Here is a 72,089-nt window from a genome sequence, read left to right as displayed (position 1 = left end):
GAACAACAAGCAGCTGGGCTGGAACAAAGCCAGGGAAGGAATGCAATCTCTTTGGGGAAAAAAAAAAAAATCACAGCACATCTTCCTATTTTGACAGCCCAGGGAAAACAGGCAGCTATACAGAATAAAGCAGCAAGTGCGCTTTGAGATCTTGGGATGAAAAGCATTGGAGAAGCACACCCTATTATTGTACAAAACCCCTACTTACATGTACACCCAGAGCTTTGGCCCTCACCCGAATTGTGCTGTAAAAAGAAGAAGATTTTGACTGTTTTTCTCTGATAGGGCACATAAAACTCTTCCTTTCTTCCTAGATTTGGCTGGTGCTGCCACAGCTGTTACAGAAGAAGTCCCCTGAATAAGAATTTCCCCATTGTAACCTGAATACGTTCACCCTTCTAAGAATGCTGGGTCTGAATCATTTTTAGATTCCTGAAATTTTTATCAACCACAAAGGTAGCAAAATAAAATGTATTCTCTCATTAGTTATTATAACCAAATTATACATAGGGGTTAGAGGTAGAAACCAAGAAAAAAGAGAAAGAAAGGAAAAGAGAGGCCATTGACAGAAAAAGAGAGAGAAGAATACAGAGAACAAGGAAGGAGCATACACCTGCTGGAAATAATAAGAGAAATGTGAGCTAATATCTATGCAGGGGTTCACTTTCTCCCTTCAGACGATAGAAGGTTTATTTAATGAGTCTCTCTCTATCAGCTTGTCAAGAAAAACAGCTGCACTTCTGGGCCTCTGGCTCAGGGAAAGGAACTAAATTGTCAAGTCCCCACAAAGCTTCCTAAGCTAGGTGTCTCAAGTATATTACACAGGGAAGGGAAAAATCCCAAATAACTAGCATCCCCTCCATCCCAGGAGTTGTCACTACCATCTAGTGGCAGCATGTAATATAACCTCCAAGAAGTTATCACGGGAAATCACTAGTGATTCTGACTTTATTTTCCATAGAATTAGAAAGACCTAAATTATCCACGCAGTCACCAGATGTCAATGCTGGGAGGGACATTAGCAAGACCAATGGTCTAGACTGTGGCTGCACAAAAGAATCATACGGAGAGCTTTTTCTTTTTTTTTTTTTTTTTTTTTGCCATACGTGGGCCTCTCACTGTTGTGGCCTCTCCCATTGCGGAGCACAGGCTCTGGACGTGCAGGCTCAGAGGCCATGGCTCACAGGCCCAGCCGCTCCGCGGCATGTGGGATCTTCCCAGACCGGGGCACGAACCCGTGTCCCCTGCATCGGCAGGTGGACTCTCAACCACTGCACCACCAGGGAAGCCCTAGAGAGCTTTTTAAAAGTATATATTAGTGTTTGGCTGATGAAAGAAATTAAAGATGATACAAATAGATGGAGAGATATACTACGTTCTTGGATTGGAAGAATCAACATTGTGAAAATGACTATACTACCCAAAGCAATCTACAGATTCAATGCAATCCCTATCAAATTATCAATGGCATTTTTCACAGAATTAGAACAAAAAATTTCACAGTTTGTATTGAAACACAAAAGACCCTGAATAGCCAAAGCAATCCTGAGAAAGAAAAACAGACCTAGAGGAATCAGGCTCCCTGACTTCACACTACACTACAAAGCTACAGTAATCAAGACAGTATGGTACTGGCACAAAAACAGAAAGAGATGAATGGAACAGGATAGAAAGCCCAAAGATAAACCCATGCACATATGGTTCCCTTATTTTTGAAAGAGGAGGCAAGCATATAGCATGGAGAAAAGACAGCCTCTTCAATAAGTGGTGCTGGGAAAACTGGGCAGCTACATGTAAAAGAATGAAACTAGAACACTCCCTAATACCATACACAAAAATAAACTCAAAATGGATTAAAGACCTAAATGTAAAGCCAGACACTATAAACTCTTAGAGGAAAACACAGGCAGAACACTCTATGACATAAATCACAGCAAGATCCTTTGTGACCCGCCTCCTAGAGAAATGGAAATAAAAACAAAAATAAACAAATGGGACCTAATGAAACTTAAAAGCTCTTGTACAGCCAAGGAAACCATAAAAAAGACAAAAAGACAACCCTCAGAATGGGAGAAGATATTTGCAAATAAAGCCACTGACAAAGGATTAAGCTCCAAAATTTACAGGCAGCTCATGCAGCTCAGTATCAAAAAAACAAACAACCCAACCCATAAATGGGCAGAAGACCTAAATAGACATTTCTCCAAAGAAGGTATACAGGTTGCCAACAAACACATGAAAGAATGCTCAACAGCATTAATCATTAGAGAAATGCAAAACAAAACTACAATGAGATATCATCTCACACTAGTCAGAGTGGCCATCATCAAAAAATCTACAAACAATAGATGCTGGAGAGGGTGTGGAGAAAAGGGAACCCTCTTGCACTGTTGGTGGGAATGTAAATTGATACAGCCACTATGGTGAACAGTATGGAGGATCCCTAAAAAACTAAAAATAGAACTACCATACGACCCAGCAATCCCACTACTGGGCATATACCCTGAGAAAACCATAATTCAAAAAGAGTCATGTACCAAAATGTTCATTGCAGCTCTATTTACAATAGCCAGGTCATGGAAGCAACCTACATTTCCATCAACAGATGAATGGTTAAAGAAGATGTGGCACATATATACAATGGAATATCACTCAGCCATAAAAAGAAACGTAATTGAGTTATTTGTAGTGAGGTGGATGGACCTAGAGTCTGTCATACAGAGTGAAGTAAGTCAGAAACAGAAAAACAAATACCGTATGCTGACACATATATATGGAATCTAAGAAAAAAAAATTGTCGTGAAGAACCTAGGGGCAGGACAGGAATAAAGATGCAGACATAGAGAATGGACTTGAGGATACGGGGAGGGGGAAAGGTAAGCTGGGACAAAGTGAGAGAATGGCATGGACATATATACACTACCAAATGTAAAATAGATAGCTAGTGGGAAGCAGCTGCATAGCACAGGGAGATCAGCTCTGTGCTTTGTGTCCACCTAGAGGGGTGGGATAGGGAGGGTGGGAGGGAGACACAAGAGGGAGGAGATATGGGGAGATATATATATATATATATATGTATAGCTGACTTACTTTGTTATAAAGCAGAAACTAACACACCTTTGTAAAGCAATTATACTCCAATAAAGATTTGAAAAAAAGATAACCAAGTAAACAAATAAAAAATAAATAAATTACATAAATTAAATGGGGTGGCCAGGAAAGGTGTTGCTGAGAAGACAAGCCATGGAGTCAAGCATCTATCAGCACAATAGGTTTATTTTTTACTCACATGATGATTGTGATCCATATAGTAATTCAGGGTACATGGTAATTCAGGCTCTTTTCCATCTTGTGGTCCACCTCTCCCCCAGGTCCTCAGGGTTCTTCTCTGCATTAAGCTGCAGAATGTGGAAAGAGAAAGAGTGTTGGGAGGGCACACACTCCTCCACCTGAGGAGGCTGGTGCCTCCACATCTAGGTTCACACCCATGATGAGAACCAGTCATACAGCTCTCCCTGGATGCCAATTTGCCAAGTGCTGTGCCAACCAAGAAAGGAAGAATATGCACCTACATGGGCATTAGCAGCTCCTGCCCGCAACCAGTTAGGAAGCTACTGCAGTTACCCAGGGGGAAGATCGTGCTGACTGGGACCAGGGCCATGACAGGTGAGCTGTTGAAAACTGAAAGGATTCTGGATACATCCTGAGTTACAGTTAAGTTTTATGGAGGAGGTGTAGGTGGAGTGCATGAGAATGAGAAGAGTGAAACTTAAAGCCGAGTTAGATGAGCTTCTGATGTTTGGACATTCCTGCCCAGGGGCTCCTTGAGAGGACTCAGTTTGCATGAGTTAACTCCTGTGTGGCTCTTAATTCCCGTGTGGCCAGAGGAGGAGGAATATTTTATTCACAAACACCCAGGGAACAGAGGCAGGAACCACAAAGTTCTTCTGAGAGATGGATGGAGGACTTGTTTCCCCAAACTGCCCTGGAGACAGAGACATACACAGGTTTTTAAATTCTTCAAATAGTAAAATGTGGAGTGGGAAAGTTGAGTATTCTCTCATGTACATCACAGCATCTAAGGGGGCAGCAGATGCCATAGACACTTCTAGTGCATTGGCAGTGCCCTGCTGGGTTGAAATTTTTGGTGAGGAACCTATATAAGACATACTCAAAGAAATATTCGGTATCAGAGACAGGGCATTTTGGTGACAAGGATCTGAAGTTCTGAAAAATAAATGTTTGGTGTTCCCCATCAAATAGCCTGAAAGAAGAAAGAAAGAAAAGAAAGAAAAAGAAAGAAAGAAAGAAAGGAAGGAAGGAAGGAAGGAAGGAAGGAAGGAAGAAAGAAAGAAAGAAAGGAAGGGAGAGAGAGGGAGGGAGGGAGGAAGGAAGGAAGGAAGGAAGAAAGAAAGGAAGGAAGGAAGGAAAGAAGGAGGGAGGGAGGGAGGAAGAAAGAAAGGAAAATTAACTTATGGTACCCTATTCCCCCATATACACATGTACACACACACAAACTACACACACACACTCACACATACCTCAGGTAGTAAATTCACTGTTCAGTGACAGAGAGAGGTGTGGCAAATGGAAGAAAATTCAAAGTTGTCCACTAAATACCTTTCTTCATATATTTTGCCTCCATAAGTCTAAGACCATTTTGGGGATAGCGCTAAGAGGAAATACTCCTGAAGAGATCAAATATGCAAGCCAAATATGCAGTCGTGATGGCAAAAGGAGTTTCCTTGGATTAAATGAGATTTCTTCAACTAGAAGGCAGGAAGAAAATCCTGTGTTGCTAGAGAGGCTGTATTTCCCACAAAAAAAAAGCTTGATGATGAAGGATATACAGATCCTATCTTTCTTTAAAATTCTGATATTGTTCATCGTGAATTTTTTGCATTAATTTAGAATTTGTGAATTTTGCATTAAAATATGACTTGTGTGGTAACTGAATTTTGTGGCACCCCCTTAGCCCTAGTCCTGGAGACTTGGTGAAGCACAACACAGAAAGACACAGTGCTCCCAGCGTCCTACACCACTAGACCCCAAGTGCCATCCTAATGGGAGGGTGGACACACAATGGTAACCTCAGAGGGCAGATGACCTACAAATAAAGAGGCACCTCTGATCCCCCAAATTTTGCATTATGTAACAACTTTGAACTATTGGGGGGGTGGTTGAGTAAACCATAAGAAAGATTGAGGTTAATAGCGAACTTGAGGTTAGGAATAAAAAATAGTTTGAGTTCAGTTTCTTGCCCATTTGCGTTCGTAGACTGATATTCACATCCATTATACCAATAATTCTCAACTATGGCTGCACATTAGAATCGCCTGGCGTGTTTTAATACATACCAAAGGCAGAGCCCCACCACCAGGGGTTCTGACTTAATTGGTATGTTTTAAAAGCTCCTCACATTATTCTAACATGCGGCCAGGACTGAAAACCTCTGCCTTATGCTATTAAGCATCAATGGTGCCTGCAGTGTACACTCTTGACAGTTGAGCCTAGCAGAGGTCCAGCAGAACGGCGGCTTGCCCCCACTGTCTTCCCCATCTTCCCTCTTACATGGCTTCAAAACAAGTCTCAGTGCATACTGTTGTGAACCATAAAACAAAACCAAGCTCACTACAAAACGTAGGAGAGCTTGAGAACATAATTAAAACAACAAATTTAAAAGAATGCCTTCATCTAAGGCTCACAAAGCGTCAATTCTTTAAAAAACGTGCTTGCACTTATGTGATCATTTCTTTCAAGATGCCAAAGTCATTTTATAGTTAGACAAGTTAGGCAATAAAGAAAACACATTTAGAATAAAATAGCACAAAACTCATTTTAGTTCTTTTTTATGAAGTTAATGTATTGTCAGAGCTTAAATATTTTCTCTGTGCCACATGACAGCAACATACACCACACCACCTTTACCTCTTAAAGCCTAGAGATGAAGCATACCTCTCTACCGCGTTGATATGGGCCTGGTTTACGTGAAGCTTAACCCTGGTTTTCAAGGTGCTTATACTCTAATAGACTATTGGTGGTTCAAAATTCAGGATCATGACACCATGATGCCCTGAAAATAGCTTGTAAACCAGGTTACAACCTCAGACAGCTTTATTAACCCATGTGTTCCCTCACAGGAATGGAATCATTCCTCTACAAACTACAAATGACTATCACCTCAAATGACAGCACTGCAAATGAGATGTTCAACTAGAAGTATTTGCCTGCCCCTAGGGAAATGTTACTGCCCGGATAAGTAAAACCAAGAGCAAACTGCAAAAGAACTACTTCCTTCTGTTTGCCAAAGTGTGCCTGACTTATGAGTAGGCAAGAGAAATAGTCAAGCAGGAAGCGGCTGAAAGGTATCAGTAACAGCCAAAAGTATCCCTTTACCCACCTCCCCAGGTGTCAAAGAATCCAAAAATCCATCACCGGCACTGGATTCCTTTGGAATAAATAGTGCCTTCTCCCTGTAGACCATATGTAAACATACATACTTAATACGTCCGTGTAAAAGCTAAAGCATTGCCACTGACAATTACGTCTAACTGAATGGTTCATATCACTCAGAAGCACGGAGCACCTGACTTGGAGGAAGATTATGTAGAAAGAACAGTGAATGGGCAGAAAAAAAAAAAACCTTATTACTTTATAATTCGATCTAGGATTCATCTAGCCTATGCTCTTACTGCAATCCTCTGCTAACTCCACTCAGTTCTCCTCCAATGAAGCCACCAGTATGCCCCCTATTTGAAAACTTATTGGGAATCCCTATTTGAACACCATCCCAGAGAAGCAGGTGAAAAAAGATGACTTAGAAACCCAGAGGTTTTTCATTTTGACCCCCAGAGAAGGACGCAGGGATGGAATTCAAAGGATCCGTGAACTTGAATTTCTTAAATTAAATGACATCACTTATTTTCGCTAACATCTAACTGAAATTTACTGTTTCATTCAAATATAAATGCAGGTACCAAACCACCGTAGTAACAGCAGTACATGTCACTTTGTTATAGATAGAATATACTGATATTTCTATTCCTTGTTACAGTCTTTACAGATATACTGAAATACTGTATATGTCACTACCTTGGATTTATGATGATTACTAGGCCAGCCATTAAATTCTGTTACTTGATGCATAAGAAGCACACATATTACTCTATGACAATTTTAAAATTATTTTGATAACTATTTCAGTGTGATGTGTTTTCCTTGAAGCCTTTGTATTTTATATTGTGCATTTCAAAATTATTCTGAGGAGTGACAAGCTTCACCAGACTGCCAAAGCAGTCACAACACAAAAAAATTTAAGAACCCCTGAAATAAACCTCTCTTTTCATTGTAATTAGACTTCTGTGTACTCTTACCATGTATCCCAAGTGTGTAATCCTGAAATTCATATCAGCAAGGCAGACAAGAAACAAAATATACTCTACTAGATTCTTTGCTACCCTCTGGGCTAGCCCTCTTGGCTTCATGGTGGGGTAAGGAAGGCAGATAACCTCTATGCTCCATTCCAAATATCACATTAAAGTTATCTTTTGCAGATAACCAAACTTCGACGATATGAAGTGCTCTTCCTTGCATTTCTTATAAAAGAAAAGAAATTGTCCACTACCCATTCATGGTAGTTAACCTATTTCTGAGTTCTATAGTGACTTGCTAGAGGACTACATCAATTAATTTAACCTTTTGGAACTTCTACTTCTCTATGTGTAAAAAGCAAAAAGCTGTAGGTCATTAAACTATATGACTATGTCTAAAGGTTCTCTAGCCATCAAATGCTGCTATGGCTTATAACATATTTTGAGAATTCCAGATGATGAATGTTATACAATCATAACATGCTATAGCACAGAAAAAGAATTCTGGAAGGATAGTGAAGCCTAACTCTCGTCAATTGGCATGTTGGGTTGGCTTCAACCTAAATTTGTAGCAGTCAACTTTCTTGGCTTCAGTCCTACCACAAGGTTCTTCATTACCAGCAACTCCTGATACCACAGTGTTGGCTGCTGCCAATGGCTCCGTTGCACTGTCACCAGCTCTGCTACTACCACCGCTAAATCTCCACTGAAGCCCCTGCTAAGTTAAGGAGGAAGAACTGAGTGGAATGACATGACTATTCCTCAGGTTAATAGGCTTGAGGGAAGGCCCGGTCCTCCAACAGGAAAAGGCGCCCCCTGCAGAAGATTCCTCTTAGGAGGGAGCCATCCACAACTCCCCAGGGCTGTTAGATCTGCTAGAGGTGATCCCACATCTCTCTTTATGAGGGAATTGGTGGATACCTGGTGCCTTAATGGTGGTGGCGAGATGGTAACTGCCTACTGTCACAGGACACTCAGAACACCAAGGGGAACTAAATAAACCCACAGATATCAAATGCACACTTGTACAACCGATGCCATTCAAATACATCTAACATTTAAATCATTCCTGCAGGAACTCAACACAGGCAGTAATTACATCATCCGAAGAAACAAAACACTCTCCTATAACCAGTTAAACTCATTCAAGTCAACTATTCAAACAGTTGCTGCCAATACACAGTTTAAACCTTCACATCAAAAGAATTTGCTTATAAACCAACTAATCGCCTCTGGAAATAGCTCTCCGGAAGCACTGTAAGATGTACCAGTCCAGAGCATCACAGCCCTCAAGCGGGGTTTCCAACTTTGCCCCGCAATATTCTGCATCTTATAGATGAGCAATCCAGCAACCAAGGAGTTTGACGGGACTCCTCTGAGACCACAGACTCTTGAGGTAGAAACATAACTGGAATCTCAAGTTGGGCTCTGTGGATTATATTGCTATTTCAGACACACAGGAAAAAATATAAACTGAGCTTTTTAAGAATTACATTAACAGACCAAGAAGTTCACTGTGTACACATGTATTGTGTGGCCCGCGTTTTAGATGACAGTTTGATGGTACAAGAATTGGACTAACCCACTTTTAATTTTCCAAGAAATCCAGCTTTTGTTGATTATAGCCATGGCTCACCACTGAAAGAAGAGAGCCTTTCTTCTCACTTTTGATATACCCTGTCACCATTAATTAAGCCAATAAATGCCCTAATCCCCACTACCTTCCACAAGTACTCTGAAATTCTATCTCCGCAGACACAGCGGGCCTAACTCCACAAGCAGAAGAGGAGTTCAAGCTGCAGTGGCAAATTCAGATATTAACATGCATCATTTAAAATTTTTCAATTCTGCAATAAAAATGCTATTGTACAAGCACTTAGGACATAATTCTTCATTTACGTATTAAAATTGTATGCATATATTAGCTGCAAGATTATTTTTTACAACCAATGCTAAGACTGATCTACCAAAGTCACATAAACCCATATAGAGAAACCCATCATGGCTGCTCAGGAAAGGAAAGAAGGGTTTATGCACAATTATAATCTATACTGGGGACAGTTTGTGGGTCAGAAGTCAGTCTATATATATCTCTGAGAATATTACTGCTAGCAACAAGGCTCCAGTTCTAAGAGATTTCCTAAATGCTATTCAGAGGAGCAGAACAATGCTGATAACACTGTTATGTGCTGATAACACAGTTATGTGCTGATAACACGACCCAGAGAATGCTGATAACAGATGAACCACTAACTGAAGCAAGGCTACATATAAAGTTAAACTTTCTTTCTCTCTTTCTCTTTCTTCTTCCTTTCTTGCTATCTTCCTTCCTCCCTTCCCTCTTTCCTTCCTTCCTCTCTTTCACTCTTAGGATAGTATAAGGAAAAGAAAGTACGACCAAGGTTCTGTGATTGGTTTATGGCTCTGTCTCGCCATTTTATGATGTTTGACTTAAGCTAGATTTCCATATCTTTGATTGTTCCTTATCTAATATTTATTTACTTGCTCCTATGACCTCCACATTGGAAATATCAAAGCGCTAGCAAATAAGTATGCCAGGGAAGGGAAGTTTCTCTCCTGCTCACACATGAAGTGGAGCAGCCTTCTTTCTGGGTCGCTCCACTGGTGTGGAGTCCATGTGCAGGGAGGAAAGTGTTCATTCCTGAGATATGCCGGGAGTGAACCAGTGCCAACACACACCCACCTATACTGCACCCAGCAAGAGATGTACTCTGTCTTCTGAAAGTTCTGTAGCCAGAAATTCAAAGCAAAGTCAACAGCAGTTGAATACCTCACCCCTCAAGTCAAACCAACCCTGGGTGCAAAGAGGGAAAGGAGGACCCCTTTCCCTTTAAATCCTGGAATAACTATTCTTCAGTCCTAAAAGGTAAGTCAAACTAAAGATTTTCTTCCAGGGCTGCTTGCACGGATCCAGGCCTCCTCCAAACTTCCCCATCATTCTATAAATTTGCAGTCTAGACCACACAATTTGTCAAATGTTAAAATAATATGTTTCTTACCAAGCTCTCTAATGAACAAATAGCAATATTTCTTAATAATCTGCTGCATCTTTAATTTACTAGATTTGTATGAAACTAAGGATTAGAGGGATATACGTGAAAAGTGTGAACCTGCAGTCCACTAAGATTTCTTCTAGATTTGCTAGGAAAATCTCAGTAAACGTACTTGGGCAAATGTTTTCACCTTTTTTTTTTCTATAGAACATAAAAAAAAATTAAACGTTCCATGATTTTTCTGGCTATTAATTGCAATTATAAATAAAAAAGTAAAAGGGATGAGGGAGTGGGAAAGGGGATGTAGGCACAGTTGTAAACACGAGTTTTAACTCCCAATTCCCAAAGGAAACTTTACTTTCCCAAGAAGAGATCTTTCAGTTATTGTCCAAAAGGTGGGTAGAATTTGTACAGTCGCTAATAGATCCGTTGGTTTATTTCTGCTCACAATGCACCCTTAATCTCTGAGGGCAATAGTACCTATACACACAAAACAATCACTACCACAGCAGGGCAGCAGGAGTGGACAGAAGGAACAGGCAGCATGTTAATAATGAGACTTAGAAAAAGCACAGTTTGTCAAGCCCTGGAAAAGAAATGTGGTCATGAGCAATTCAGCCTGCAATCAGAGGCAGGGTTTTTCTGAATGAGGATGATGGGCCCAGATATATGCTGTCATCCTTCCTCACTTTTCAAATAGAAAGGATGTTTTTGCTTCCACTATGGCACTGGAGCCATTATAATAACTCTTTGTATTGAAAATTAGTTCGTCTCCCATCTAAACCAGAGGAGGTGTGTCTTTTCCTCCAACACGAAAGGAAAGGTTCTACCTGTGATCTAACAGACAGTATGATTTAGCCCCAATTTTTTCTTTTCTTTTTCTTTCTTCTCTTTCAACCTTGGAGAATAGCCAACTTGTACAGCCAAAACAGAATAATGCAAAAGCAAGTCAAAGTAAAAGGCTGTCGAGCAAATCAGATATTTAATAAAGAAGGAAAAAGGCCATTTCAATGTAGATTCACTTAGTTTCAAGTCCAAAGGTTTCCCACAGGTCCCCTGTATGGACCCATGAGTTATACTGAGTGAGTTTCAGTTGCTCCTTTTTTTTTTTAAAGAACTAGGACATATCCCTATGGTCCCTGACACAGGCACGAAAACTGATTTAATGGCCTAATTCCATTCTCAAAATTTGAAACTCCAGTATTGCATTGGTGCCTTCTGGGCATTTTCCTGACATTTCACTGGTGCTAAACTGTTCTCTGTTTGGCTTTTTACAAATTGATATGTATGGCTGGGAACACAGACATGTGTAAAGGTAAATTTACTCACCAAACACTTGAATGAGGAAATACAAACTGTGGGGAAAAGAAAACAAAAAAAAGAGAAATCAGACTTTGCTTTTAAAAAGGGGGTGGGAAGGTGGGGTGGTGCATCTCAATGTCCTAAACAACACCTAAGATAAACATAAAGACACCAAGTCATTCAAAGAATGCCAGTGCCAAGAGGTGGCTTGGAGGAACATTAATATAATTTCCATCAACTTCCTCATCGTTCATTCCTTCATACACACAATAGACTCTTCTTCTTTCTTAGGTAAAGTTTTTTGCAAATGCAGGTTCAGACAACCCCGTTCTGTGTTCCACCCCATGAGACAGCTACCTGAGCCACTCCCACGTACAAATTATGGAGCTGCCACAAAATTCCAATGACTCAGATTGAATCTGTTGTATATTAGGGTCCATGCATGATTTGTACAGCTAGTTTTAAGACACAAGAATGCATATCCCTCTGCTGAATATCTAAATGGCTAAGGTCAGAAAGGTGACAACAGGCTAGCAGGAAGGAGGTTTGGAGGTGGAGGTACTACACCTAGAGCCACATGAAAGACAAGCGGAGTGGCCTGTGGTTCAGTAGGTCCTTCTGAGAAAGTAACGTACAGCTTCTTTAAGGAAAAAAGAGGGTAGAAGAAGGTTATGTATATTCTTGAGTTAGACTTGATTTCCAGAAATTTTAACTAGGGACAAACAAAGATGTGCTTCAGTGTACATTTTTGTGTGTGTATAGGGTAGGATTCAGTTAGAGAGTAAGGATTTAAAGCAAGCAAAAACAGTCACAGGCCCTGCTTTAGGTGTGGTTCCTGGAAACTGACTCAGAGAGAAACTTGCATGTAAGAGGTTATTGTAGAGTATCCTTTGGAATAAGAGCTGTGAAGAAGAGAGAAGGCAGATTGCAGACGGAGCAGCTGACCCATAATGTAGTCAGAATAGAAGCCCTCGCCCATCCCATGGGGAGCTCTGGATCTAAGATGTCCCTTCAGAGTCATCCCAGAATGAAGCAAGGGTTCTGGGCACTTATACTCCCCCAAATAACCAGTCATTAGATGCTCTTCAAAGACAGTGTTAAGAAAATGAGAAGACAAGACACAGCCTGAGATAAAACATTTGCAAATCACACATCTGATAAAGGACTTGTGTACAGAATATATAAAGAACTCTCAAAACTACTAAGAAAATAAACACCCTAATAAAAAGAGGGGCAAAGGAACTGAACAGACACATCACCAAAATAGACATATGGTTTGCAAGTAAGCATATGAAATGATGTTTAACAGGTGCTAGTAACTGGAAGAATGAAAACTAAAAGTATAATGACATACTACTGCAAATCCACTAGGACGGCTAAAATTAAAGGACTGAACACACCGTGTGTCAATGAATATATGGAGGAACTGGAACTCTCATACACTGATGGTGGGAATGAGAAATGGTACAGCCACTTCGGTGAACAGTTCATTCATTTCTTAACGTCACACATACACTCTCCGTACTACCCAGCCATTCCATTCTTAGGTTTTTACCCAAGAGAAGCAAAAGCGTATACCCTTACAAAGGCTTGTACATGCTTCTAGCACTTTTATTTGTAAATAGACAATAACTGGAGATAACCCAAATGTTCATGAAGAGGTGAATGAAGAAGCAAATTGTGGTATATCCACAGAATAGAATAAAACTGAACAATAAAAAGGATATTGATATATTCAATATGGATAAATGTCAAAATAATTATGCCAGGTGAAAAGGAGGCAGAATACATACCATATAATTTCATATATATATAATCTAGAAATGAAATCATTCTAGTACAGAATGATCACTTCTGCTCACTTTTATTTAGCTCACTGCTACACTTCCTTCTAGACTCGTCTCAGGTGTCACCTGTGAGGAAACCTTCCAGGCTCCCCCAGGTCGGGTTACGTGCTCCTGCTATGATTTCCCAGTTTCCTGCACATCTTATAGCATAACTTTTATGTAGGTTGTACTCATCTATTTACTTGTTCATCTTCTTACTAGACTGAGATTCTTTAGATCAAAGACCACATCTTTTAGCTTTGTATTCCCAAAACCTAGAACACAATAGACGTTCCACAAACATCTACTTGAAATACCTATTTGAAAAGTAAAAGGATGAATAATGAACAAAAGAACCAACAAATGAATCAGAGAGTATAATTTGGAGGCATGTTAGAGGCCCAGCCCTTAGATATCCAGGCAGGGCCAAACTTGTGTATAAACCAAATATATGGAAACAGATAATAGGTGATTTTTACAGGCAAGTGTAAAATTTTACCTCCCACCACATACATCTGCATCAGGTTATTTGAACTCTAAATATTCAGAGTGAGAGAAACACAGATTTGGAGCAGGAAGAATAAATAGGAATTTATAAGGAATGGTGGGGGTTATGAGAGGGTCTGAGTAACTGACAGGCAGCACTGGGGCCCTAATGTCAGCAGGGGGCAGGGACGGAAGCACTGAGGGCTGGGGCTGGGTTGAAGGAGAAGGATAATGTGTGAGCATGCTGGCTCTCCAGTTGGAAGGTCTAGGGCCACCTTGGAAAAGTGTCTTAACTTTGGAAGTCTTGGTTTCCTTACCTGCAAAAGCAGGATGTTAATAGTAGTGACTACTCGCAAGACTGTTCCGAGTATCGAAGCAAATATCTCAAGTAAACTTCCCAGCACATGCTAAAGGCCCTGTATACAGTAGATGTTGTTATTAGGAAGGGGCAGTGGACCAATCTTTCCTTCTTGGCCTTTTTGTAGCCCCGTCAACAACACCAAATGCTCTGGCAGGTTTATGAGTGACAGCAACCTCCTGGTCCCCTCAGCACTATCTGCCTGGTTCCCAGCTTGATGATTTGGGGCTTTATTAAAGAAAAACAGTAAAATAAATAAATAAAAGGAAACTAAAGGTAAAAAAAATGGGCAGAGGTGCAAAACAGACATTTTTTCAAAGAAGTCATCAAGATGGACAACCGATGCATGAAAAGATTCTCAACATCACTAATTACAAATGATTATAAATAATCACTAATTATAAATGAGATTCCATTTTCCAGTATCTTTTCTTGCTAGTTTGTATATTTTGTATATTTCCTTGCTAGTTTGTAGATATAAAGGAAAACTCCCATTTCTTTCTTCATATTTTTCTTTTCCTCACCAGTCAGCTCGTAAAATCTCATTAAAATTTTGTCACTTTTATGCAGGAATCTTTTTCCCTTACTTTTCTTGAGAATTTTTGCTGGAAAAACAAAACAGAAACAACTATTCAACCAGCCAATTAGAAAATAAAAACAAACGTCAAAAAACAGAAAAAATAAAAATAAATTTGGGTGCCCTCCATGCACAGGTACAAACTGATCCTCTAACCATCAGCTTCTTACAATCCAATAAAATCCATGGGATTGACACTTAGGCTGGAAAAGGCTCTGCTGACTCTGCAGACCCCAGAAAGAAGTTTGGAAGTTGCCAATTGTCAGTTGGTCTCTTTAGACCTCTTGCGAATGATACCTTTGGAAAGTCAAGAGATGGACTGAAAATCTTAAGGGAACTCTCCACTTGTTACACGTTGACTTGTGTCCTTCACAAAACTCATATGTAGAAGTCTTAACTCTCAGTACCTCAGAATATGAGATTGCTGTATTTGGAAACATTTGTTGTTGTGGATATAATTAATTACGATCAGGTCATACTGGAATAGGGTGGGCCCCTAATCCAATATGACTAGTGTCATTTAGCAAAGGAAAAATTTGGACACAGACGCATGCTAGGGAGATGCCATGTGAAGACTGGAATTATGCTGCCACAAGCCAAGGAACTACCAGAAGCCAGGAAAAACCTGGAACAGACCCTTCCCTAGAGCCTTCAGAGGGAGCATGGTCCTGCAAACAACTTAAGCTCAGACTGCCAGCCTATATAACTGTGAGACAATACATTTCTGTTGTTTAAGTCATTCAGTTTGTGGAACTTTATTATGGGATACCTAGATCACGAATATTCCATTTTTCTTATTTTAAAGTATCAGTTTCTTATTTCCCCTATCCTCAACCTTTCCATTACTTACGGCAGCAAAATTGCCTGAATCTTACAGGCACATACATAAGATTTATTTCTTCATTATATTTTCAAAGAGAATCTTTAACTCTATGGGATCTTCCTAACATTACTCCTTCACTGGTCATTTCATTTGTTTCCCTTTTATATCCCAGGCTCTTATGGATTTGAGGATCATGAAATAGCACCATGAGGGCAGGTAGGATGTGCTGTCACAACAGAGCTAATTATCATCTCTTCATCACTAAACTATCAATGAGAACAGGGCAGAGGGGATTTCTGCAGTCTAGACTGGAACTCACAATGGACAGAAATGACCTTGCCACTCATGAAGGCAATGGCCCAAGATGAAAGTATCCCAGGCAAGGCTCAGCCTTCCCAGTGATCTGAGGGACCCACTAGGTGTTTTGTCTTTCTTACCCAAAGATCCAAAGCACACAGTCCCTCGCAGGGGATGGTTAGAAGGTTTACTCACTTATTTTCCACATCGTGGATCGTGTCAGGCAAAGGCAGATTTCTGGTTTCAGGTAGCAAAAGGAGAACAGGACCGGCAATGATGAGAAAACCTCCATAGGTGATCCAGGGCAAGGTGGGTAGATATACCACTAGGGTCATCAAGAGTGGAGCCAGTGTTGCCCCACACCTACTAGCCATCATATCTAATCTTGAAGCTTTTGCCCTGAGGGGTAAACAATAATACATAACAATTCAGTAAAAATCCAAACATGTAACTTATGATCTAATGTTTTGATGTGATTATGGAAGACATAAAACACAACTATTAAATAGATGGGTTTGATGAAAAGAATTAAAAATTTAAAGCAATTAAAAAAAATAATAAAGAGCTCTTAGATAGCCCCATGATGAAAAGGTGTAAAATGCACCCTGCCTGAAGAAACTCAAGCTCAAGTTTCAAAAAGACTTGTCCTGACCAGTTGTTCTCCACCTTGCTCAAAAGATGTTTAAACTTCTGTTTGAGAGACATGTAGGTTAGATCTAAGACAGAACTCCTGGAAATATAAGGATGTTAAAAACCCTAATTGGCTGTCAAAAGAAGTTATGAATGCTCCTTTTCTGGAAGGATCTATGGTGAAACAGTTGCCTGTAAGTGCAGGCTGTATTAGCTTAGAGTGAACAGACATTTCTTTTTCCTTTCTCTTCTTTTTTTCTGGGGGGTGGGGGTTGTTTTCTGGTTTTTAACAGTAGTCCCAGGAAATATTTAAGGGCTATGATGCATCACATATAAATTGGAGAGTATGATACTTCACAAAAGTTCAGTCTACTTGTTACCATTTAGCACCATCGTTTTTATATTCTCTCCCTCTCTCTTTCTCTCTCTCCAGCATTTTTCAAATTTTAGTCTGCAAGAGAATCCTACGGAGAACTTTTTTTAAAAACGCAGATTCAACCCCAAACTCCTGAATCAAGATCTCTGGCAGTGAAGTTAGAAAATCTGTATTTTTAATAAGTTCCAAGGTGACACAATACATTGATTGCTCTAGAACTTGCAATTACCTGGGGGGAAAGTTCTGTATAACTCCTTAGACTCCAAGTCCTGTCTCTCAGGGTTAAGGAAATCAGCCTGAGAATTTGCTCCTGGCTCTCTCAGCCGCCTCCAAGAGCAGCTCTGGATCCAGGCTTTGAGGTTCAACCCAGAGGATGATGGCAAAGGAGCCAGCTCCTCCTTGGGTCTGCAGGCCCTCTCCTCTGTACCAAAGCCACTGGATGACCAGTAATGTGGTCAGTTCCAGATAATCTCATGTGGCAGTAGCAGAGTGAACCAGCTGAATTCTTGAAGTTTCCTTCTAAGTCTGTAAGTTGCATGGCAAAGTTCATATTGCCCTGAAGTAGCAGTTCCTCCCACATTCTGTGTTTGTTTTCTTTTTTTTTAAACATCTTCATTAGAGTATAATTGCTTTCCAATGGTGTGTTAGTTTCTGCTGTACAATGAAGTGAATCAGCTACATGTATACAAATATCCCCTCGCTCTTGGACCTCCCTCCTCCTCCCATCCTCCCCGCCCACCCATCTAGGTCATCACAGAGCACCAAGCTGAGCTCCCTGTGCTATCCAGCAGGTTCCCACTAGCTATCCATTTTACACATGGTAGTGTATTTATGTCAAACCTAATCTCCCAATTCATCCCGCCCTCCCCTTCCCCCGCCTGTGTCCACACGGTCCGTTCTCTATGTCTGTGTTTCTATTCCTGCCCTGCAAATAGGTGCATCTGTACCATTTTTCTAGATTCTACATATATGCGTTAATATACGATATCTTTCTCTTTCTGACTTACTTCACTCTGTATGACAGACTCTAGGTTATAAACTAATCTACTCACGTAGTTACTCCCCGATCCATTTGAACTCTCTCCTCTTATGGCAAATAGAAAGGAAAAACAAAGTACAAATAACGTGGCTACCAGGCAAGTCAGGAAATTTTAAAGTTTCTCTTTTAATGATTGAAAAATACCTGCTGTGAGGCAATTCTGAAGCTTAAAAGAAGGACTATATGGGCCAGAATGTCTCTCTGTTGGTTACTTCCCCCGACCAGGAAATAGGACTGCCAGATATGCCAAAAGAACACCTTGAAATGGGAAAACATTTTGCAAGGCTTTGATAATAAATCATCTCATTCCATGGGTGGGTTCTGTATGGTTGAGTGGGGAAGGAAGCAAATGTAATCCGCCTGATTAATGATTCATTGTCGTGAGAAGGTTGCTCTGCTTAGGTACACTTTCCATCGCAACCTTCATTATGCATCTAAAGCATATAGAGAAATGGGGAGCTGCACAATTTTAACAACTAGTACAGGTACATATGTTCAGCAACAAAGGGCGAAGCCTCTGTTTTATTTTGCTGGTAAAGACATAGACTAACACTGTTGATCAAGATCCCTTCTCAAATGTTAAGTGTAGAGAGGAAAAGACAGTTTAAATGTTTGTACACTTTTTACCAACTTTCTGTACTCACAGTCCTTAATATCCCAAGAAAACCCCAGTGCACCTGTCTCACATAATAGAGGCTCTCACCCAGCAGGTACATTTAGAGAAAGGAATCTGTCAGCATACTAATAACAGTCCTGACAAGGGAGGGAGGAAATGTTATCAGTACCTTAGGAAATACTCTCTCTGGGAAATTAAAACCGTACCATAGTGCATGTGGTGTACATCTGTTTAGGTTCTTGTTTCCTCCACTGGCAATAGCTCCTGTCAATCCATGAATTCTGTACTGTAAATGAAATAGAAAATTGCTTCAATATTACACAGCCCCAGATGGATGTTAAAACAATAGCGTGGCGATATTAAACTCAAACTTAGATAATGCTTGCTTTATACTTCTTTGAGCTGAAACGGAAATAGGGTACTCTCCACAAAGATGTAATACTTAAGAGAAAAGTGAAAAAAAGTCATAGCCATATGCCTGATTTTGTGCATGCATTTCATTTTCTTTTGTTTTGAGAGAGGAGAATTTTCTAGAAAAAAGAAAGAATATGGAGTCTTACAATCTATCTTCTACCATAAGTCAATGACCCAGAAAGTTCAAGGGAATATGCAGGAGGAAACAGAGATGATGTGGTTGCTAGGAGGTCAGAGGAAAAGGGAACACCACAGAAATTTAAGCATGTTGCCCCTTTGATGGGAGACACAGTATCAGTTACTAGAGCTTCCACTCTGCATTAGAGACCAGTAACTGTCCACCACAGTGAGTCTTCCCTTTCTTTCATTATAGCTGGGCACTTCATTCCACAGCCTCCCAGGCAGCTGGAGGTGGCCACGTGCTGGATTCTTACCAATGGAATAATGTGGGAAGTGATGGATTCCACTTCCTGCTCTGAGGTTGAAGGCATCAGATGTGTACTTCTCTGTATTTTCCTGACCTTCCCACAAGCTGGAAGAAACATGCCTAGGACCAGCATGGATCTTGCAGACGAGGATAGTGCACTCTGGAGGGAAAAACAACAAGATGGAAGTAACCTGTGATCATAAATGGCTGCATGGAGCAAAGTTATGTTTGAGTAAGAGAAAAATAAATTTCTATTTATGTCAGTGATTGTGTTTTTGAGCCTCTTTATAACTGTAACTTAGTCTTCATCCTAATACACATTATAGCATTTTGAAATTAAGGTCTTAGAAGAGAACTAAGGAGCTTACAGATGGTACATGTTTTCTCAGTTTAATATAAACCTTCCCAGATTTCTAGAGGTATTCTTTTTTAAAGGCAATAATACAATGACTGTTTCCTAGGAGTTCACACAAAACAGATTCACAAATTAAGAGAAAGAACATTAGAATGCTTTTCAAAAAAATTCTAAATTTATCAAAAGTGTAATGGTCCTTGAAACATAATCAACAATCAAACCTATGTTAGCCACAAATGTGTGCAGACACCACAGCCATACATGAAAACATAAGCACTATTATGGGCTGCACTGTGTCCCCGAAAATTCATTTGTTGAAACCCAACTCCCAGTACCTCAGCACATGGCTAAATTTGAAGATGTAGGTTTTTCAAGGAGCTAATTACAGTGAAATGAGGTCAGTAGGGTAGGCCCTAATCCAATATGACTGGTGTCCTCATAAGAAGAGATTAGGTAGCAGACACATACAAAGAGAAGACCGTGTTAGGACACAGAAGAAGACAACCACGTGCAAGCAAAGGAGAGAGGCTTCAGAAGAGATCAAGACTGCCGGCACCTTATCTTGGATTTCCAACCTCAGAATTGTGAGACAATAATTTCTGTTGTTTAAGCCACCCAATCTGGTGGTACTTTGTTATGGCTGCCCTAGAAGGCTAATACAAGTATGTCAGTGTCAATCACTTTTCTTCTGAGTCAGAACCAAGGAGAAATTCTTTGGGTTGCTTCTAAAACAAAACAAAACAAAATGAATGAAAGAAATGAATTTTATATGATTTCCAGTCTTTCAAATCTTTGGGTTTTTCTGATTAACAAACAGAGGACTTGTCATGCTTTGACCATATCTGAACTTTCAAAACAACTCTATACCCTTCCAAAATAAGTGTGGATCCATGCCTTATACTATATTCATAAGCGAACTCCAGACAAAGACCTAAACATAAAAAGTAAAAAGCTAATAAAACAAAATGTAAGTCATCTTTGCAGCCTAGGAATGTATAAAGACTTTTTGAACATGAAGCTAAATCCATAAGTTGCAATGTTAAAATTGGATGGGTTTTCCTTCATCAAAATGAAGAATTGTGGTTCAACGAGGGTTACCTTAGAAAAAGTTAACAGATGAGAAGATATGTACAACATCTAAAGCCAAAGGAGATTGATAGCTAGACTATCCTCTCCCTCCAAAAAAACAAAAACAAAACGAAAAACTGCTACAAATCAACAAGAAAATAATATAATCCCAAAAGAAAAATGGGTAAAAGATAATAGTAGGTAAATCTTAGGGAAAGGTCAGATGTCTAATGAGTATATGAAGAAAAACTCAACACTATTAGCTACAAAAATACTTAAAGTTTAACAATCAATGAGATTCCATGTTGTCCATTAGAATTGCAAAAAATAGAACACTAGATAATATCAAGCATTGGAGAGGACATGGGAATGACAGAAACTATTAGGTACTATTGGAGAGAATATACACTTGTCTAGTAGTTCTGGAAAGCAATCTAACAGTACTGGGGAAATTAAGTATGAGGATGTTCTGTGATCCAGCAATCTACTTCTGGTATATATCTCAGATACAGTCACATCCAGATCCTTCTTAGAACATGTACTTGGATATTCCTGACTGTATTATTTGTGATGTGGAAGTTAGAAACAATGCCCATCCTTGGGGGAAAGGATAAGTAAAATGAGGTGGAGACATACTATGCAAATATTAAGTATGCAATTATCTAAAACAACCAAGTGTACATAGAGCAACACAAATAGATATAAAACACAAGTTATTTATAGCACTACTCCACTTATTAAAAATGCATACCCGGGCTTCCCTGGTGGCACAGTGGTTGAGAGTCCGCCTGCCGATGCAGGGGACACGGGTTCGTGCCCCGGTCCGGGAGGATCCCGCATGCCGCCGAGCGGCTGGGCCCGTGAGCCGTGGCCACTGGGCCTGCGCGTCCGGAGCCTGTGCTCCGCGGCCGGAGAGGCCACAGCAGTGAGAGGCCCGCGTATCGCAAAAAAAAAAGCATACCTACACAACCCATGACATATTTTCCAAAGATTATGTAAACCATACATACTGTGGTGTTTGCCTCCTGGAGGAGAGGAATGGGTGGGAAATGGGAATTAAGGGAAAAATTGAGATAGAATATGGTCTTCCACGTATCTCAGTGGTTCACAACCAGAGTCAATTTTGTCCCTCTGTCCTCCCAGCGATATTTGGTATTTGGCAATGTATGGAAACATTTTTAGTTGTCACCACTTAGGGGGGCAAGGTGCTACTGGCATCTAGTGGGCAGGAGCCAGGGATGCTGCTAAACACACACAGGACAGCTTCCACAACAAAAAAGCATCCCTTCCAGTATCACTCTGATTTTAATTGCTCAAAGATTGTGAATAGGATAAACTGATAGTAAGCCTTTAATAATTAAAGAAAAATAATTAAAAATGCCTCTCACTCCTTATCCTTTTCTCTCTTATGAGTTTCTCCTCCATATACCCATCTATTAAAATAGGAAGGGTATCCAACTTAAGATGCACTGAGGGCTTCCACTAAACCTTCATGAATTTGGTGAAGGAGCTAAAAAGTATCCTAAGAGGGCAGCAGTTCAAAAGAACAAATTGAGCCAGAGCAGGGTCAGAAGTAGACTTTGGGATGGCAGTCACAGAGGGACAAGCTTGGGCCAAGGTGGGGGTGGGGTAGGGATTGAGCTTCAACAAGAGGTTTGGGGCTAGGGTCCTTCCTTGAAACAACAGAGAAGGAAAGAAAAGAGAACGTGACTCTTTCTGACCATTTAACAGAACTTCAAAATTCTGTGAGCAACAGAATGGGCCTAATGTGTACCAGGTGGGATTTAAATGTAAATGAAAGCAAAATTTTTCAAATACTAGAGACTGTTAAACATTGAAATTGATTGCTTTGGTTATCCTGCTCTATTGGACATTGTTATCTTTTTAAAGGGCTTGGGTATACAGTATTACCATCTAATTTAGACTAAGGAGGAGCTTAAAGTTCTTAAGAGCTGTGATTTGTGTTTTCATGTTATTTTCCTTAAAGTTTTGACAATTGCTATTTGATACCTTGCCCTTGGCCACTCACATCCACCGAGAGCCTTTGAGGTTAAATTATCATGAATTATCTTCAAAGATTTTTGTCACTATTGTTGCTGATGGTAGTGATGGTGTTTTGTTTCGTTTGTTTTTTAAGAAATGAAAGAAAAAGTTTGACAAGTCTCTGGAGAAATATAATCCTCCCCAATTTTATTCAGTTCTAGCGGTAGGACTATGAATATATTCAGATCTCAAAGCAGTCATTTTATCTCCTCCAGATTAAAAAAAAAAATTTAATTGAATTCTTATGAATCATCTGGACTAATATTAGTTTACTTAACTGTTTTAAAAAAATTTTAAAGAGAAGAAAGGTAGGAAATATTGGGTACAGCTGCACATTATTCTAACATATGTCCCCACTCCAGCCCTCCAAGAATTACATCACCCTGTATCATCCTTTGGAAACCACACTTCTGTCTCTTTAACAAGTGAAAATGAGAAGGGGGCGGGCCTCCGGAGTGGCGAAGGCTCTGATTGGTCCAGCTGGCAGGAAGTGGGCCGTGAAAGCGTCCCTTCTGTTTTTGTCCGGAGGCTGCGGGGTGAGTGGCCCGAAACCGTGCAGGGCTTAGGGACCCTGGGCTGGTAGTTACTTTGAATCTCGAGAGTGCGAACGTGGGGTGCGAAACGGGTCGCATTCTTCGCTGTGGGTTCGGGGCCCTGGCAGCCTTCTTGCGGAGGTGCCACGCCCTAGCGGCTGGGCCGCGGTGGGCCCGGGGTCCGCTCGGACCGCCAGGACCAAGCAGTGGTCCGGGAACTGGAAGGAAGGTGTTCCCGGGGCGCTGGCCGCTGCCTTTGCAACTCGGCCGAGGCCCGTATTTCAACGTAGATTTTCTTTTTCCCCTGTTCTGCAGGCTCGTTTCTGGCATCATGGCGCAAAGGGCCTTCCCGAATCCTTATGCCGATTATAACAAATCCCTGGCTGAAGGCTACTTTGATTCTGCTGGGAGGGTGAGTTTGGGAAATATCTGCCTGCACCCCTACCTCCAGCCCCGAGTGTTTGGAAAGTTCAGTTTTGCCTGAAAGAAAGGGATGAGCATCCTTTTTTAAAAAATATAATAGAGTTTCACTATAAACATACAAAATATATTTTAAATATATAAAGTATATGTGAAAATATACAATTTGAGCTCAAAATGTTGAACTTCTGTAAGGAGTCACTGTTAATATTATCAACAATAATTAATAATTGAAACAGTCTCGAACATTGATATCTAAATTATAAAAATTCGCGGCTCTGCAATTTTCTGTGTAATCTTGAATTTTTTGATCACTTTTGGTTTGTTTTTTAAAGAGAGGTGAGAAATCCTGATGGCATTTCATGGGTGCCGTGTTACTGTTTTATGATTGAACAGGCGTATGGACAGGGTAAGGACGAGAGTAAACCAGAATGTGGTGAAGACATCTTAAAACTGAAAGTGCTAAGAGAGATTTGGGACATAGTCCCTGAAATCTTTGTATCATTTCCACTCTTCCCAGGACATCCCCACAAGTGGAAAATAAATAAATACATAAAACTGGTCAGTTTAACTGGTGAGCACCTCACAAGTCAGTGTAAGAAAGAGAACCTGGATGTGAGATACCAGAAGCCTGTGTTTTCTCATGCCTCTGCATATAGTTGTTAAGAGGGAATACAGTTCTTTTTAAGAATACCTAGTTGAGAAATCCTAAGAGTGAGTTAGGTTGGAAGAGTGATATCTTTAAATGTGCACACATTTTTTTTAAATTTTACCAGTTTATTTCTTCTAAGCTTATCAGCCATATGAAAAGCATTTTGCATGTGATGTAAGGGCCTTAGAGATTTCATATCTGCCAAGTGAACTTTCAGTGATTCTGTTGGTTCTTTCCTTAAAACACTTGTCATTTATAAATTAACTTGGGTGAGTAATGCAGGTAGGAGGAATGAAAGAGATGGAGAAGAGCTGTAAGATAGAAGGCTGCCAAAATGTATATGGAGCTAGAATCAATCTGATTCTTTTAAGACCAGAATTGAACTCCCTAAACAAAGCCTGTAATCATTACCTTGAAGTTAGATCGCTTCCTTTTGGCTATTTGGACTTGCATTCTGCCCAGCTCTGCAGATCCTGAAGCTGAAGCATTTGTCTTGTCTTGTTGGAGGAAGACCTGCTGCTTCATGCTTACTTGGCAAAGAGAACACTTGAGGATGGATCCTAATGACAGCAGCCTTCAATAAAATGTATCTCACTATTTAGGCTGTTTATAAAGTAAATGCTTTTTATAAATTTAACTCTGTTTCTAACGGAGAAAAAAAATGTTCATAAATTTGAATTCTGGCCCCCAAATAATAGTGTAATTTATTGCCTAACACATGGTTTTTGGACCCATCCCAGAAAGAAATTAACCTACCAGTTTTAAAATTGTTTAATGTTGAACATCAAGGACTGGACCCTGAAGATCTGTCCTCCTTAATTTGTTAATGCAAAGATTTCAATAAGGAACTGCTCTATTTCCTGGCATCTATCAGAAAAAAGCGTTTTTATACACTCTTCAAATTATTCCTAGGTTTGAATAATTTTGTGGTCTGCTACAAGCAATCAGTATTCTTAGGCAGCTCACTTTTCTTAAATGCAATTATGTGCCAAATAGAAAGTGACTTCCCTTCTTGAGGCTGAGGCATTCTCATCATTCTTGGTTGCTTACAGTAAGGCCAGGCAAGATGATAAATTATCCATGATCTATGAACAGAATATGACATGTTCTTATGTAGATGCACTCTTCTATCTAGTTGAGATTTATAGACCTTTTATATCAATACTGAAGTATATTTTACCTTACAAAATGTATTTTTAAGGCTTGTTGAAATCTTAACCCCTTGGCAGACATTGTTAAATAAAGGGAGTATGTCCATCAAACACTGGTTTCTTCTTCAGATAGTGAAATAATGGCTCATAGTGGTGCTTAGAATAAATAACCCAGATATGGTTAATCATCTGATTTGCCTTATCAGAGATACTCTTCAGAGTATCAGTAAACCTTAATATCTTTTATTATTATTAATAATTCTGATACTACTTTTTCTACTTTTTTCAGTTTTTAAATGCCCTTTTTAAAAAAATGAGGTTATGATGCTAACAGGGAGTAAATAAGTTAGGTTTGTTTTTACAGTCCTTGTGTGATGAAATGTCTTGTATCCTTGTAATGTTCCCCAACATTGTTTTACAGTTTTACTGCTTTGTGAAATCCAAGTCTGGGAATCACAGCAGATTCCTAAAAATATTGAAGGATACATTAAAATGCTCTTTTAAGACACTTCATGATTCAGTGTCTACAGAACTTTCAAAATACTTTTCAGTTACTTTTAGAACAAATAACATAATTATTCGGTATGCCTCACCGTTTGTGCCACATCTGTGGGCCTTTATATGGATGTCACTAACCCCACACCCCAGCCTCAGTGTGCTTTCAACCTATATCCAAATTATTACATTTTATAGACCATTGGACTGCTTAAAATAGTAAAACTATCAACATTTACATCCCTGAATGCAAACGACATGAGAGACACAATCTCATTTGATCCTCAATGCACCTTTTGAAACTGGTGGGACAGGTATTATTATCCTGACTTTACAGAGGCAACTGAAGCATAAAGGAGTTATGGGTTGAGCATGGTCACTCAGCTAATAGTGGATAAGGATGTAGCCGGGCTCATTCACTGAGCAGTATTTATGAGGCCCCAAGCTTTCTGGGCACTGTGCTGGGCATGGGTTTTTGATACTTAGTCTGATGTTCTTTCCACTCTGCTGAAGGCTCCTGATATCTGTGAGGTTTTTTTTGCTTTTCTTATGCTACTTCTACAATTTTTTTAAAATGTTTATACATTTTTAATAAATGGATTTTTTATAAATGTTTATCTTCATTTTTCAAATAACAGAAGCAATTAGAATGTTTCTTTAGGGGATTAACGTTGCTGCTGCTTGAAAACTAAAACTCCAGTGGCTTGAAAATAGCAAACATTTTCTGATTTGTGCTTAGTTTAATAAAATGACTTATTATAATAAAAAATACTGGTTTAAATAATAGATGATTCTTAGTAGGTGGAAATTACTATGATCCAGTTTATCATTGGCAGCCTTTTTTAGTATTTAACTAAAAATTTTATGTAAAACATTTAAGTTACATCAAAAATATTTCCCAACTTGAGTAAGAAAACACAGTAGTACTTTTAAGTTTTGTTAATTTGTTCTTGTTTAAGAATAAAGTAATTGTCCACTTCTCTTAGACAAAAAAAAATGTAGCTTAAGTGGAAATGAAGTACCCTCCTATTTTTAATAGCCTATAGTCCAGGACACCCAGTGCCCCATATTTTTTGATATTTGTTTTCCCTTTAATACCTACAGCTGACTACTGAGTTCTCACAACGCCTGAACAATAAGATTCGAGAGCTTCTTCAGCAAATGGAGAGAGGCCTAAAGTCAGCAGACCCTCGGGATAGCACTGTTTATACTGGCTGGGCAGGTATGAAGTGCTGACTGTGAACTGGCATAAGCGTGGTAGAGGAGAGCTGTCTGGCTGAATGCTGCACCCTTAAATGCTTCCTGCATCTGCATAGGAGTAATTGCTTCTGGGGAGAATGCTGTGCTCTCAGCCTAACCTGGATCTTTAACAGTGCTCAGAATTTAGGGCAGGGTAAGCATATTCCTGTAATTCACGCCTGACAAATTTGGATGGCTGCCATACTTGGGAGAAAAATTGATGTTCAGCATTACATAGTTAATTCAGAGATGGAATTTCAGTGGGAAGAGTTGGGAAGATTCCCAAAATGCAGTGCATGAAACAGAGGAATTTGCCCATGGAAAATAAAACATGTCCAGAATTGTCTTTTTTTTTTTTTTTTTTTTTTTTTTTTTAACGTTACCACATAACAGGGATCCATACAGGAACTCAGGGTAGAGTATAGATTCCGTGAACTAATCCTCCAGTATAGTTGTTGCTGGCTGGTGTACAGTCACTGTTTTACTGGTCATTGAGGGGTTGAGAAAGTTTGGGAGGAAATAGTCCATAAATGTCAAAAAAGTGAGAGCGAGAGAAACCAAAGAAGGAAAGTTGAATAACTGCAGCTAGCTTACTAATACAGAGAGATAGACAGCTTTCTAGTCTTGAAGAAAGCACAGTTTAGAGACTTAGTGTTTCCCAGTTACTCTGAAAAGCAGACAAGAAGGAATAGGTTTTCAGCTTAAGGAGTTTGGATTTGATTTTAAGGCAATGATGCTTATCATAAACATGCAGGTTCCTGGGCTTCACAGCAAGATTCTGCTTCGGTAGTCTTGAACAGGCCAGGAATCTGCAGTTTGCAAGCCTCAGTGGTCTTGATGTAGATGGTCATCTTTAGAGCATACTTTGAGAGCTTTTCTGAGAGGAATTTACTAATAGCAGTCTCTTAGCAATCCTCTCAGTTATGGCAAGTGATTTCTTACGAGGATGGGGAAGGCAGATAAAATCAGTAAAATGATAATCTCTCAGGGACGTTTACGGTTAGTATTTTATAAAATAAAAGTATTTTATAAAATAAAATAGTGTTGGACCCTCCCTTTTATAGTTCAGTTTTACGATTTTTGTAGATTTTAGAAGCTTAACACAAGAAATGTTAAGGTGAGAATAAAATGAAAGTATTTTGCTTCAAGAGACATTATAGCAACAGCTGTCATTTATTGAGTAGCTGCTGTTTCCAATTGCTCAGTAATTGGTAGATGAATCTCATTAATGAGCATTACTGTTCTTTATTTTAAATTATGAGGATTTGAACAAAACAGGACAACTGAGACAGATGGCTAGATTTAATTCCATAACTGATTGTTAAAAGAATGACTTGAGCTTCCCTGGTGGCGCAGTGGTTGAGAGTCCGCCTGCCGATGCAGGGGACATGGGTTCGTGCCCCGGTCCGGGAAGATCCCACATGCCGCGGAGTGGCTGGGCCCGTGAGCCATGGCCGCTGAGCCTGCGTGTACGGAGCCTGTGCTCCGCAACGGGAGAGGCCACAACAGTGAGAGGCCCGCGTACCGCAAAAAAAAAAAAAAAAAAGAATGACTTAAATCTCTAACTCACTTGCTTCAGGTGAGCTTATATTATTTATTATATAGTATAAGGTACCTTGCTTTAGGAGAAAAAGAAGTGGTGATCAATTTCAAGTTTGAATTGATAGTTTGGCAGTGTAAGGAAAAGCTCCTCTATTGGCAGGGCTAGTTGAGGAAGAAAGTTAAAATTTACTTGGAAATAGAAAGAAAAAATGTTACTCCAGAGTAAAATGCAAGTTTGTTTACATTTTTTTGGCACTATGGAGTTCTTGGCATCATTTTCTTTGAATTGCCCATGTCCTTCAACTTTTTATGCTTCAGTATCCATGATACTCATTGCCGTCTCCTGAAAGCAGCTCATAGGGGCAACTGGCACACTAAAGCAGTTTAGGATGTCTTCAGTTGCTGGTTAGTTCATGACGTAGCATAAAATTTTCTAGATAAATTTGCTAATGGCTTTCAAGGCAAGGTTCCTAATGTCTCCCCATCAAGCACTGTTAAAAAGCCATTGTTCCCATGTAAAATGAAGTCTCCTCCAGTGTTTTGATAAGTAAAATGCTTTCCTGTGCAGTGTTCCATCTGAATAGCATAAAACTCTGAGTTGCATGAGAAACTAAAGCTGATTCAACCGCAGAAAATCATAATACCTTTTCCTCCCATTATATTATATCTTATCAAGAATCATCTATTCATAACTGCTATTACCAAAAATACATTCACAAACATCTTAACACAATAAAAATACTTGGTGTTATGTCTCAAAGCAGTGTTTACATAATTATGTGTGACTTTGTATGTTACTTTTTGTGCCTCATTATCTTTCTTTTTTTTAAAAAAATTAATTAATTATTTATTTTTGGCTGCGTTGGGTCTTCATTGCTGCGCCTGGGCTTTCTCTGGTTGCGGCAAGCAGGGGCTACTCTTCGTTGTAGTGTGTAGGCTTCTCATTGCAGTGACTTCTCTTGTTGCGGAGCACGGGCTTCAGGCCCACAGGCTTCAGCAGTTGTGGCACACAGTCTTAGTAGTTGTGGCACACGGGCTTAGTTTCTCCATGGCATGTGGGATCTTCCCGGACTAGGGCTCAAACCCGTGTCCCCTGCATTGGTAGGCGGATCCTTAACCTCTGCGCCACCAGGGAAGTCCCTTCATTATCTTTCAAAAAGTAGTAGTTTTGAGGAAAAGGAGATTATATATTTTTAACTTTGTCACAAAATTTAGGGTCATATTTCTATAAATACTAACTTATTATTTGCTCTTTTTATTAACTTGTCCAAAATAATATTACTTTGGGAAATACTAATTCTAGAAATCCTTTAAAACTTTATTTTCTTCTTCAGCATTCATGTTTATTAAGCATTTGTTGTCAGTATGCAATGAAAGCTTTTGCATACAACACATAGTTTATTTGAGAAACTACATGATTGTTAAAACTAGAACCTTAAATTACCATCTTATTTTGTTAAGTTTCATTCCCCAATGGAAGTACGGTCTGATATTTGTGCTGATTCAGATAGGCTTGGTTTTGGAATAGGATTGGGTTCAGCTGCATATACCCAAAATAATCAAAATTGCAGTGACTTAAATAAGATAGAAGTTTTGGTTTTTTTTTCTCTCTAATGTAAAAGAAAGCCAGAGGGAGGGGGTCCAGGGCTGCTATGATGGCCTCAGGATGTCAAAAGGAACCCAGGCTCCTTTCTTTCTGCTTCATCATCCCTCAGCCACTAGCTTCTAACCCTCGGCCAAATAGCGACTATATACAGCCATTACATCGGCCTTTCAAGGCTGCAGGGAGTAAAAAGAGGCAAAGATGAATGCATTTCCTCCCTTTAAAAAGACTTCCTGGAAGTCCCACTCAGCATTTCAATTCTACTTTCTTTGCATTGGCTGGAGCATAGTCACATATTCATACCCTTTAGCAAGAAAGGATGGTGAATGTAGTCTGTTACCTGAGGTTCTGTTACTAAAGGAAAGAGGAACATGGATTTGGGGGTAAGACCTAGCAATCTCTGCTATAAGTCCTGTATAACAAAAAAAAATGATCCTTTTTTGTTCCTCTGTTTGCACAGAGTATTTAGTCAGCAACACACAATTTTTTCGTCTGCCAAAGGATCTCTAGCTTCTGCCCACTTCAGGGGAATTTTTATAAGGATAAATTTACCAATGTCTATAAATATTTGAAATTTGCTAAACAATATTATGCCTGCTCTATATTTCTAGGGAAATTGATATTTGATTTTGACTGAAAATTTCTTATTCATTTTTAAGTTCATTTGCTTATTGCAGTAAGTAATAGTCTTTTCATAAAGCCTGCCATAGAAAGGAAGTGTTATAGAAATGCCAAATCATAAATAATTTTTGAAGAGCCAAGTGTAATTTCAATTTAGAAAGGGGCTACAACAGGTTCTAAATTTGATACTGGGAAACATGTTTTCTCAGCTTGATTAAACCGCTCTCTGCCTCCCCTTTCTGCTTCCTCTCAAGTCTTGTTTGCTTCTTTCAGGGTATAAAGTCCTTAATTTGTTTTTTGTTTTTAGTTTTTTCTGAGATATACATTTTAAGTAATAACTAGAATTATGACTTATAAAATTATACCAGAACATATAAGACTTTTAGAAATTTCATATAATATCTGAAACATTTATTATTAACATATTTCCATACAAATAACCCAAAGAAAGTTTAGTATTAGTTGTTTTTTTTGTTTGCTTTTTTATACTGCAGGTTCTTATTAGTCATCAATTTTATACACATCAGTGTATACATGTCAATCCCAATCGCCCAATTCAGCACACCCATCCCCACCCCACCGTGGTTTTCCCCCCTTGGTGTCCATACGTTTGTTCTCTACATCTGTGTCTCAACTGCTGCCCTGCAAAGGGGCTCATCTGTACCACTTTTCTAGGTTCCACATACATGCGTTAATATACGATATTTGTTTTTCCCTTTCTGACTTACTTCACTCTGTATGACAGTCTCTAGGTCCATCCACGACTCAACAAATGACTCAGTTATGTTCCTTTTTATGGCTGAGTAATATTCCATTGTATATATGTACGACAACTTCTTTATCCATTCGTCTGTTGATGGGCATTTAGGTTGCTTCCATGGCTATTGTAAATAGTGCTGCAATGAACATTAGGGTGCATGTGTCTTTTTGAATTATGGTTTTCTCTGGGTATATGCCCAGTAGTGGGATTGCTGGATCATATGGTAATTCTATTTTTAGTTTTTTAAGGAACCTCCATACTGTTCTCCATAGTGGCTGTATCAATTTACATTCCCACCAACAGTGCGAGAAGGTTCCCTTTTCTCTACACCCTCTCCAGCATTTGTTATTTTTAGATTTTCTGATGATGCCCGTTCTAATTGGAGTGAGGTGACACCTCACTGTAGTTTTGATTTGTATTTCTCTAATAATTAGTGATGTTGAGCAGCTTTTCATGTGCTTCTTGGCCATCTGTATGTCTTCCTTGGAGAAATGTCTATTTAGATCTTCTGCCCATTTTTGGATTGGGTTATTTGTTACTTTAATATTGAGCTGCCTGAGCTGTTTATATATTTTGGAGATTAATCCTTTGTCTGTTGATTCATTTGCAAATACTTGCACCCATTCTGAGTGTTGTCTTTTCATCTTGTTTATGGTTTCCTTTTCTGTGCAAAAGCTTTGAAGTTTCATTAGGTCCCATTTGTTTATTTTTGTTTTTATTTCCATTACTCTAGGAGGTGGATCAAAGAAGATCTTGCAGTGATTTATGTCAAATAGTGTTCTTCCTATGTTTTCCTCTAAGAGTTTTATAGTGTCCAGTCTTACATTTAGGTCTTGAATCCATTTTGAGTTTATTTTTGTGTATGGTGTTAGGGAGTGTTCAAATTTCATTCTTTTACATGTAGCTGTCCTGTTTTCCCAGCACCACTTATTGAACAGGCTTTCTTTTCTCCATTGTATATCCTTGCCTCCCTTGTCATAGATTGGTTGACGATAGGTGTGTGGGTTTATCTCTGGGCTTTCTGTCCTGTTCCATTGATCTATGTTTCTGTTTTTGTGCCAGTACCATATTGTCTTGATTACTGTAGCTTTGTAGTATAGTCTGAAGTCAGGGAGTCTGATTCCTACAGCTCCGTTTTCTTCCCTCAAGGCCACTTTGGCTATTCAGGGTCTTTTGTATCTCCATACAAATTTTACGATGATTTGTTCTAGTTCCATAAAAAATGCCGTGGGTAATTTGATAGGGATTGCATTGAATCTGTAGATTGCTTTGGGTAGTAGAGTCATTTTCACAATATTGATCTTTCCAATCCAAGAACATGGTATATCTCTCCATCTGTTGGTATCATCTTTAATTTCTTTCATCAGTGTCTTATCGTTTTCTGCATACAGGTCTTTTGTCTCCCCAGGTAGGTTTTTCCTAGGTATTTTATTCTTTTCGGTGCAGTGGTAAATGGGAGTGTTTCCTTAATTTCTCTTTCAGAATTTTCATCATTAGTGTATAGGAATGCAGGAGATTTCTGTGCATTACTTTTGTATCCTGCAACTTTTCCAAATTCATTGATTAGCTCTAGTAGTTTTCTGGTGGCACTTTTAGGATTCTGTATGTATAGTATCATGTCATCTGCAAACAGTGACAGTTTTACTTCTTCTTTTCCAATTTGCATTCCTTTTATTTCTTTTTCTTCTCTGATTGCTGTGGCTAGGACTTCCAAACCTATGTTGAATAATAGTGGTGAAAGTGGACATCCTTGTCTCGTTCCTGATCTTACAGGAAATGCTTTCAGTTTTTCACCATTAAGAATGATGTTTGCTGTGGGTTTGTTGTATATGGCCTTTATTATGTTGAGGTAGGTTCCCTCTATGCCCACTTTCTGGAGAGTTTTTATCATAAATGGGTGTTGAATTTTGTCAGAAGCTTTTTCTGCATCTTTTGAGATGATCATATGGTTTTTATTCTTCAGTTTCTTAATATGGTGTATCACATTGATTGATTTGTGTATTTTGAAGAATCCTTGCATCCCTGGAACAAATCCCACTTGATCATGGTGTATGATCCTTTTTTTGGGGGGGTGGGGGGTACGCGGGTCTCTCACTGTTGTGGCCCTTCCTGTTGCGGAGCACAGGCTGCGGATGCGTAGGCTCAGTGGCCATGGCTCACGTGCCTAGCCGCTCCGCAGCATGTGGGATCTTCCCGGACCGGGGCACGAACCCATATCCCCTGCATTGGCAGGCAGACTCTCAACCACTGCGCCACCAGGGAAGCCCTGTATGATCCTTTTAATGTGTTGCTGGATTCTGTTTGCTAGTATTTTGTTGAGGATTTTTGCATCTATATTCATCAGTGATATTGGTCTGTAATTTTCTTTTTGAGTAGTATCTTTGTCTGGTTTTGGTATCAGGGTGATGGTGGCCTCACAGAATGAGTTTGGGAGTGTTCCTTCCTGTGCAATTTTTTGGAAGAGTTTGAGAAGGATGGGTGTTAGCTCTTCTCTAAATGTTTGGTAGAATTCACCTGTGAAGCCATCTGGTCCTGAGCTTTTGTTTGTTGGAAGATTTTTAATCAAAGTTTCAATTTCATTACTGGTGATTGGTCTGTTCATATTTTCTGTTTCTTCCTGGTTCAGTGTTGGAAGGTTATACCTTTCTAAAAATTTGTCCATTTCTTACAAGTTGTCCATTTTATTGGCATAGAGAGTTGCTTGTAGTAGTTTCTCATGATCCTTTGTATTTCTGCAGGGTCAGTTGTTACTTCTCCTTTTTCATTTCTAATTTTATTGATTTGAGTCCTCTCCCTCTTTTTCTTGATGAGTCTGGCTGATGGTTTATCGACTTTGTTTATCGTCTCAAAGAACCAGCTTTTAGTTTTATTGATCTTTGCTATTGTTTTCTTTGTTTCTATTTCATTTATTTCTGCTCTGATCTTTATTATTTCTTTCCTTCTGCTAACTTTGTGTTTTGTTTGTTCTTCTTTCTCTAGTTCCTTTAGGTGTAAGGTTAGATTGTTTACTTGAGATTTTTCTTGTTTCTTGACGTAGGCTTTTATAGCTATAAACTACCCTCTTAGAACTGCTTTTGCTGCATCCCATAGGTATTGGATCATCGTGTTTTCATTGTCATTCGTCTCTAGGTATTTTTTAATTTCCTCTTTGATTTCTTCAGTGATCTCTTCGTTGTTTAGTAACGTATTGTTTAGCCTCCATGTGTTTGTATTTTTTACATTTTTTTCCTTGTAATTCATTTCTAGTCTCAAAGCATTGTGGTCAGAAAAGATGCTTAATATGATTTCAATTTGCTTAAATTTACTAAGAGTTGATTTGTGACCCAAGATGTGATCTATCCTGGAGAACGTTCCGTTGCGCACTTGAGAAGGAAGTGTAATCTGCTGTTTGTGGATGGAATATCCTATAAATACCAATTAAATCTATCTGGTCTATTGTGTATTTAAAGCTTCTGTTTCCTTATTTACTGTCATTTTGGATGATCTGTCCCTTGGTGTAAGTGAGGTGTTAAAGTCCCCCACTATTATTGTGTTACTGTTGATTTCCTCTTTTAGAGCTGTTAGCATTTGCCTTATGTACTAAGATGATCCTATGTCGGGTGCATATATATTTATAATGTTATATCTTCTTCTTGGATTGATCCCTTGATCATTATGTAGTGTCCTTCCTTGTCTCTTATAACATTCTTTATTTTAAAGTCTATTTTTTCTGATATGAGTATAGCTACTCCAGCTTTCTTTTGATTTCCATTTGCATGGAATATGTTTTTCCATCCCCTCACTTTCAGTCTGTATGTGTCGCTAGGTCTGAAGTGGGTCTCTTGGAGACAGCATATATATGGGTCTTGTTTTTGTATCCATTCAGGAAGCCTGTGTCTTTTGGTTGGAGCATTTAATCCGTTCACGTTTAAGGTAATGATATGTATGTTCCTGTGACCATTTTCTTAATTGTTTTGGGTTTGTTTTTGTAGATCCTTTTCTTCTCTTGTGTTTCCCACTTAGAGAAGTTCCTTTAGCATTTGTTGTAGAGCTGGTTTGGTGGTGCTGAATTCTCTTAGCTTTTGCTTGTCTGTAAAACTTTTGATTTCTCCATATAATCTGAATGAGATCCTTGCCAGGTAGAGTAATCTTGGTTGTAAGGTCTTCCATTTCATCACTTTAAGTATATCATGTCACTCCCTTCTGGCTTGTAGAGTTTCTGCTGAGAAAGCAGCTGTTAACCTCATGGGAGTTCCCTTGTATGTTATCTTTCATTTTTCCCTTGCTGCTTTCAATAATCTTTCTTTGTCTTTAATTTTTGCCAATTTGATTACTATGTGTCTCGGCATTTTTCTCCTTGGGTTTATCCTGTATGGTACTCGCTGTGCTTCCTGGACTTGGGTGGCTATTTCCTTTCCCATGTTGGGGAAGTTTTCGACTATAATCTCTTTACATATTTTCTCTGGTCCTTTCTCTCTCTCTTCTCCTTCTGGGACCCCTATAATGTGAATGTTGTTGTGTTTAATGTTGTCCCAGAGGTCTCTTAGGCTCTCTTCATTTCTTTTCATTCTTTTTTCTTTATTCTCTTCTGCAGCAGTGAATTCCACTATTTTGTCTTCCAGGTCAGTTTTCCGTTCTTCTGCCTCAGTTATTCTGCTATTGATGCCTTCTTGTGTATTTTTTTTTTTTTTCAGTACGCGGGCCTCTCACTGTTGTGGCCTCTCCCGTTGCGGAGCACAGGCTCCGGACACACAGGCTCAGCAGCCATGGCTCACGGGCCCAGCTGCTCCGCGGCATGTGGGATCTTCCCGGACTGGGGCACGAACCCGTGTCCCCTGCATTGGCAGGCAGACTCTCAACCACTGACCACCAGGGAAGCCCCCTTCTAGTGTATTTTTCATTTCAGTTATTGTATTGTTCATCTCTGTTTGTTTGTTCTTTCATTCTTCTCGGTCTTTGTTACACATTTCTTGCATCTTCTCAATCTTTGCCTCCACTCTTTTTCTGAGGTCCTAGATCATCTTCACTATCATTATTCTGAATTCTTTTTCTGGAAGGTTGCCTATCTCCACTTCATTTAGTTGTTTTTCTGGGGTTTTATCTTGTTCCTTCATCTGGTACATAGCCCTCTGCCTTGTCATCTTGTCTATGTTTCTGTGAATGTGTTTTTTGTTCCACAGTCTGCAGGATTGTAGTTCAAAGTCCTTAATGTGTTTGAAACATTTATCAATCCATAGTACACCCCATTATAATGCATCTGTGTTTCCGGTTTATGACTCTAAAGAAAAGTACATAGCTAGGCTGCCCAACTTCATCATACCTCATTCATGCTATGCCTAGATTTTTCTCAGTTACTCACTTGATCTTGAAAGAGTTTTACTGAAGAGAGGAAGCACCCAGATGTTTTTAATGTTACATATGTACTTCAAACTGGACTCGTGTCATTTTTTTCCCATTTTCTGTTTGTTTGTTTGTTTGTTTTCCATAAAAAATTGAGATAATTAGTGACAGGGTCCTTATTGGAATGTGTGCTAGAGCACCTTTGTGTGTTGTATGTGCTTTAGAAAACAATATAATGCTTTATTGGTAAGGGTGATACATACAAGTTCAAGTTGAAATTTAAAAGAAGCAAATCATTGCTTTAGAAAATTAACATTCATTTCACAAACTATTTTACAGCTGAAATAATGTTGGCTTTTATTTTTAAATGAACCAGAGGGTATAATAGAGTGATGAGAGTGGTTCACATAAGCTTTTAATAGGATTCAGACATCATCTTCTCCAAAGCCTGCATATTTATTTATACATGTGGGTTGTCATAGTGCAGTTTTATAAGCTGTATTCTTGGCTTTTACCTTTATTTTTATTCACAGCAGAGAGGTAAAATGCCTTGAGACCCTTAGGAAGGAAAGGAGGGAAGAATTTTAAAACCCCACAGCTGTCTCGTATTGGCAAATGAAGCAGTTATTACCATAAATCCTCTCTGTTACTTATTCAGGAATGAAGTGTCATGAATAATCAATTTTTCAGTTAGTAACTGAGAGTTAACAAATTATTACTACACATTAATGTTCAAAAAACAAGAATTCAATACTTTAATAATAAAATACATTGATTGAATGAATTTTGGTTCCTAAAGGAATGGGGATCATCGGTATGCAGTGTGGTCATCATTTGACTGTGGAAAGACAGGAGTAAAGATTAAAACATGATTCTTGTTAATAAAATGTTAATAGGATTGACATTTGAATGATGGGAGCCAGGGGGTGTGTGCATGTATGCCAGTAATTAATGTTAATGCCAGGCACTGATGTAAGTGCTTTGCATTAAATAACACATCTAAATCTCAAAACAACTCTGTGGTGTGGATACTGTTCACATCCTGATTTCACAGATGAGATGTCTGAAGTAAAGTGAAGCTGAGTACCTTGCTCAAGGTTACACAGCTAGTAAGTGCCAAAGATAAGATTCAAGGCAGCAAGCCTGGCTTTAGAACCCTGCTCTTTACCCCATGAGAGTGTGAGTGTGTGTGTGTATGTGTGTTACTTTCCACTCCTACATTATGGTTTACTCCATGCATTTTGTAAGTGAAGAAGATCTACACATAAGCTGTAAGATGGAATAATTTGAGTGATACCTACATGATGATGCTCATGATATACAAACTTTTTAGAAATGGCTAATGACTAGTCAATTTTAAGTGTTTTAGGAAAAAATATTAGAATAAGCCCTGCTCAAACATGACAGGGATTTGGAAAGCTAGAGGGAAACATAGCTTGTTAGACAGGCAACAGTAATTACTATTAAAATGTCTACAGGAAGAAGTTGTTTGGAACTGGACATAGAGGAAACCCTAGAAAGATTTATGGGCATTGGCAGCTAGAAAAGTGTAATCTCCAGCATTGTTCCATAGAATGTGTTTTTCCCCTTCCTAATCCTGATTTAATATATTCAGTGTGGTTTCAGGATAGAAAATTAACTCGGCCAAAACAGAAGCTCTTCCTCATAATTGCTTGTATTTGAAAAGGCATGTTGAGGATCCTCTTGAGTAAAATATTACCCCTAGTCTGAAAGCAATCAGTAGCTCTTGCAACTGTTTATAAGCGATATTTGAAATAAACAGCCTCAGTTCTTTTCACCGAAGTCCTCCTTTATAAAATTTAATACACTGAAGTGCAGTGCATCATCGTTTTGATGTATGACATACACCTGCAGTAAGCATTGAGTTGTTCTTTTTTAGCCTTAATCCTATCCTGGTAGATTTTCAAGAATTCTTTGCTGTGTGATCCCAGTTTGGGGGCTAAGGGAAGCCATTTGGTTCTTTATGCCTGTGCATATAACAGACAGTGTAGAAAAATAGCAGGCATGGAAGCCCCTTAAGATCAAATCTAAAGGCCAGCTATTAAGTGATGGTAGGTGGTGTCCAGGGATCTCTGGGGACTCACCAGAGGGCATGACGCCCCCTGCCACCTGGGTTTTGTTTGAAGTATATCTATTCTAGGGTGGAGAAGATTTTAAAGTGCTTTATAAAATGGAAAACATGAAACACTGTTGAGGAATTGCTGTTATAAAGGATTAAACGAGCAGATGAAGTATTCTCCCGTTTGAAGTAAGCATTTAGTAGGAAAGGTCGCTTCCCTCACAGATAACAAAGTAGGAAAGTTAAGTAAACCCAAGGGATGGCTGATCTCACTAGTATCTTTAAGAGAGAATGAGGGAAAGTGCTAGTAGCCCTCATTTAATTGCATTTTTTTCCCACTCTTAACTATGATAATTCCCAAGAGAAATGATGATCAGCTCACACTTAAAAAATATACACAGGACTCTAGGGGCTTTAGTTCTAGAAGACATGACCCAATCTTCTATAACCAACTCACAAAGTTAATGAGGCTAAGATTGGCATACATTTCCTCTTTTCAAGTATTAGATAACATTTTAAATAAGAGGATATGCAGCATAATCCCTAGAGTAATATTAACTCACGCTCTAAATGCAAGTTATTAAAGTGTTTCAAGCTGCTGTTCCTCTGATCTGCCAAATGTATAGCCTCTGAGCTACAGCTTTAGCATGTGGGTCTTAGTTTCTGCAGATACCAGACTTGTTTGAAAGGAACTGCACTGGCCAGGTGTCTTTTCTTTGCAATTTGATATTCTTATAAGTAGCTCTTCATCAGAGCCAGCATTTCATTGTCTAATTTGAGCCCTGACCAAGTGTCCTTCACCTTTATGAGAAGCACTAAACTGTTAGGACAAACAGAAGGCATCAGTGGCATGGATCTACACCGGGTCTATTAGAGCTCTTCACAGTGACTGCTAGACAGACGAATGCACCAGGAATGTCGCCTGCTTTCTTTGTGCCTGTACTTTATATGGTGCTGATATCACTGTGCTGTCAGTAATCTTAAATGGCTGAGACACAAGCTTGAAACATCTAGAGGGTTTCGATATCACCAGTGTGCTTGGGTGAAGCACAGAGCAGGATGAGAATATTTGTAGACAGATCAGAAGAAGTAGGAAGAGGTCAAGAAAGAAAACATCTAAGCATTTGATTTTTACGGACAGCACCAGGAGGCTGAGGCCTGTCTTGTCATTTTCATTCCATTAACTTCAGCAGTTAATACAATGCCAGGTCCATAGTTGGTGCTTAATAAATATTTGTTGAATGAACAAATGAAGGAATGAATGGAGAGTAGCCTCCTGTTACTACTTTAGCTATCATCTAAGCAAACTAAAAACAATAACAAACATAACTAGGTGGAACGGGGAAAGGGTGGGAATCCAACTCATTTCATGTCTTTTAGGATGTAAAAGAGTCAGTCACATCTCTTTCCCTTCAACCTCTGATGCAATCGAGCATGAACTCAGAAATGAGACAGGGCTCGTAACATTCACTTTACACCTGGTAAAGCTGAATAAAGAGCATACTGTTTAGACCTGGACATAAAGTGGGCTTCCTTCTTGCACCCGATTTGAATTTACCTCCCTAGACTCAAAGAACATCTGGACAGCCAAAGAATGGATTATGACATGAGAAACATGATTGAGAAGAGAGAGCACATGATGTGGAGAGACTCCCAGAAAGCTCAACATGGTACATATATAGGGAACACTTTGCTAATTCTCCCCAGTCTGAGTAGCCAGTGAGGGAGGAGAGAGGCAGGAAATGGGAAGAGGAAGAATATGGTTCCCTCTGTACTTTTTGTCCCTTTAGATCAGGCATCAGTGATGAGACAAAGTGACTCATTCAACACTCATGGAGATTCACAGTCTAATGGGGTTTGGACATTTATTGAGTAGTTACTATGTGCTAGGGACTATTGTACTGATCAGAATGATTTACAGTAACTGTGGAGTAGCTACTGCTATTTTCATTTTATAAATAAAGATGCTCAGGCACAGAAAGGTTTAGTAAGTGGGGCACGATCTCACAGCTGGGAAGTGGCAGAGCTAGGCTTCAATCCCAGGCAGTGATTCCTGAACCCGTGCTTCTTAATGACTACTATGCTGAAGGAGTTATCACCTATTATGGTAGTCTGAATAAAAGACGAGGAGCTCTTCCTAATTTGACAGTTACAAAGCAGTACACTGTTGGGCACTGAGGGAAGAAAGGAGGAAGGTATATATCTCCTTTTTTTAAATTTTCATCTCTTTTCCTATTTAGCTCTGGAAATAGATAACAGAGAAAAGAAGACACATCTTCAGAGTGCTCATTTGCCTTTCTTAATTTACATTTCCACTTCTTTGGGCCAATATTATTAAATTAAGGGTGTGGAGTCACAACTAGTTTCCTCCCCACGTTACCTGTATTAAAAGTACTGGAGTATTTGGAAAGCCAGCACTGTGCCCGGCTTTAATCTGAAGACTGACTGGATGCACTAGTCGGTGTAGTGTTTACATCCAGGCTTTGTGGAGAGTAACTACAGTGACTAGGAATGGGAATCCTGCCCTGAAGACCCTGTCATTTAGTTGAAGAAATGGAAACACACTCAACACACACACTCAAAACACAAACAAAATTTAGACAGTTACAGAACAGCACATTAGAAAGTACCAACCTGCTTAAAAAGCAGGTGATCATGCTGTATGGGGTTAATCAGAGGAAACTTTCATTTTTTATATTTCCATTAATCTGAAAGGAAAAAAAATTAATTGATGAGCCTTTAAAGTTTCAACTAGGGAACAGTTTATTTGAAACTTAGGTTGGAACAACCCATGCCCCCGCCTTTAGGAAGTTCTTGTCTCCGTATCACTCAAAACTATTAAGACCCATTCTTGGGCATTAGCTGAACATCTTTAGTGGCTCCAGCAGTACCCGTAATCGGAACATGATTTTTCCCACCAGAGTACATGAAGAGAGTCTTCAAAAGCACCTAACCTACAAGGAAATAACTTGTAGATCTGAAGTACCAAAGGTTTTTACATCGGTGTAGGCTGGTGGTAAAATAAGTGAATAATGTTAAGGAATAATCTCTAAAATGCAGAATTACAGAGAAGTGCTTTGAGAGCTTCATACATCTGTGGAGATTTGTATCATCTCCATAGACATTTGAGATGCATCGAGGTCTTGATTGGTCAAGATGAATAGGACTAATGATCCCTCAGAAATCCAAAGGCTTAGTATTAATTACTTCTCAACAGCTGGCTATATTTATAGTACTACTGGGGATAAGTAGCTGAGTAAGGAAACTGCAGATTTAGAAGTGTCCCTAAACAATTTACCCTCCCTTCCCAGAATTGTAGCTACAGAAGGAAACAGAATAGAAAAAATATGGTTCAGAGCTTCCATACTGAAAGCCAGGACATATTCCTGTTACAGCAAAGTTTTATTTGTTTTTGTCTTTCAAGTAAATTAGTTTTCAACATTTCAAAACCAACAGATTCATAGGATGAGCTGTGAGGCAGTGCCGGACATCCTGAACTTCTTGTAAAGAATGACATCTGTCCCTGGTGTTCAAAACAGTGCTGTCCTTAGACCATTCTGCTGTGATGGATAGTTTCTTTGCTGTCCATACAGCAGCCACTAGCCACATGTGGCTATCAGGCATTTGAAATGTGGCCAGTATGACTGAGAAACTGAATTTTAAATCTGTTTACCTTTAACTAACTTAAGTTTCTATAGATACTTATGGTTAGAATCTGTCACATTGGACACTGCAGTTCTGAGCAACCAAACAGGCTCCAGGAGTTATAAGGTCAAAGTAATAGATATCTGGGTTTCTATCAGCCTCTGAGATCACAGGAGATAAGTAGGTTCTTTTCTTATTTTTTGGAGGACATTTGTCCAGCCTCTCTTCCCCGAACTCAGACTCATATATCCAGCTGCCTACTTGACATCTTCACTTGGATGTCTAATGAACATCTCAAACCTGACCTGTCCAAGGTTTGGCTCCCTCTTTCTGCCACCTCCCTGCCAGGCCCCGTGTTAGACACTTCTAGTGCTCGTCCATATCAGGTTGTCCCTCTCCTTCTGGGGTCCCGGGAGGACAAGACCTCTCAACTTCATTGTAGTTAGATGAGGGCACCTCTTCTGGTCCAGGGGCTCCGGGTGGAACCCCTGGACCAGAAGAGGTCACTTCCAAGCCAAAGCATGCAATTGCTGGTATGGTGCCCTGCAGTACTCTTCATGTTATATATGTCTCTAATAAAGTCCTATATATTCAGTCCCATCCTAGAGGACCTGGACTAACACATGTAGCCAAATTTATCTTTGAAAGATGCTGTTTTTGAATACTCCTCCTCTACATAAACTGACAGTTAATTAACATCAGATCTAAATTTCTATGTCTAGTTTTTAATAATTTGAACCCCCAAGGAGTCCAGCCTAACCAGGTCATCCTCTAGTCTTCTTGTCCACGTGGATTTGCTCAGATAATTCCACGTGCTGGGAGTACTCTCTGCAGTTGCTCCATTTCGGGCTTCCCACAAATGAAGCTCCCCTTTCAGTCCACACCCCACCCATAACTACTTCCTGATGGTGTTTTTTTTCCCCTGGGATAGAGCAGATACTCTGCCCACTTGTCTGTTCCTTCTCCACCAAGTCAGCTTCCAAGGCTGTGAATAACTACGGAATTAACATACCATTTCTAAAACAATTACTGACTTCACATGCTTAATTCTAAATGGTACTTTACTGATATTACTTAAATTTGTCTGGTTTTGCATGTAAAATAGAGATGATATCCCTATAACAACTTTCCTATACCCTCTGGGAAATAAAGTAAGACATCATCCAGAGTAGGAATAATCTCTTGTTCCTGAAGGAAAGTACTCATTACTTAACAGAATTAGGATATTATCCCAAATATTTATTGTAAAGTCACCTTTAATGACTTGAGAATTAATGGGAAAATAATGGATTCGATTTTGCTTTTCTGATTTCTCAGCATATCTCTCTTCAGGTGGATTATTTCCTTTTTTAAATAGAATGTTTAAGTCATATATATGAGCAAATCTAACAAGATAGTAAAATTAAGACCAAAAGCATGAGTTTTCATGGCTTTGTGACAGTCATTATCATGGAGTGGACCAGCTAAAAAATAGAAGAATATTTAACTTAAATTTTATATCAATGAAAATGTCAAACTTCATCCAGATTCATAAAAGGTAGGGTGGTCTTCCATTTTTTTAACAAAATAATTCTGAAGTCTAAAACAATTTGGAGTATATTTTTACAATTAAATTCAATCAATTTTAAATCTCATTTCAATCTTTTCTGGTCTAGAAAAAGAGGTGAAAGGGGTAGAAGAAGGAAGCAAATCTTGATTAGTCTACCTTTTGCTTAGCAAACAGTATAGAAGGACATTTTATCTGCTGCTCAAATTTAAGCCCAAGAATATTCTTGATTAAGTAACATATTCTGTGATTAAAGAAAAAAAGCATTAAAAAGTTTAAACTCCGTTCATCATCCTGTATTGAGCCTCATGACCAGTTTTGATGGTGGTTATCCTAGAAGCCAGTAAGAAACATTCTTTCTCATTATATCAAATGTCCTTTAGGGACTGGAATCGTATTTGGAGATGAGTTTACGAATGGATACAACTGTAATCTTCCCTCCCAAACCTGGCCCTCCCCTAGAGGCGTTTGCCATCTCAGAGGATGACACCATTGCCCATCTAGCTGTTGAAGTTAGGCATCTGGGAGTCATCTTGGTATCTCCCTCTCAGTCGTTCCCCACCAGGTTCTGTTGACTTTTACCTTCCAAGACAAGTATCTTTCCAGTTCAGTCTCACGTCATCTCTGCTGCAGCTACTCTTGTCTCTCGCTTGTGCTCCTGAAATTGCTCCTCCTGCATCCACTGTGCCAGATACTCTTTTCAAACCCTACAGTCCAATTACGGTGAACTTTTAAAAACACAAATTTAATTATGCTCTTGAATGGTGCTTTTCAAATAAAACCCATAATCCTGAGCTGGTTTATAAGACCCTATGTGGTCTATCTTCAGCCTACCTCCCCAGCTTTGAAGAGAGCTGTATTCTTCAGGAGTAGGCTTACTAGCATAAGGGGAGTGCACCTAAAATAACAGTGGCTTTAACACAACAGAATTTCTGTCTTGTGTAAGGCAGTCAGTGTGTGGCAGCTTCACAGTCCTTCGGGTTCTAAGCTTCTTTGATCTTGATGCTTTACCATCCTCCTCACAGAGCTGCCACGTCATGGTCTAAAATGGCTGCCCCAGCTACACCATCACATCTGCATTCCAGCCAGGAAGGAAGAAATGGCAGGTCCCCTCCCTTCAAGAACATTTTCTGAATTTACCCCCATTATTCCCACTGTGTCTTACTGGTCAGAACTTACCCATGCACATGGCCATACCCATCTGCAAAGGAGACTGTTCTGGGCCGCCATGTGCCTAGCTAAAATCCAGGGCAGTATTGTTTAGAGAAGAGGGAGATAGATTTGGGGGGACCACTTAGCAGTGTCTATTATAAGAGCTAAATCCTTATCTTCCAGAGTGGGATGTGAATCAAAAATAACTGATAAAGAAAAATCAAGAGAAAGTACATAGCATATTATTAGAAATATGGAGGCAGATATTAGAGGAAATAGATAAAATGATTGAAAGTGGTTGCTTCTGGGAGACAGGAATAGACTGGGGCAGGAGAATGCAAGTGCATATTAAGCCTTATAGTACTGTTTGACTTCTTCCATGAAGAACAAATTTATTTTGAGAAAAATTACATTTTGAAAAGAGTTTTTAAAAGCATGGACTGAGGCCACGGTTGTGAGTACACATAAGGACTGGATGAGTTTACCCTGCAGAGCCCTTGAAGTTGTGTTTTTATTTCCCACCTTGCCAGTTATCGCTCAGCCTTCAGTATTTATGCAAAGGTGTTGTTATATGCGTGAATATTGTCGAAGGTTAGAAGATCATAATAATCAAGTTCAAGATATTTGGTCACAGGCAATTCCCCCATTTTTTCTATTACTAAATTAGGCCACCTGGGGTATAAAACATTGATGAGGCATTAAATGTCTTTGACTTAGGCATTTTGTCTTATTTTCCTGACCTAGACTGATTTGTAATAGGTTGTCCAGGAGGCACTCCTCACTTGAAACCCTTTTCATCCTTTAGTGTCTTGTAGCAGGGAAGAAGGTAGGCACTGTAAACTACAACCTACAGAAGATTGCTTCATCAAAATATGCAGACACAGAGGCCCAGAATGAAAAGACAGAGAGAAATAGAACCTGAGGTGATGGAAAGCTAATTCTCTGCTGATCAAAAAGAAAAAAAAAATTTCATCTAAATGAAATATTGTGAGACTTGAGAAATGATTACCTGCTTTTCTTGAGAAATTCATCAGACCTTAAAATTGCACACCTTAATGGGTTTTGTTTGTTAAATGTTTAGGCCAAGAGGAATTGTTGATAATAAGAGACAAAGGTCTGAAAAGGAAAACCATCATTGGGCTTGTATTTAATCACTTTTTATTTTCTCAGATCTCAGTCATGTCATTATCTGGCCTCGGTGCCTACATAACTTAATTAGGGGAGTACAGGCAGTGATGGGAACAGGAGGGCAAAATGAAAGGGTAACAATTTAAACGGACTGCCTGCAGATGCCTGGTATGGATGGAGATGAAGCCTATTAAGGACCTAATTCTAGAAGAATCTCTTGACATTGATCATTTGTGAAAAGCAGAATTTTTTTTCTTACCCACGTACAGGTTTTGTACACTTATGTCTACAAAGCTTAAGTATTGGTACATCTGATCAGCAGCTTGTAGAAATACTAACACCAAGTCACTTTGAAAGAACAGACAAGGTTATTAACTTTGGCAGAAAATGAAAATTTGGCCTTAATATACATGTGAAATTGAATTGTCTATAGCACAAAGCTTTGGAAATTACCCATGCAAGATAAGAAAACTATCTAAATTTAAAATTGTCCTCAGTACAGTGAAAAGTAATTTTGCAAACTGCATTTTTACTGCATTGAAATCCATAAAGAGATTGGCTCTGTGAATTTAGATTTAGACAGAGGTTCAGTGTCTTCTAAAACTGGTAAATGAGATGGAAAATGTACTTTAAGGGGAGAAATGAGTTTCTGGAAATGCTGCAGGAAGGCAGGCTCCCTACCCCACATCCTTGAGTCTGCCCTGAGACTAGTCAGCTTCAGAAGAAAGGCTCTATCTACTGTGGCAGGCATTTGGTATGAGGACATGCAGACAAGGCCTCAATTACACATAGCAGGCTTCAAGAGTAGGATAAGAAGCAAATCAAGTAAAGCCCAAAGCAAAAGGCATTGGCAGCTTTTCTAGTTAGTATAGTTCCTCAAGTGGCTGGGTCCTTGACAGTGAAAAGAAAAACTGGGAAACTGAATATATTTTCTTAGATCTCAAATAACTTAATAGTTTTCTTATAATCCCCTGCCTGGAACAATACTGGGATAGAGGATTTGGTTACTCTACCTGTCTTCTCATGCAAAAAATGATCTTCTATATAAAGAAAAATCTAGTTTTTCATTCCCTAGTCTTTGAATTTCTTTAGCTCATAAGAACAAACATTTCTTGTTTATTATTAATTACATAAATTATTATTTGTAAAATAAATAGGTTATTATTTACCAAAGGTTGATTACCTATTATTTTAACCATCAAAAAGAATACATCAGCACAACAGCCAAGAGTGCAATAGGGATTAATATTAAACTTGGGTTTAGAGTTCTTAGAGTTCCTATTTTAATTTAGAGTTGTAATGATGAGGAAACTGAGAACAAGGAAGTGTCTGCCTACTGTTCTTAGAGCTGCTTAGTAATAAAGCTGAGTCTAGACTAAGGTCGTCTGAACTTCCAGATAATTTACGTATTTGTTATAGCTTATCAAAAATCAACACTGCTGAGTAGACAGTACACCAAAATAATACAGTCAACTGCTCTCTCCTCATCTGTACATGATTTTCTTTTTGCTTTTCAGGTATTGCTGTGCTTTACTTACACCTCTATGATGTGTTTGGGGACCCTGCCTACCTACAGAAGGCACATGACTATGTAAAGCAGAGTCTGAACTGTTTGACCAAGCATTCCATCACCTTCCTTTGTGGGGATGGGGGTCCCCTGGCAGTGGCTGCTGTGGTGCATCACAAGATGAACAATGAGAAGCGGGCAGAAGACTGCATCACCCGGTAATCATGTTTCTTTCTGAGAATTGTTATCTAAACATTATGCCTTAATTCTGTGTGTGTTAGCAAAAGAACACTTTATTGAATTTACTTTTCTCTCAGCAGTAAATCTTACTGCTGTCATTTGATCAATCACATTATTCCTGAGTTGTAGTTAACGAACAACCATTATAATCCTTGTTTTATTGCAAGGTATAATGACACTGGGCTTCCCTGGTGGCGCAGTGGTTAAGAATTCGCCTGCCAAGGCCGGGGACACGGGTTTGAGCCCTGGTCCGGGAAGATCCCACATGCTGAGGAGCAACTAAGCCCATGTGCCACAACTACTGAGCCTGCACTCTAGAGCCCACAAGCCACAACTACTGAAGCCCGCACGCCCTAGAGCCTGTGCTCCGCAACAGAAGAAGCCCGCACACCGCAACCAAGAGTAGTCCCCACTCGCCACAACTAGAGAAAACCCACGTGCAGCAAGGAATACCCAACGCAGCCAAAAAATAAATAAATTAAATTTAAAAATTTTTTAAAAAAAGATAAAATGACACTGAAATGTTCCAGATCAAACATCAGTTCCTTAGCATAAATGAGATCAAAAGCCTAATCATGTGATTACTAATCCAAGGTGCTCTCCAGGATCAATAATTTGAAGAAACATGGTGCACGTGCTGCAGTGGGCTAAGAGAGGCCTCCGAAGGGAACACAGAATCAAAACTGCTTTGCTTACAGGCAAATGACATGCAAATCCAGATTTTCATTTTTAATGTAAATCAGGGCAACCCACTAGAATTTTGTGAATCATGAAGAATTATGAAACTTTTGTACAAATAAACTACAGTTTTTGCTTTAGTAGAATTTACTGAACGCTCTTTCAGAATCCTACTAAGAAATCTGGCTGCCATGCAACTCTTCATGCCGTGCTGTTAGGCTCCCCATAAGTATGCTAACATGCAGATAGTTGCAATTACAGCAGAGATTCCTTTGTTTTGTTGTTTAATAGACTTGACTTTTTAGAGCAGTTTTCAATTCACAGCAAAATTGAGAGGAAGGTACAGAGATTTCCCATACACCCCCTGACCCACACATGCATAGCCTCCCCTGTTATCAACATCCTCCACCAGAGTACACTTGCTGCAATCGATAAACCTGCATTGACACATCATAATCACCCAAAGTCTGTAGTTCACTCTTGGCATTGTACATTTCATGGGTTTGGATAAATGTGTAATGACATGTATCCAACATTATAGTATCATACAGAGTAGTTTCACTGCCCTAAAAATCTTCTGCGCTCTGCCTATTAATCCCTTCTCTCTTCTTCCTAACCCCTAGCAACTATTGGTCTTTTTACTGTCTCCACAGTTTTGCCTTTTCCAGAATGTCACAGAGTTGGAATCGTATAGTATGTAGCCTTTTCAGATTGGCTTCTTTCACTTAGTAATATGCATTTAGATTTCTCCATGGCTTTTCATGGCTTGATAGCTCACTTTTTTTTTTTAGAGCTGAACAATATTCCATTGTTTGGATGTACCACAGTTTATGTATTCATTCACCTACTGAAGGACACCTTAGTTTATTCCAAGTTCTGGCAATTATAAACAAAGCTGTTAAAAACATCCATTTGCAGGTTTTTGTGTGGACATAAGTTTCCAGCTCTTTCTGGTAAATACCAAGGAGCATGATTGCTGGATTGTATGGTAAGACTATGTTTAGTTTTAGGAGAAACTTACAAACTGTCTTCAAAAGTGGCTGTGCTATTTTGCATTCCCAGCAACAGTGAATGAGAGTTCCTGTTGCTCCACATCTTTGTCAGCATTTGGTGTTGTCAGTGTTCCAGATTTTGGCCATTTTAATAGATGTGTACTCGTATCTCATTGTCAGCTTAATTTGCATTTCTCTGATGACATATGTCTCGGGGCATCTTTTCATATACTTATTTGCCATTTGTATATCTTCTTTGGTGAAGTGTCTGTTAAAGTTTAGCCCATTTTTTAAGTGGGTCTGGCAACATTTTAATTAGTGATCATCTCTGAGTTAACCATGGTTTTTGATTCCCACTATTCATTCTTATAAATTACTGTTAGAATAGCATTATCATTTCTGATTTTATTTGTTGAGGATCCCTCTGCTTTAGAGGTTCACAAGCAAGTCTCATTCAATGAATCACTCTTAACTTTCATAAAAATAAATTGTAGTGGCCTTTATAGTCTATTATTATAATGCCAGCCTCTCTCAAAATATGTACAGCCAAATAATAATAGTTTGGTATGTGAAGAATGTTAATAGGTATTAAATGAAAACAAGAGTTGTGTGTTCAGACACAGTGGGGAAACACTAATTAAACAAAGTTACATATGTGCCTTTACTGACTGCTCAGAGTGTTCAGTAGCTTTTATACTTGGGGGAAACCCAGGGGACTCTAGGGAACAGAATTTGCCACGCTTGTCATGTAGGCAGCCCTTTTTCCTCAGGACATCTTCAGGCCTGTGGTTCTAACACTCTTTGGGGAATAATACCATATATTAATACTGGTTTATTATAAAACACTCTTAAGAGAGTAAACTAAAATTTCTTTTTTTTTTGATACCTTGCTATTGAAGGTGTTTTTCTTATTTATATCTTTTTTTATTACATTTCAACAGTATTTTATTTATAGACTTGCTAAGGTTAAAAATATAAAATGTAGAAATATGATAGGAAATAGCCTGTTTGTGGATGCAGATTTAATTTTTTAGATTTCTAGAGTTCATGGCAGACCAGAAAGAAAAAAAGAATTATTTGTAAATTACTTTCACATCTCCTCCCTTTTAAGGGAAAAATTTCTAAGTCTTTTCAGTTCAGCTTCAGGAAATCCAACATTACTTGATGTCATCAATTATTTAATAAACCTACTTACTTGTTTTACTTTCTACCTCACCTTTTTCCTCACATCACACAGCCCTTTTATATCACAGACACTTATATTCTCTGTGTGGTGTCTGTGTTGTGCTCTACTGCCAGCATAGTATTTCATCTTACCATTCCTGTATTTGCTTAATATAGTGGTCTTTCAGAATCATAATCTTGAGTTTTAGAAACCAAAAGGACCTTTGGGATTAATGAAAGTCTAATCCTTAGACAAACTGAAATCCAAAGAAATCAGTTTCCCTAGGGTAGGGGTTCTTCGCTTTGGAATTTTGAGAATCTTAGGGCTTCCAGAGGTATATAGAAAACCCCCAAACTGCATTCAACATGGAGAGAACATTTATTACACTTTTCTTGGAGGGGTCTGTGACTCCCCAAAAGGAGTGTGTATGCATGTGTGTGCGATCATGTTCAAATTGTCCTGCAGTTGTCTGAAGCAAGTGTTGGGGAAGATAATAAATAGCACTAGTTCTTCCTACTGCTTGATTTATACTGTCTGTTTTCTCCCTTCCTTCTATATAGAGATAGCTGGTGTCACTACACAAATAAAGAGCATTGCCTGTTTTGTGCCCAGTTAAGTGACTATAGCATATAGCGTGCTTTTGGGCCAGCGCTTAGAGTGATGAAGCACTTTGGCTTTCTGGTCAGAAAATGTTATAACCTGTCTCTTTTGTAGTGTGATGAGTAAGAAAAGGACTTCTTTTTAAAAAGTTACAAACTTTTGATGACAAAAGGCAAAAACTCTCCCAGTAACACCCTGGGGAAATATTGCTAGGAGTGGAACAGAATTATCCTGTTTTTATATCTTTTTTCTTCCTTCAGTGACTTGCCTCTTCTAAAGATCAGTTGCTATTAATATCAGCATAGCAAAACAAATAAATGGAGCTGCAATGATACGGGTTTGAGAGTTTCTGAAAACATAAAATAACCATTTGATTGATAAATGCTGTCATTTCTTCATTTTATCTTAAGAATATAGCATGTAAAACATGGATTTAAAGTCCTGCTTTTAGTAATTGTCAGATCCAACTAATAAGTTTTATTTTTTATTTTTTTAGGGAACGTACCAACAGTTTTTTTCCTTTGTCTTTCTCTTTCTGACTTTGTTTTTAACGTTTATTGAAATACGGTTGATTTACAATATTGTGTTTCAGGTGTACAATAAAGTGATTCAGTTATATATATATAACATATATATATATATTCTTTTTTAGAATCTTTTCTGTTATAGGTTATTATAAGATATTGAGTACAGTTCCCTGTGCTACCTAGTAGGTCCTTGTTGATTATCTATTTTATATGTAGTAGGGTGTATATTTTAATCCCAAACTCCTAATTAATCCCTCCCCCCACCCTTTCCCCTTTGGTAACCATAAGTTTGTTTTCTCTGTCTGTGAGACTGTTTCTGTTTTGTAAATAAGTTCATTTTATCATTTTTTTAAATTCCATATATAAGTGATATCATATGATATTTGTCCTTCTCTGTCTGACTTACTTCATTTATAATAATAATCTCTAGGTCCAGCCATGTTGCTGCAAATGGCATTATTTCATTCTTTTTTATGGCTGAGTAGTATTCCATTGTGTATATATACCACATCTTCTTTATCCATTCATCTGTCACTGGACTCTTAGGTTGCTTGGTTGCTTCCATGTCTTGGCTATTGTAAATAGTGCACTATGAACCCTGGGTTAGATACATGCAACTAATGAGTTTTAATGAATTTAAATCCAGAAAAAATGGAATACTTCCTTCTTAAGTATTATTATAATGAGATGCACTGAACAATACTTTATTTTCGAGTATTTGAAAGGTACCTGCTATCAACTTCCCGGATGCAAATGTGTTTGGTTGCAAAATAATTGGTATGCTAATTATATATCGCCACCTAGTGGTAATGCAGGTCATAGCACTGGCAAATAAAGGAATGGTGTTTTCTAATTCAGTGGTTCAAACACATTTTATTTAGGTGAGAACATCATTGGAGTTAATGCAATATGCAATAATTGTTTTTAGTAACTCCCATAGAGCAGTGTTTGTTTAAAAAATTGATAGTCATTTCCCTCTTTGAATAGTTCTTTCAATACCCTTTACAAAAATCAAGAGTGCTTTTCTATCTCTAAATTCTATACAGTTTGATACATTTATATTAAAACTCGATAATAAATTCTTATGAAAACTCTGAGATGTTCATTTTGTTTACTACAACAGTTAAGTTTGTATCTAGTAACAGATTTTATTAAGTTCTCAACATTACCGAGCTGCCAGTTCTGGTGTGAGAAAAAAATAGAATTTTTCTTAATAAATGTTATTAAGTTATTTAAAAATATTAGGGGTATTGTTTGTGTGTGTGTGTGTGTGTGTGTGTGTGTGTAGTATTGAAGTAGAAAAAAGTGGTCCATAACCACCCAGATAACTCTGTTGGCACCGGGGAGGGAAAAAGTCAATCAAGGTATTACAAATTGAAAGCAACCTCTGACCACTGTGTCCCTATTCCTAACATAACCACTGTTCCACTGTGAGTTAAATGCCTGTGTTTGTAATAGAGAAAAATGCATGAGCCAACATTTGCATATTTAACCAATTTGATTGAGATGCCTCCATTTGTTGAGATATAATATGGACAAATTTAACTTTGTCAGTAACTGCAACCAGCCAAGCTTTTTCAAACCCCTCTTTCCTGTTGGGGAGTAAGTTCCCTTAAGGATGCTTTCATAACTTTTTCTCAGTCATTGTTTCATAACTGTAAGCCCTTTTTACTCACTAAAATCATCTCATTCTGCTTATTTAAACATGTCTTCTTCATTTTTTTAAGCCTAAGTGTTCCCCTCCCACCACAGGCTTGTGGAAGTGGGGAGGGAGGGGTTGGGAGAGGAGGATTGTTTTCTCTTTCACAAGTACCTTCCTTTCAGAGTTAGGACTCTACCTACTGATGTATATAGCCTGGTGGTAGCAATTGTTAGGTTTTTGTTTTCTTGTTTGTAGATATTGGTTGCCTCCAGAGATTAGAGGTAGGGGCTGTATACCCTCTCAGCTATCACCTTACCACTGAGTAAATGAAGGCACAAGCAGTTAACCAAACTCTACCAAATGTACAAACATTTATTAGGAAGAAGACACACACACACACACACACACACACACACACACACACGATTGGTCCTCTGCCCTGTTCTTGTGGCTCAGAGAAAGCCACATCATCCTTTGACCCTTCTTAGATCTTACTCATCAAACGGTGCTAGAGCCCGTACCATCTCCCAGATGTCCCACCCATCTTCACCACTCATTCCACCAATGAAATCCATTTTCTAACATTCCTTACTACACTTACTATCAAATCCTCTGGTGTAAATTTTGATAAAGTTATTTGAAGTGCCAAGTCTCTCTGAATGTTGATTCCTTACTAGAATACTTCAGATATAACCAATCACTCCAGGGATATGATTTTTGATACTTCAAATGCTTATTAACCATTCTTAGTATATAAAGTTAAATAATATACATACACAGGCATCGTTTATACGTAACTACTTTAAAAATACATTTTTAAATCAGAAGGGACCATTCATTTTATAGATGAGAAACTTAAAAGTATAGAGATTAAATAGCATGTTTAGTGTCATAAACTACCCGGTGACAAGGTCATTTTTTTGGTAAGGCTAATGTCCTCTCATTACTACTCTTTTCCAGAAATTCCCTGACTCTACCCCCCCATACTTTTATAGTATACCAATATCATTTTGTCCAGTTTCACAAAAAATTAAATTGTTTTAATAATTTAAATGGTCTCATATTGAATTTATAGAATAACTGAAGGATAACTGGGATGTGCTTTCAAAATTTCATGAAAAATGTATGTGATGAAAAATGTAGAATAGCAAGGACATTTTCCCTACCTATCATATTTCCTGCCCCCCCCCCCCCGCCCCGACCAAAAAAAAAAGGTTCATTCTCAGAGTTCAGACTGCAAGTACAGTCGCGTCCCTGAGCTCTTATCCCTCTGTGAGCTCCACCTACTTTCTGGTTCCCTGGTACTTCCCTTGTTGGTTCTCTGGATAGAAATCTGAGGCTTTGGTTATCCTACTCAGGCACACACTTCCCACGAATGTGCCTGCATCTTGGGAGTCAAGTGATGGGGAGGCTAGAAGGAGAAGTGAGGCAATGGGCCTTCCCTCACCCCCTCACCCCTGGGACCACAGCCCCTCCAGTCAATGAGGACAGGTCCCTCCCTCAGAGTTTTGGCTCCTGTTGCCTTGGCTTCTGCTGCCACCATGAGATTGCCTGTGGCCTAGGGAGTGAAAGAACAGAAAAATGCAAATAAAGAAGAATGAGGTGTTTTACCCACTCTCTCTGATATTAAGAGTTCCCCTTCCTGGTCTTTCTTGAGATAAAACTAAAGGGCTGGGGCTTCCCTGGTGGCGCAGTGGTTGAGAGTCCACCTGCCGATGCAGGGGACACGGGTTTGTGCCCCGGTCTGGGAAGATCCCACATGCCACGGAGCGGCTGGGCCCGTGAGCCATGGCCACTGAGCCTGCGCGCCCGGAGCCTGTGCTCCACAACAGGAGAGGCCACAGCAGTGAGAGGCCTCTCTGCGTACCGCAAAAAAAAAAAAACCTAAAGGGCTCTTTCCGGGACTGTCTCTGTCAGCACTTTCATGCCCACTTCCAGGTTTCAGGCGGCACTGAGTTCAGGCCAGGGAAATACCAGAGGGGAAAATGTGGTAAACTCACCACTGATTTGGCAGTACTTCGGATTCTGGTCATCCTCATTCTGCCAGCTACTGGTTAGTTTTCAGGGTTCTCAGTAGCAGCTTCACACATTCTCTCTAGGTTTTGGAGCTACATATACTGACTGGGAGAGGCAGGTTGGCATATGCTTAGTTACTCCACCTGACCTGGAACCAGAACCGAAAACAACTTTTTTTTTTTTTGAGAAGTTTAACTGAGTCTATCAATAGGGAGCTAATAAATTATAATACATTCATTCAGTGGAATACTGTACAACCGTGATAAAGAATGAGATCACTCTGTATGTAATGCTAAGGAATGGTTGTCGAGATGTATTGTTAAATAACAAAGCCACAAAACACTTGGGGAAATATGTTTATAAATAAGTATATGTATTCGTATATGTGCATACAATAGTTCTAGGAATATACAAGATACTGGTAATCATGGTTATTTCCAAAGAGAAGGAGTAATAGCTGGGAGACCGACTGATCCCTTTGTGCTGTCGGTATGTGCTACCGTTTGTGGTAACTCAGGCTGCTATACAAACACTTCAGCTAGGCCAGATGACATTTTAAGAAATAAATCAAGCAAGGAGATAACTGGGGTGCAGCGGGCATTTCATTTTATGGAAATAGGCCCTTTGAGTGTTGCCTTAGTCCTTTCCTCAGACTGAATGTTATAATAGCCAGTAGGTCTTGGCTTCTCTGACCCCAACTACTGGTCTCAGAGCATGCCACCATGAGGGGCTAGGGAGGCTGCAGGTGGTCCCAGCCACACTCATGTATTCCTTCATTCTTTGGACTTCTTATTTGTCAGTTCCATTGTGGGCTGAAGAAAAGAAATGTAGTTGATGGTTCATCTTTGAACCCCGATTATTACCCTTTGTGGTCTGGCCCAGCCCTCTTAGTATTTAAAGTATAACAATATATAGGTTATAATATGTAAGTATATTTAAATATTTTATTATTATATATTTAAAATAATATAATTCCATATATGTGTATATATATAACTATATATATATTTGTGTGTGTTGTTTTAAAACATATCATTTTTAAGTATATATCTCTGCCTGGTCCCTTTTACATTATCTTAAGCATGTATTTTTATTCCCAGGCTAATTCACCTAAATAAGATTGATCCCCATGCTCCAAATGAAATGCTCTATGGACGAATGGGCTACATCTGTGCTCTTCTCTTTGTGAATAAGAACTTTGGAGTGGAAAAGATTCCTCAAAGCCATATTCAGCAGGTACCGCGTTTTTGTGCTTTTTGGAGTCTTTTTAGGATCCCACCTACTATCGGCCTAAACTATTGGTTTTGTTTCCCTGGTTGGCACATCCCAGGTAGCTGGAAGGTAAGGTGTATCTTAACCTCTGAAGGTCAGGCATGATCAGAGAAGCAGCAGCTTCACTTGGAGTGCTGTTGGAAACTGTATAGAGAGTGACTTGGACTAAGAAGTCCAGCTGCTCCATTTGAGAGTTTAGAGGCCATTCAGAGGAAAATACGGGGCAGATTTCACCTCCAAGGTGCAGGTGTTCCTCTCGTATCTGAAGGAGCTTTGCTTTCCTTTGACAGGTGAATTCTTGTGAGCTGTAGTAGAAAGAGTTCAAAATCTTCCAGACTCTCCCTCTTTTAGGCAGAATAATCCCATGTGCTTCTCTGAGTACAGAAGCAAACTGTGCCCGTCCATGGCCATCAGGTGGTGTCGAATTTGCCATGTTCTCCAGTACCTCTTAGCAAAAAGTTCCTTGGCGCCATTCTAATTCTTTCCTTATTTCGGTCAATTTCTCCCTGCAGATTTGTGAAACAGTCTTAACCTCTGGAGAAGACCTAGCTAGAAAGAGAAACTTCACAGGAAAGACTCCACTGTTGTATGAATGGTACCAAGAATACTACGTGGGGGCCGCTCATGGCCTGGCAGGAATTTATTACTACCTGATGCAGGTAAGAGGGGATGATGATGGAGCTAGAATGTGATTCCTGACTGTACTACCTAGGGTGAGAAGACAGGTGCTCCAGCTCTACTTTTTCATTCTGCCAACCATTGCATCACTCTCCTGGTAATCACCTGGCCTAGGTAAACAGGGACAGTGCTTGTGAAAGTACATTTAAAGTGTGTAAACATAAAAGCCAGTGTGCTTTGAGATGACTGATTTGTAGGTGAGCACACTTGCCCACCTCATGCCGCTTGTGCAGACTAAAGTGTTTTGACCTGTTCTTCTAGATGAAGTGCCTTCTGCTCTGCTCTTCTCTTTCAGCAGATGCCTTGAATTAGTATTATTCCACACTATAAGGCACAACCCATTGAAACAAATTTCAGGAGTAAGAACAAAATCAGTAGAAAACAAAGGAGAATATGCTGCCTAAAGCTCAGTTAGAGAGCAAAACTAAGGAGCCTTTTCGGTGGATTTTGTGTAACTTACCTGAAAAATAGCTGAATATGCCATGCTCAACGGTTCTTCGGATCTAAAACTATTGGGGGACATCAGCCAAAGCCAAATAGACTAAGGGCAAATAGAGTTTACTGCATCAAGCAAAACCTGGAAAGGGAGGTCAGAAGAGGGCTTCTCATGAGAGCATCATTTCCAGGGGCTTGTTTAACTCTCCTTAAGGAGAAATCGGCACTTTGTGTAAGAATAAGAATTCATGGTAAAAGAATATTGAATTTTTAATGATGGTAAAGGTGCCCCCCTCAACTGCCCAAAGTACAATGTGGCATAAAGAAAAGTGTTTCATTGATATGTTCTACCAGAGTGGTTGGATATAAATACCAATAGCTGGTTGAGTAGCTGGCTATAATAATGCAAAATCAACATCAGACCTATCCTCTCCCTATAACTAAACAAGGACAACAAAGCTGAAAAACAGGGTTATTATTGCTTTTCAATGCAGAGTCACTCTTTGAATGTTAGTGGCGGTAGGAGACCAGCTCCTGTGTTTATTCTGCACTTCTCAATTCAGAGTTTTATAATTAGGGCTTTTGACAATTCAGACTTAAATTCCTTTACTTTTCTGGCACACTCCCTCGTTGGCTCTCTATTTCCAGAAGTAAATATAGATTCTTGAAAGTTTTCGGGAAAGAAGAAAAACCTTGAAGTTTCAAGGTGAATTAGAATCATACATGTTAATGACTGGATGGCCTCATGACCTTTCTTTGAAGCAGATCATCAGGTGTCTTACCCTCTGCCTCCATGTGTTGGTTGTAGTAAGAAACCTGGAAACCCAAGTATTGAATTTTCCATTTGCACATAATTATCTATTTGAAATGATTTAATTTTTAATCCTAAAAGTACATTCTGGTAGGTGCCTATGTATCAACATAAAACATTATTTTTAGGCCATTTTGGATAACTTCTGCAAGTTTGAGGAGAATCCAGTCATTCAACTCTAGCATTTTAAACTGAGCTTGAACAATATTCTTTGGGTAAAGTGAAATCTAAATGTGCCCTAAAGAACTTCGTTGCGTGTTCGGTATCTGTGAGCGCCTTATGGTCGGTATCTCCTCGTTCCCTGCCGCCTCTGCCTGTGCTTCACAGCACTGCCTCCCTCTCATCCCAGGTACTCGCCCCCTGCCTGGCAAAGACAAGACTGAATTTGTTGTTTAAAGAAGTGTGAGGTGCATTGAATTAAGATCAGGACCAAAAGGAGAAACTAAAAATTGTATCAAAAATGAAGGCTCATATGCCATATGGCAACGAGTCCTATAAATCCATACATTGTTGTATCAAAATAATCCTTCATAAGTATCAGTCCCAAATTTTTTGCAGAAAGGCTTAATCTAGAATCACACCAATTCGGGATCTAGATCCCAGGTCTCCCAACTTGTTAGCATCCTCTCCTATTGGAAATATCACCTATCACTTCTCTAAATGCAAGTTGTGCCTGGTTTGTCTAATGCATCTCTTTGTGGTCTTTAAAGTGTATTTAAGGTATCAGAACCTTAGAAAACTTCTCATACACTCACATTCTTAAGCATTGGCTTTGGAAAATTATTCATATGTATATAGATAACAATAAATATCGAAAAAAAATACGTACATAAGGCTCCAAGTATTAACTGATAGCCTAATTTTAGTTTGGACCAATAGGTAAAAAAATTGGATGGAATCCAGAACCTCTTCATGACTTTCAGTTCATTTTGGTCATGTTTTCCTTCTTATTCAAAACTCATCCCTGAGCCTTAGGAAGGTCTGTTTGTTTCCGCAGAACTGATAATTCCCTTTCTTGTTTTTAGCCCAGCCTTCAAGTGAGCCATGGGAAGTTACATAGTTTGGTCAAGCCCAGTGTAGACTATGTCTGCCAGCTGAAATTCCCTTCCGGCAATTACCCTCCTTGTGTGGACGATACTCGGGATCTGCTAGTCCACTGGTGCCACGGTTCTCCTGGGGTAATCTACATGCTCATTCAGGCCTATAAGGTACCGTGAATTTTCTCGTTTTTAGAAATAAATTGGAAAACATAATATAAAATTCTGTAATTTAAATTAGTTTTCTGTATAATTCTTGAACAATATATAGACAAAGCATTTGTTGGACCTAAAATCACTTTGCTGTATGCATTATAATTCATTTTCACAGTATCCATCTGTACCACAGCACACATTATTTCATAGAACAGGGGACTGCTTCACGGACAGGTAGAGGAGCCAAGATTAGCATCAGTGGCAGAGCCAAGATAAATATCCCAGGAGCTCAATTAAAAATAGAAGGAATCTCCTTGGGCATTGCTGGTGGGATGTAAAATGGTAAAGCTACTGTAGAAAGCAGTTTGGCAGTTCCTCAAAAAATGAAACACAATTAACATATGATCCAGCAATTCCACTCCTAGGTATATATACCCAAAAGAAGTAGAAACAAGGTTTCAAACAGATACTTGTACAGCAGTGTTCCATAGCAGCATTACTCACAGTAGCCAAAAAGTAGAAACAATCCAAGTGTCTATCAACAGATGAATGGATGGACAAAATATGGTGTATGCATACAATGGAATATTATTTAGCCATAAAAAAGAATTAACTTCTGATCCATACTACAACATGCATGAACCTTGTAAACATTATGCCAAGCGAAGTAAGCCATATCCAAAAGGACAAATACTGTAGGATTCCACTTATATGATGTGATGGTTAACATGAGGTATCTAGAACAGGCAAATTCATAGAGAGTAGAATAAAAGTTACTAGGGGCTGGGAGGGTGAGAATTATTGCTTAATGGGTACGAAGTTTCTGTTTGGAATGTTGAAAAAAATTTGGAAATAGATAATGGTGATGGTTATACAACACTGGGAATGTAATTAATACCACTGAATGGTCCACTTTAAATGATTAAGATGGTAACTTTTATATCTGTATTTTACCATAATTTTAAAAATTCAAATATCACTTCTAAAAAGCATGCTATGACAGAGCCATAATCGAAGAAGAAAAGGTTTTTCTTTGAGGGGAAAAAAATGGAAGTAAACCAAGATATCTATGTTCATTGGTGCCCGTTCTACAAATTACAAATCTATAGACTCTAAATAGGGACTGGCATCTCATGGTCTAAGTAAGCGTTTAGTATATCAGATTTTGCCTTCAGGAAGTTAAATATAATGCACAAATTTTTAAACTGTCTTATTCTACTTCTCTACTGAAATGAGATATTAAAAATGTCAGGAATTCCCAAGCGGTCCAGTGGTTGGGACTCCATCCTTCCACTCTAGGGGGCACAGGTTCCATCCCTGGTCAGAGAACTAAGATGCCACAAGCCATGCAGTGTGGCCAAAAATAATAATAATAATAATAATATTTTTAAACCTTTGATCAAGATATAGGAGGCCACAACAGATTGTTAAGATGTATCTATTTTTCTGAAAAGTATAGTGTTTTATAATCAAATCAGTTTTTGTAATCAATTTGATAAACAGTTTCTTCTCCAGTGTATAAAGAAACTTTCTAGTAGTGAAGGGTATCATTGTTACAGAAAAGACAGTGTTTATTCTTTGGAAATTGACTAACGATAACAGTAAGTTGCAAGTAAATAAAGCTACTTCACCAATAACAACCGCATACGCAAACATACATACGTATAAAACTTACACCATGCAGACAAGGTCATGCCCAGTTATGTATTTAAAAACAACAAAAAAAAAAAACTAGTGAATTCTTGTAATTTGTCCCCACCGATAAAACACATCTCTCTGTCTCTGTATTCCTACCTTTCTTGCCGAGGCACCTCCCTGTCTCCTCCCTTACCCTGTCTCCCTTTCTCTCCTATCAGGAAGGAAGGTCAGTGGAGGTTTCTTTTCTATCCCTTGTAATAAAACTATGTCCCTTGACTCTGCAGGTGTTCAAAAAGGAACGGTATCTCAATGATGCCTATCAGTGTGCTGATGTGATCTGGCAGTATGGCTTGCTGAAGAAGGGGTACGGGCTGTGCCACGGCGCTGCAGGGAATGCCTACGCCTTCCTGTCGCTGTACAACCTCACGCAGGACGCGAAGTACCTGTACAGGGCCTGTAAGGTAGGAGTCAGAACCGCTGAACAGAACGCACCTTTGCACAGGAGGCTGTAGAAGTGTCTCTAGTTAATCTGATTTAATTCATTCATTTTTTTAAACCATAAGTCTATAGAACAAACACAGTTTAAGAAAAACCTTCAAAAGCTATTCAGTTGGTCATTTGTAGAGATGTGGATGGACCTAGAGAGTGTCATACAGAGTGAAGTAAGTCAGAAAGAGAAAAGCAAATATCATATAATAACGCATATATGTGGAATCTAGAAAAATGGTACAGACGATCGTATTTGCAAGGCAGAAATAGAGACACAGACGTAGAGAACAAATGTATGGGTACCAAGGGGGGAAGGGGTGGGGTGGGAGGAATTGGGAGACTGGGATTGACACATACACATTATTGATACTATGTATAAAATAGACAACTGATGGGAACATGCTGTATAGCACAGGGAACTCTTCCTAATGCACTGTGGTAACCTAAATGGGAGGGAAGTCCAAAAGGGAGGGGATATCTGTCTGTGTATGGCTGATTCATTTTGTTGTGCAGTGGAGGCTAACACGACATTGTAAAGCAACCATACTCCAATAAAAATTTTTTAAAAAAGGAAAAGAAAAGAAAATGAGAGAAGAGGGCATTGGTGGGGCAGTTCTATAAACAGGACTGCCTTAGTTGGTTATTTAGAACTTTGGACTACCCATGTGTCATTAAATGTTTTGCTGTGGAAGAAAAAAAGTTTTAATCAAAAAATAAAAATTTAAAAAGCTATTCAGTTGAATTAGTTGTTTTTTTTTTTTTTTTAAAACGACATAAATCTACTCAGCTGCATTTGTGGTGGGGTTGGAAGAGTGCTGGGAGATGTAAGGTGGTTTTGTTCCTTTCTTTCTTCTCTGATAACCTTGGAGATGGCTCAGACAGCTCATTAAATTCCTCCCATGCTTCATTCGTACTCTCTTTTCTCTGCATCAGCCCCTTTCTCTGCCTTGAAGATAGTTTTTGACTTTTCAGAGTAAATGTTAGAGACAATCTCTGTCAACTTTTAGGGGTCTGTAGAAGAAATCACTTCAGTAATTTAACTTGGTCTCATTTTCAGTTCGCTGAATGGTGCTTAGATTATGGAGAACATGGATGCAGAACACCAGACACCCCCTTCTCCCTCTTCGAAGGTATTTTTCACACATTACTTATTTGCCTTATAATATCAGCATCTGCTTCTCTGCTTAGTAATTAATGTATCTTAATTTGAGTTTTGTCAACAAATTAATTTCATGGTTATTTCTTAAACTGCTTCTTTATTTCCTAATACAATAACTCAGTATTAAAAATCAGTTAGCACACAGACCACGATGGACCCAATAGTAGTAGTTATTATGGTGACTACTGTTTATGGAGCCAGGCACATGCTGGGCATTTTGCAGATGTTATCATAAATCATCGCAGCAAAAATATACATTATTATCCTCATGTCACAGATGAGGTTCCTGAGGCTCAGACAGGTAAATGGGGCCACGGTGAAGGAGCTCACATATGGTAAATGGCAGGGCCATGCCTTGAACTTGTCTGGCTCCGCTTTGCCTCCTGTCTTCCACCTGGGTAAAGGGGCTGAGCCTCTCACTCGTGATCTTGTCTAACGAGCTGCAACATATATAAACAGGTGCCCACTTCGTTTAAATCATTTAAGTTAATATCATAATATTGTTTATGCTACAAAATGAAGCCAGTCTATAATACATCATCATTTAGTGTAATAACTTGTGCCTCTTTCTTCTCCTTCAGGAATGGCTGGAACAATTTATTTCTTGGCTGACCTCCTAGTGCCCACGAAAGCCAGGTTTCCTGCATTTGAACTGTAAGAGGAAAGTCCCCCCAGTGCAACTCACTGCATGAGCCTTTCTGTATGTATATCATACCTGGGCTAAAGTAACAATAGAGTCAAACTGTGTACTTGATTTAGTTGATTTTTTTTTCAGAATATGTCTTTAATTCAGTTCCTTTTTTATTATTTACTTTTATTTTAAAATATCCAGGGAAATCTAAATTAACTTCAGTTTATCCTAAAGGGAGGACAGGTGATATATGTACAGTATTTTGAGGGCATATATGCATATATTTCAGAACTTGGAGGCAGTCGTATTCTTACTAAAGCTTATGAATACAACCATCTGTTACAGTTCTAAAAATGTTTAAAAAAAACTAAATGTAGATAAATACATGCTTATCGCTGGATATTGACCTCCACCTCTTCTCTTTAGAATTTTTTTTTATGACAGTTTTATGACTTTGCTTTTCTCTAAGTGGTTGATTATGAAAGGGGACAAAAATATAACTATATGCTTCCAGGGCAAAAATTGCAAGAGTTGCCAACTGGGCTAGGGACCTAAACACCCTTTTTCAAATTCACAGTGCTTATTTAAACTAGAGATAAACATACTTTCAAATTTGCCTCTTTTTGTTAGTAGAGCATCCAGGCTCTATAATCCAACATCTTTATCGAAAACTTCTGAAATGTGATGGTCATTATATGAAAATTCTGATTTGAAAGTTATTTCAAGATAAGCTAACAAAAAGTTTGTTTTCTCCAAATAAGCTAGTATGTTTTGGAACTACTTATGTATATTTGTTTCTTCTTTGGGATTAGTGTAAGATCCGGAAATGAGATTTCTGTGTGTAAATACATTATGACCTAGGATTTGAGTCCACCCTTTCTGACTGACCTTCTAAATTTTGATTTGTGTTTTACTTACTTTGCAATGACTATGCTTTATAAAGCGTTGGCTGCTTGGTACAAGCCATAAGATATTTTCCTTCCTATCTATCTAGATGTTGATCTTTTCACTAAATAGTAGAGCATTCTACTTGTTTAAAAAGGGAGGGAGGGCTGCTATATGGCAAAATCGCTAAGCTTTCCATAGAAATGCTGGTTCCTGAGAAGGTATTATCCAGTGATTATTCTTAGAACAAATGGCTTTTGTCCCTTTGCATAGCCTAGGCTTTAACACTCATCCATTTCTGAGCCCTCAGGATGGGTACTGATAAGGTAGGTGAGGAATCCCTGGTGCTTCAAATTCTGTACAAGTGTTTTGACTCATCAGCTCCCATTCCTCCTCCTTCCATTGCTGACTTTCCCAGGCTTGTTTTGTCTTTTCTATGTATTTTGACTGATTTTGAAACATTTTGCAGCTTTTAAGAAAACAGGCTCTAAGAATTTTTAATGTGCCTATTTCACAGCTTTCTCGGTCACAAAAACATGCTATTTTTATTGGAACTTTGCACCAAATCCCCACTGAGTATATGTTGGTTCCTGTGGATAGCAATCCCCTATTATTTTCCATTTAGCACCAAAATAGCTAATATTATTGGCAATTGCCTGACCCTTTAAAGGCTACTGACAGTAGGATCTAAAACACAGCCCACTGCTCAGTTCCCAGGATTAGCTTATTCCTCTGTGACTCATGCTAGTCAGGGACAACCTTGTGCCTCTCGGATTTTGAAGTGTTGCTGGCAAGCTGTGTGCAAGCTGTGCCTTTCTCGTGAACATTTTACATGAACAGTGTCAGCATCCACAGGAAAGCTAATCTGCCTTTGGATGGGTGTCCAGCTTGAAAGAATAGACCCCGTTTGGTTTAAATGTCTTACTATACTGTACCTGCACTTTTAGCTACTATAGTTACTAACCAAGGGAAAAAGAACAAAACACTTTCTCTTAACCAGAGGAGACTGATCACAGTGCTTCAGCAGACATCTTAATTAATTTAACCCCAGGAAGACATCAAGGCAGGGAGAAGAACATTTTGAATAAGATTCTTATTCCTATTTGGATTGCTGTTTAGCTACTGCCATCCCTTAACAAATTTATCAATGCAAACACAATTCAGTTTTCATTGTTTTCTTTAGCTTTGTAAGTTATTAAACTGGCAGGATTTTATATTTGTGCCATTGTTTGTTTTATTTATGTTTAAGAGCTCAGAACGTTTGATAGGATTTTAAACTCGGGCAAAGGCTATAAAACTCAAACTAATACCCTAACACCATGGTAGAAACTGAAATTTTTACACTAGTTTCTTAGTTTTGAAAGGAAGAGGCATCATTTTCAGTTCTATTTCTGTTACATCATTTTTCCCTCAGATATTTTTCTTTTTGTTAGAAAACAGAACAAGACGAAAAACTGCGCAAAACTGCTTCCCAGAAAACTCAGAAATATCTTTTATCTCCATGTAAAGACTAGGTAGTGAAACCTTAAAACCTTGTCAAGCAGTATTCATTTATCCTGTCGTGTGTTTCTATGAACGTCACGATCAGTTATTTACATCAATCCTATTGGTCCCATCAAGAAGTCAGCCTTTAATCCTTAGAGTCGTTTGACCCTCTTTCATCTTTGATGTCACTTCCAATTATTTGGCATCAAAAGCCTTCATGGTAGGTAGAGTTTTAGGTAAAAGCGGCCGTTTTCTCTCTTATTACAACTTCCCCACATAACTTGAGAGGTATACTTTGCTCATAAGTCCTCAGGTTAATTGGTGTCTAATCTTATAATGCCCTGCCTTCTCTTGACTGAGTTTGAAATACAAAACGTGAAGAGTAAACATTAATCCATCTACTCCTTTGGCTATTTGAACTCACCTATAATCCTCTGTTATCCATACTCAATTTTGACTTCACCGCTGCTCCCCCTAAATAGGTCAGAGCACCCCACTTCTGTATTGTTAAGCTGTAGAACTGTTTCTCTCCTACAGGTACAAAACAAAGTAGGATATTCAGGGATCCTACGCCAATGTTATATTGCCATTTATTGGAAAGGGCTGGAATTGTATGTATTTCTGTGTTCCGTAAAGGATTTGACTTAACTGGTTCTCAATAAAATTTTATTAGGACCATATATTGTCATGTGCTTCTTGTTTGCTTTGGTTTAAACTTAAGAAATATATTTCTTCAATGGCTTTTTCTTTATGCGCTCATTCCCTAGGGTTTGTCCCTGACTTTTTCTTCTTTGTTGGGTCAAACAAGATTTGAAATACTTCAAGAAGGTAAAAATTTATTAGAGGAAAATATTTAAAAATCTGATCATTATAGAATTAGGAAGCATCTACTAGGCTTCAAGCAAAGCAGTATATCAACCAGCTCATACATATGAGAATCCACTCTGAGGTTAGTAACTAAAGGTCTCATTCTAGAAATCGATTTCCCTGCTGACCAGTTCTGTAAGGAACTTTGACCAGAGGGGGAGATTAAATGGGGCATAATTATAAAGTGTGTGTGCAGATGTTGGAGGGAGTTCTGCTGAATCACCTGGCATGGCTGTACTGCTTCTTTTCATGACACAGCTACTTAGTGTCACTTAGCACACCAAAATTTGCCAAATTATAAAATACTTGTTTCCATCCCCATATTACATTTTGTCCCCTGGTACATATGATGAAAATGCCTTTCATTCCCCTTGTCTATGGTTTGAATGACTCACAGTACTAAGGATAAATGCACAGTTATTTTTATTTTGCTCCTTTGAGTAAAGGTATATATGATGGCATCACATCTTTAGATGTGGGCAAGGGGGTGTGGAGAGGACAGTGCTTTGTAGAGGCCACCCAGAAACTCCAAAGTGATGCTTGGAGCATTCCCCCTAACTCTCCCCAAGATTACATTTCAATTGGTAAGGACAGCTAGCTCTGTTCTCAGGTTTACCATTCCCTGGCTCATCGTCTTACCAGAAGAAAAATAATGACAAGCACTTTAAGTTGCACCACAGTTGTAACCTCATGAGCAAACAAAACTTGAAGAAGTAATTCATCTCCTGTGACTTACCTATAGTAGTTTATTTTTTCCTAAACTTTGCATTAGAAAAGGCCTTTGCCTCCCTGCTTCTCATACTCTCTGAATAGAATAATAATTGTTGTGTCATTTCTTCTTTCCCAAGACAGTTCCCACTGTGGATTCAGTGGCATTATAAAGCCTCATGTATTCTCTATTCTTATAAGCATCATTTAAAGTGAGAAAAATCTACAAGTCAGTCCCCTGATAATTTGCTTTCGCATTGTGTTTCCCATTCAAATTCGCCCTCTTACTTCTGAAGCTGAGGGTCAATTAACAAGGCAAGAGAACACTGGGCTTTTTTACAGTGGAGAGCATGTTGGCTTCATTGGTCCCATTATATAAGCTTTCCAAACACTATTTTCTAGAAGCCGTGTGCTAGCACATCCTCTGGGACTTACTTGACAGTTCTGTGAGTAATGAAAGCAAGCAGCAAACACAGAAAGCCAAGAGGTGAAATAACGAGGACAGATGAATGGATGGTAGCAGGACTGCTGCTGATAGTCAACCAGTTTAATTTCACATTTCTACATTATGTTAACTCTTCATCCACATGCAAATTACAACCATGGTGACGTTACATCTGCAGCTAACGTTCTGTGAGGCACTTAAGTCATTATGCAGGGAAAGGCAGGACTCTTGATAAATCAGTTTATAAAGCAGTGTCACAGTTACCTAATTTCTCTTCTCTAATGGAGCTGGGATATTGAGAAAGGTATTTGCAACCGGAAAAACCCTGATATGGCTCACGGTGAGAGTTGATGGTTAATATTGATTGTTCTCTGAGGATGTGGCATTCAGGAATTAACATCACCCCCTTGCTGGTATTATAATCCGAAGTGCTGGCACTGTTTATATGCTGCAGACATGCCATTTTATTTAATAATGCCATGAACAATGCTTTAAAACCATTTTATCCCCCAAATTCAATGAATGTGTATGTTGCATGCGAGACGCCTGGCAGGGGATTCTGTGTGCATAAGATATACATCCCCACTCTGACAGCTCAGAGTCTGGTGAAGAAGACAGGTAAAGAGACAAGCAATTACAAGGAAATGTTTTCTAATATTCCTGTTAACTCCCCAGTTAACTCCCCAGCTAGTCTTTCCCTTGTTCCACAAATTTCAAGTACATCCAAGTCTCTCCTGTGACCCATGTTTTCTGGCTGTATTTGTAGATACTGGAGTTCAGTACTCCTTCAGAGAGAAGGCACTTAAAAGCCACTCAGGCAGTGCAGAAGCACTCAAGAGTTCTTTCATGTGGACCACCTTGGTGACGAGCAAGGCGGAGGGAAATCTGAGAAAAGTCACTTGCCCCCAAAATTACTTGCGCTTAGTTGAACGACTTCTCAAAAACTCCCAGCATTAGGTTAGTTAATGATTTAGGTTAAATCCATTTCCTTTAGGAATCCTGTAAAAATGCAAACATTTTTGAAGAGATAGTTCATCCATCTGTGATATATCGCACCTTCATAAATGGTTCATGACCTATGTAGCAATTAACTTGAAGAACTTTAATCCAAACAATGTTAATTGTACTGCTAGAATATCATAGGTACATCATTTAGCTAGGATTAGGAAGATAAGGTGATGCATGCTTTCAACCAAAGACTCAAAGGACTGTTGAAATCGGGAGATAAATATAAACAAGTGATTGCAATGAGATTCGGAACCTCATCAGGACTGGCTTTTAGTGAGTAATCAAAGGGGGAAGATAGTGTGTGAGAGTCACATAAACTTGTTTAAAGAAAGATTGCGGTCAGGGCTTCACCACCATCTATGCATACGAATCATTAGGAATCTTGTTAAAATGATTCTAAAATGCCAGTGTGATGGGACCTAGGAGTCTGCATTTCTAACAAGCTCCCAGACGATGCCCATGCTGCTGGCCACAGAGCCTTTGAGTACCACGGGACTAGATAATGCACCATGGAATCCCGAATCAGTACAGAAGAAGGAAGTAAATTGAGGAGCTGGCTGATGAGAGAACTGACGTTTGTGATCAAAGAGCACATGCACTAGTAGCAAGAGCGTGAAAGAGCTGGAATGATTGGAGTCTGATTTCTGATGTGACACGATTCCAAATAATGTCAAGGCAAAGAGTACAGTCTTGAGGTGATCAATTTTCTGTGATGGTGACTGTAGCAAGTGAAAGAAATGGACTTGGAACAAATATGTGTTTATAATTTTAATGGAAAAATTGCCAAGGATTTGGAATCTTTCAATCCAAAGAGTCATAACCTTCTGGTAATATGAGAATCATATGGAAGATAATCTAGACTAAATAATTAATTTGAGTCATCTGGAATCAATGCTTGTATGAGGAAAATTAGACCCTTCTGCCCTTGTTTAGAATTTAGAAGGAGCCATGATTAGCCAGCCAACTGTTAAAGGTGTTTGAATAGAAAAGCAGATCAATCACATTCCTTTCTCCATTTTTTTTTCTTAGCATGTTCTGAGTAGTAAATGTACACCAGAGGTGTCATTTACCCTTACTTGCCATCATCTGTCATTTGCCATGTTTCCTAAATGAGAATTTCATAAAGTGATGTGGGTCTATAGTGCCACAGAGGTCATCTATACAGGGATACTTCAGTGCATAAGAACAGGGCTCAACCAGGAAGCTTAGAAACATCATTAGAAACAGGAAAAACCCATTAGTTCTCAACTCCTAAACTGAAAGGCTTATACAGGTGAGTCTGGTCAGATACTCTTGTTCACATAATCGTATTCCCTGCATGTTCTATACCAGGAATTGATCCAAGATTAGATGACTCACATAACCAATACATTTTCTACCACTTATTTCAGTGAATGGACAGCATGTTTTATTTTATCTTTCACCAGTTCTCACCTGCCCAGCTAAAAATGTTTCATTCACACATAACCAATGCATTTTCTACCACTTATTTCAGTGAATGGACAGCATGTTTTATCTTTCACCAGTTCTCACCTGCCCAGTTAAAAATTAGTTTCATTCACACATTACTGAAGTATGTTAAAAGAACCTCTGTAGTTCTGGCTTTGATGGTCTTTTCTTCCGTTTCCTTGAAAAAGCCAAATTTATCATCTTTCTACCTGTCATTTCTTCAAGCTGACACTTCTGCTGAGTTTCCTAATGCAGTTAATGATGTTACTAACTACCAGGGTGCTCAAGTCAAAAAGTGTGAATTAACATTCTCAGACTGTTGGTTTCCAAAGTGCAGTCTCTGCCCAGCAATGTTAATTAGCATAACCTGGAACTTGTTAGAAATGCAAATTCTAGGACCCAACAAAGACCAACTAAGTCAGATATGCTGGTATAGAAAGCAATCTGCTTTAACAACCCCAGGTGATTCTGATCACAGTCAAGTTTGAGAAAAATTAAATTTAAAAATAATGAGGTTAACATTATACTGTAGACATTTAATTTAAAATTTAGTGGTTTCAGTTTTCTGTTTTCTTGTATTTTAGAACATACACACCTATCTGTAGGCCCATGAAAAATACCTAGGCCCAAAGGCACTGTGTTATTACCTAATGGGCAAAATG

At 38.9% G+C, this 72,089-nt stretch overlaps 1 protein-coding gene across 1 annotated transcript; it reads left to right on the top strand.

Moving 5' to 3' along the window:
• The first annotated feature begins 23,524 nt into the window (after nt 1-23,524).
• LANCL1 (LanC like glutathione S-transferase 1) lies at nt 23,525-64,693 on the top strand. Its single transcript, XM_065880519.1, has 10 exons — nt 23,525-23,557; nt 23,870-23,966; nt 27,377-27,494; nt 48,425-48,632; nt 57,375-57,510; nt 58,059-58,205; nt 60,496-60,678; nt 62,586-62,762; nt 63,848-63,920; nt 64,531-64,693. Exons 2-10 carry the CDS (start codon nt 23,886-23,888, stop codon nt 64,605-64,607), a joined length of 1,200 nt encoding a protein of 399 aa, XP_065736591.1. The 5' UTR covers nt 23,525-23,557; nt 23,870-23,885; the 3' UTR covers nt 64,608-64,693.
• Nucleotides 64,694-72,089: the final 7,396 nt, after the last annotated feature.

The sequence above is a fragment of the Phocoena phocoena genome, chromosome 7, assembly GCF_963924675.1.
Source record: "Phocoena phocoena chromosome 7, mPhoPho1.1, whole genome shotgun sequence".
NCBI lineage: Eukaryota > Metazoa > Chordata > Mammalia > Artiodactyla > Phocoenidae > Phocoena > Phocoena phocoena.
This window is presented reverse-complemented; position numbering and strand designations above follow the sequence as displayed.

What these genes read in the sequence shown, in the direction of transcription:
- LANCL1 (XM_065880519.1), top strand. Translation starts at nt 23,886, where the DNA reads ATGGCGCAAAGGGCCTTCCCGAATCCTTATGCCGATTATAACAAATCC. An exon ending in ACCTGTACAGGGCCTGTAAG is followed by an intron (nt 62,763 to 63,847) that starts GTAGGAGTCAGA and finishes TCTCATTTTCAG; the next exon opens with TTCGCTGAATGGTGCTTAGA. An exon ending in CCCCTTCTCCCTCTTCGAAG is followed by an intron (nt 63,921 to 64,530) that starts GTATTTTTCACA and finishes CTTCTCCTTCAG; the next exon opens with GAATGGCTGGAACAATTTAT.